Source organism: Pteronotus mesoamericanus, unplaced genomic scaffold (assembly GCF_021234165.1).
Source record: "Pteronotus mesoamericanus isolate MK-2021 breed Mesoamerican mustached bat unplaced genomic scaffold, CSHL_Meso_final contig_94, whole genome shotgun sequence".
Lineage (NCBI taxonomy): Eukaryota > Metazoa > Chordata > Mammalia > Chiroptera > Mormoopidae > Pteronotus > Pteronotus mesoamericanus.
The window spans coordinates 2,176,526-2,248,614 of NW_026555285.1; the positions used below are offsets into that span (position 1 = coordinate 2,176,526).

General features: G+C 40.2%; 1 protein-coding gene across 6 annotated transcripts; it reads left to right on the top strand.

Moving 5' to 3' along the window:
* Window positions 1-15,625: 15,625 nt before the first annotated feature.
* On the top strand, window positions 15,626-46,977 carry SPRYD7 (SPRY domain containing 7). Of its 6 annotated transcripts, none has more exons than XM_054586312.1 (6): window positions 15,626-15,925; window positions 20,430-20,546; window positions 31,415-31,581; window positions 35,939-36,041; window positions 43,833-43,884; window positions 45,648-45,734. In XM_054586312.1, exons 1-6 carry the CDS (start codon window positions 15,820-15,822, stop codon window positions 45,649-45,651), a joined length of 549 nt encoding a protein of 182 aa, XP_054442287.1. In that variant the 5' UTR covers window positions 15,626-15,819; the 3' UTR covers window positions 45,652-45,734. The 6 variants fall into 6 exon arrangements, with proteins under 6 accessions (XP_054442287.1, XP_054442285.1, XP_054442286.1 ...); XM_054586310.1 differs by having other exon boundaries at window positions 43,804-43,884; window positions 45,648-45,733; XM_054586311.1 differs by lacking the exon at window positions 45,648-45,734 and adding an exon at window positions 43,967-43,995 and having other exon boundaries at window positions 43,804-43,884.
* The last annotated feature ends 25,112 nt before the right edge of the window (window positions 46,978-72,089 follow it).

The window sequence follows — 72,089 nt, forward strand, 5'->3', positions numbered from 1 at the left end:
CAGGTCTCTATGGACATCTAATATTCGACAAAGGGGGCAGAAGCATAAAATGGGGCAATAACAGCCTCTTCAACAAATGGTGTTGGGAGAGCTGGATGGCTACATGCAAAAAATTGAAATTGGATCATCAGCTGACACCATACACAAAAATAAACTCAAGAGGGATAAAAGACTTAAATATAAGTCGCAACACCATCAAAGTCCTAGAGGAGAACATTGGCAGTAAACTCTCAGATATCCCACGCAGCAATTTTTTCACTGATATGTCTCCTAAAGCAAGGGACATAAAGGAAAGAATAAACAAGTGGGACCTCATCAAAATAAGAAGCTTCTGCACGGCTAAAGAAAACATCAGCAAAATGAAAAGGGAGCCAACCATTTGGGAAAATATATTTGCTAATGATACATCAGATAGAGGTTTGATCTTCAAGATATACAAAGAACTCACTCGACTTTACTCCAAGAAGACAAACGATCCAATCAAAAAATGGGCAAAGGACCTGGGCAGACGCTTTTCTAAGGAGGAGATACAGAGGGCCCAGAGGCATTTGAAAGGATGCTCTGCATCACTAGCCATCAGAGAAATCCAGATCAAAACCACCATGAGGTACCACCTCACACCGGTCAGAATGGCCATCATAAACAGATCCACAAACAACAGGTGCTGGCGAGGCTGTGGAGAAAAGGGAACTCTAGTCCACTGTTAGTGGGAATGCAGACTGGTGCAGCCACTATGGAAAGCAGTGTGGAATTTCCTCAAAAAGCTGAAAATGGAACTGCCTTTTGATCCAGCGATTCCCCTGCTGGGACTATACCCTGAGAACACCAAAACGCCAATACAAAAGAACCTATGCACCCCAATGTTCATAGCAGCACAATTTACAATAGCCAAGTGTTGGAAGCAACCTAAATGCCCATCAGTAGATGACTGGATCAAAAAATTATGGTACATATTCACAATGGAATACTACGCAGCAGAAAGAAAAAAAGAAGTACTAAACTTTGCGACAGCAGGGATGGAACTGGAGAGCATTATGCTAAGCGAAATAAGCCAGGGGGCGAAAGACAAATACCATATGATCTCACCTATAAGCGGAACCTAACCAACAATGCAAAGAAGCAAGGAAAATATGACCAGCAACACTGAAAGGAAAAGAAATCAACAGAGACAAGAGGGAAGGGGGGTGCAGGGAAAGGGAAGGGAAGGGGAAAGTCAAGGAACATATAGCAAGGACTCATGGACAAAACCAAAGGGGAAGAGCTGAGGGAGGGAAGGTGGGAGGGGGCAAGGGAAAGAGGTGGGGGGAAGGCAGAGACAAATGTATTTAAAAAGTAAAGAAATTAATTTAAAAAAATAAAAAAAAAGAAATTAAAATTAGCAAATAAAAAAAAAATCCTAAAAAAAAAAAAAAAAACACAAAGTCATGAAAGATAAGAACCTATATCCAAGGTTACTCTATCCAGCAAAGCTATTATTCAGAATGGAAGGGCAGATAAAGTGCTTCCCAGATAAGGTCAAGTTAAATGAGTTCATCATCACCAAGCCCTTATTATATGAAAGTAAAAGGGACTTATCTAAGAAAAAGGAGAAGATCAAAAACTATGAACAGTAAAATGATGACAAACTCTCGACTATCAACAACTGAACCTAAAACCAAAAACAAAAATAAACTAAGCAAACAACTAGAACAGGAACAGAATTACAGAAATAGAGATCAGAGGGAAGGGAGAGGGACAAGAATGGGGAAAAGGTACAGGGAATAAGAAGCATAAATAGGAGGTACAAAATAGACAGGGGGAGGTTAAGAATAGTATAGGAAATGGAGAAGCCAAAGAACTTATATGTATGACCCATGTACATGAACTAAGGGTCTGGGGATGCTAATGGGAAAGGGGTGCAGTGTAGAGGGGAATAAAGGGGAGACAAAATTGGACAGCTGTAATAGCATAATCAGTAAAATATATATATTAAAAAAAAAAGGCACCCAAATAAAAAAGTAAAATTCTTTTTGTAGATGACATACTATAGACAGAACACTTTAAATAATTCGCAAAGAATTTATGGAATTAATAAAAGAATTCAGTAAAGTAGCAGAACTCAAAATTAATATACAGAAGTCTGTTGTATTCTTAATAATAAACAATCAGAAGGAGAAATAAAAAATATCCCATTCAAAATTGCACCAAAAAGAATAAAATATCTAGGAATAAACTTAGTGAAGGGGGTGAAAAACTTGTACACTGATAACTATAATACCTACAATAAAGAAATTGAAGAGGACACAAATAAATGAAATCATATACCATGCTCATTGATTGGAAGGATTAATATTGTTAAAATGATCACACTACCCAAAGCAATTTACAGATTCAATGAAATTCCTATCAAAATATAAATGAAATCCTTTTCAGAACTAGAACAAATAATCCAAAAATTTATATGGAACCACCAATAACCCTGAATAGGAAAAAAAAAATCTTGAGAAACCCTCTGATCTCAAACTATTCAAAGCTATAAAAATCAAAACAGTATGATACTGGCAAAAAAACAGAAATATAGATCAACTGAAAGGAATAGAGAGCCCAGAAATAAACCTTCACGTATGTGGTCGGCTAATCTATAACAACAACAACAAAAAAGGTACACTGGAATAACAGTTTCTTCAACAGTGGTGTTGTTAAAAATGAACGGATACATGCAAAAAAAGAAAATGGCCATTCTCTTACACCATTTACTAAACTAAACTCAAAATGGGTTAAATATTTAAATGTAAGACCTGATACCATAAAATTCCTAGAAGAAAACATATGAAGAAAACTACTTGACATCAGTCTAAGTAATATTTTTTAGATACACTCCCTTGAACAAAGGAAACAAAAGCAAAAATAAACAAATAGGACTACAGCAAACTAAAAAGCTTCTGTACAGTGAGTGTTGCAGCCTCTCTAGGCTAGGCAGATCCACTTGGGGCTCAGGTAGACGTAAGACGTGTGGAGCCTTGAGGATGCTTGACATGTCTTTATTCAGGAGGGTAACACAGGCCACAAGCCCGTGTCTAAGTCAGCACCCTGACTCCTCCCCTCATCCAAAGCTACTACCCCTTAAATACTAGCTCTAAACAAAGCAGGCTACATGCCAGAAAGTGAAGCAACTATCGTGAGCTGCGCATGCAAGCCTACTCAAGTCTAAGGGGCAGTTTATCGCAGCCAGACTCAAGGCTGTGAGATCCAGGCTTAAGGCTGTGGAAGCATTGCTTTATCAGACTCCTTCAATGTTGTGAGGAGCTGCTTCCTCCAGTTATCCATGCATATGGGTGAGGGAGCCAGACTACCTCCACCTACCCTACAATCTACCCCTTCTGTGTTCCTCATCGCACAATCTACACAAGGATATCTTCCGCAAAGTTCCCTTGGTGAGGAGGGTAGAGCCCTGCACTCATAAACCATAATGGTAATATAAGCTACAGCAATAAGCAAACAAAACACAAGCGCTGCTGCAGCAACAGTATAGGCTATACCAGCACACAGCCAAAACACAGGCAGTAGGACCACCCCTAGGTCCCTAGGCCAGGCCAATTCCCAGACAAGTAAGGCATCCCAGGTGAGCCACACACCCAGAGGGCTCCAGGAGGAATAGCTGCCCACACACCATTCCGTGCCTCCCAGCAATGTCCAAGAGCATGTCTCTGGCAGAGACTCTCAAGAATTCAGTCCACTTGAGCTTATCTTTGAGGCTTTCAACACAAAAGGGAGGCTGGCTCTGCCAACTCCATGGCCCCAGCTGTGAGCCAACCCCAAGACACCCCACATAGGGCAGCCGACCAACAGCCAGGGCTGGTGACACGGCTGCTTCGTCCCAGGACAGATGCCAGTCCAGACCATGTTCCACAAGGAATGTTCAGTTTCCTCTGTAGGCAGAAGCTAGAGGGCTGCACCATTGGGAGGCCACCACGCATGCTCCGGGAGATTCCAGTAAAGACCCAGCACGCTGATTGAGTAGCCACTGAGGCATAGGTATGGACCCAGTCCATTACACCCTAGGGGCTAGAAAGACAAAGCAGTTAAGAGGCACCAGGAAGGGCAAATCACAACCTTCAGGCAATATACAAGCAAGCCTCTAGTCAGCTGACAGGAAAGTGGCTGGCAGAGGAGGTCTTCCCAGGCGTGCATACCAGACCTTCCATGCCTCACGTGGGGGCTCTGCATCTACTTGCAGCAAAAGGGGAGAACACAAAATAAGCCAGAGGGAAATTACAAAGGTGCCGTGGAGCAACTTTTTGTGGCCTGCTGGCTTTGTCACTTTTAAAATTGGGGACAAGGTCCCCATCACCTGGGTCACTATTTGCAAGTTCCTCTCCATCCCTTGTCTGAAAGGGGCAAAAAGAGCCACCCAACGCATGTGAAGGGGCTTTTATTTCCCAAGGCCAGGTCCAAGTAGCTGTTTGTCCACACTCCAGATCCTCTGGAGCGGGCAAGAGAATATTTCCCTGTTTTCCCATGTCTGCTTTCAGCAAGGCATCCTCAGTCTGCACGTGCAGCTGGATAGGAGCTACAGTCCAGTAGAGAAGTGCTTCCACCGGAGCAGGCCCCTCCCTCCCTCTCCTATCTCATTGAGAGCCCGCAGAACAGTCCACACCTGTAATAACATACTTATATCCCTCTGAACTGGGTAGGGGTCGGGTTACATCCACTTGCTACTGAGTCAATGGCGTCGGTCCTCGCACCATCTGTCCAGCAGTTCCCACAGGCTTTCGGGGATGCTCCGGTGAGCAGACAACACAAGTGTCACAGGTTTCTTGTGCTTCTGCCAAAATAACAGGTAACCCTCAAGTATTTGACAGACAATCCAGGCCCTTGCACAGTGTGCCTGGAGGTCAGCACTCGCTGCAGGTTCTTCTTCCTCCCCTCATGCCACTTCACCGTTTCTGCAGCTGCTGCTGTTTCTGTGGCTCAGGGCACTGCCATGGGCTCCACTCATCAGTGCCCCTGGACCGCTTGCTCCCCCGTCACCACCGTCTACTTCACCGGTGCAATTTACTCCAGCATGCTTTCTGGCAGTCACCGGGTAGCACCACCAGCTCTAGCAGCTGTCCCACTGGCAAGGCCAGGGCAAAGCAAGCAGCATGGCTAGGCAGCTCGGTTCCAGAGTGCACGGGGTCAGAGCTAGCATTCCCAGCCTGCTTACTGTGGCTGGCAGCCCTGCCACCACACTGGCCAAAGTACATCCTGGGGGCATCACCTACTAAAACGCCCCTGCTAAGCTTGGCTCTGCGCACATGACCTTGGCTCACACATAGCCAGCGCACACTACTCTCCCACAGGGTCCCTGCCTCTTCTCATCAGCGCGGTGAGAACAGAGAGTGCCAGCCCCACTGCCAAAGCACCCAGCCTGGGCCGCAGTCCTCCCGCCCAGTCAGTTTCAGCAACTATGTTCCCCATCTGTGTCAGGCATGGGAGAGAAAAGGGATTCTGGGCCACTCAGATTCAAACCTCCCCCCAGGCCCGCAAGAACCTCAGTTCCATATTCCCCCACCCTTTTCCCGTGAATTGCTCACTATGAGCAGGGATGGGGACTGCTGTAGCTCAGCCGCTAGAGGCCTTTCACCAGGGTGACGAGTTGAGCCTTCAAGGCTTTTTTTCGCCTCCTTGGAGTTTTCATAGTTGTGCTGCATCAGGAAATACAGTCTTCTCTCCTGAAAGAAACAACCACTGAATGACCCTGCATCCGCAAGGGTGCTGGACCGCACCAAGTCCAACCAGGACACGTCAGTGGCAGCAGAAGACTGGGAAGTTGCGTTGCTGTTCCGCTGTGAGCAGAGCGTCTTCCGAGGCCTCAATTCTGCCTTCCAGGGAGCCCGCTCATCCCTGGAGCTCCCTTCACTTCACTGCATCATGAAGCTCAGCCTCCACCTCAGCTCGCAAAGTGGAAACAAACACTCAGCCAACTGCCCCCCGAGCCCCACAGCTGCTAGACTGTTGCAGGGTCTTCCCAACTTCCATTAAGGCCCTCTCCACTGTGTCAGGTACACCACTGACATCGAGCCACTCCCTGGGGAGAGCCCAAGATGCCAGGAGGCAAGCCACTGGGTGCCATTTCCCAGTAGCAGGCCACCTTCCAGGACTTTCTGCCGCAGAGCCGAGGGACTCCATCTTCCCACCGAGAATCCTATCCTATTCATGATGCCACTTGTGTTGAAGCCTCTCTAGGCTAGGCAGGTCCACTGGGGGCTCAGGTAGATGGAAGAAGATGCATGGAGCCTTGGGGATACTTGCCTTTATTTGGGAGGATCACACAGGCCACAAGCCCGTGTCCATGCTGCACACAGACCACAAGCCCGCATAGAGGGAGTCACACAGGCCACAAGTCCATGTCCAAGCCGGCGCCCAGACTCCCCACCTCATCCAAAGCTCCTATCCCTTAAATATTGCCCTAAACAAAGCAAGCTACACGCCAGAAAGTGAAGTAACTATCATGAGCTGCACATGTAAGCTTACTCAAGGGTACCAGGCAGTTTTCTGCATCTGGGCTCAAGGCCGTGAGACATAAGCTCAAAGCTGTGGGAACACTGCTCTATCAGACTCCATCAAGGTTGTGAGGAGCTGATCCCTCCAGTTACCCACCTGTCTGGGTGAGGGAGCCAGACTGCCCCCACCTACCCTACAGAGGGAAAACTTCAACAAAACAAAAATGTACTGAATGGGAGAATATGTTTGGAAATGATATTTCCAAAATATATAAGAAACTCATACAACTCAATAACCAAAAAATAAATAACTAAATAATTCAATTGAAGGTGAGTAGAGGACCTGAAAAAACATTGCTCCAGAATCAAGATGGCAGAGGAGTAAGTGGAAGTCACATGCACCTCCTCCCAGGATCTCTGGAATTACAATTAAATTGTGGAGAGGTCACCTGGAACAAACAACTGAACAATAGCGAGGGAGGAGCCTTATACACTTGGACAGTCAAAAGAATCAGCTTTAACACAACCTAAGTGGTCAGGAGTGCAGTAGAGACTTGGGAAGGCCAGCAGGGTGCCAACAGGTAACAGAATCAGAAGGATATTGAAACAGCCAGTTGGATCCCCCTTGAGATGAGCAGGGTCTAAACCAGCCTACAGCACCAGAGCCCAAAAAGTACACAGATAACAGCCAGCTGCAAATAGCAGCAGGGTTGCTCTCTGTCAGAGACAGGAGGCTGAAGACGCACAAAGACATTTAAAGGGCCAATGCATAAATTTTTATTTGCAGCCACTTATCCTGGTCTCCGGCAAAGGCGGGGGCAGAGTGGGCTAGGGACGCCTGAGGAGAAATTGGGGAAAGAGGCTTTGGGGAGAGAACTGAGAGTAGCTGGCAGGATTCCACTGCTGACTCACCCCCATATGGCAGCAGCCATCTTGCTCAGGCAGACCACTCCCCCGAGCAGCAACAGCATGAGAGGACACATAGCCCCACACCCAGGAGGGACTCGGCCCTGGCCCAGTAGTGCTAAAGCCTGACTGCTCAGTACGGAGTGGTAGGGACAGAGAGTAGATCCCTGGTGAAAGGGGGAGCAGAGTGGTCTGGAGACAATTGAGGAGAGAATGGAGATGGATGCGTTGGGGAGACAACAGAGAGAGTAGGCGCTGACTCTTCCCCCAAACAGCAACAGCCATCTGGCTCAGGCAGACTTTTTGCCTGAGCGGCAGCAGCATGAGAGGAGAAAATAACCCCACCACCAGTGGGGCTCTGCCCTGCCCTGTGGTGTATCTAAGCTGGCCTGCTGAGTGCAGATGACTAGATTAACAACTGAAGGAGACAGCCACAGACAGTAGATTCCTGGAAGTCTCAGACAGGCTGTGAAGGTCAAAAAGGGTCAAAATCTGACATCATTAGAGGCAGATCCAGAAAGAAAAAACAGCAGTCTCCTACCACAGAAGTTCACACCAAAAAGTCTGGAAATCAAGACAAATCAATTTAAGAAGCAGAGGGAAACAAAGAAGAGTCTCACAAAAATGGGAAGACAAAGAAACACACCCTAATTGAAGGGAATGGAGGAATCCCCACAGAGAGAACTAACTGAAATAGAGGCAAGTAAACTATCAGATATTGAGTTCAAAACAACAGTTCTAAGGAAGATCAATGAGCTCACTGAGATCAGAGAGAATTACAAAGAACAACAGGGAAACTATGAGGAACTTACCGCAACCATTATCGGCATGAAAATAGAAACTATTAATAAGAGACAAGAGGAAATGAAGAATACAATTTCTGAATTGAAGAACACAGTAGAACAAATCAAAAGCAGACTAGATGAAGTAGAGAAACGAATCAGCAAACTGGAGGATAAGGTGGAAAAAAGCTCCCAGAAAGAGCAAGAAAATGAAAAAAGACTCAAAAAGAATGAAGAGGCATTTAGGGAAATGCAGGATACCCTGAAATGTAATAATATCCTTATAATGGGGATACCAGAATGAGAAGAAAGGGTCAAAGGATGGAAACATGTTTGAAAAAGTAATGATGGAAAACTGCCCTAACTGGAGGAGAAAAATTGTCACACAAGTCCAGGAAGCACAGAGGGTCCCATTCAAGAGGAAACCAATGAGGCCCACTCCAAGACACATCATCATTAAAATGGTAACTATCAAAGATAAACAGAGAATCCTAAAGGCAGCAAGGGAGAAAGAGGTAGTAACATACAAGGGAGCCCCGATACGGCTAGCAGCTGACTTCTCAACAGAAACACTGCAAGTCAGAAGGGACTGGCAAGAAATATTCCAAGTAATGAAAAGCAAAGGCCTGCAACCAAGACTACTCTACCCAGCAAGGTTCTCAATTAAAATGGAAGGAGAAATAAGGAGTTTTGAAGACAAAAGAAGGCTAAAAGACTACACCTCCACAAAACCAGCACTGCAAGATAAGCTAAACGGATGGCTTTAAGAAGATGAAGAAAAAGAGTGAGAAAGACAGGAACACAGATACAAACAGAAAAAGTAAACAAGTACCTATCAATAATAACTTTAAATGTAAATGGATTAAATGCTCCAATCAAAAGACATAGGGTCGCTGAATGAATAAGAATACATGACCCACACATATGCTGTCTACAAGAGACCCACCTCAGAACAAAGGACCTACAGTGATTAAAAGTAAAGGTATGGAAAAAAAATATTCCAAGCAAGTAGACATGAAATAAAAGCCAGAGTAACAACACTTATAACATACAAAAGAGATTTAAAATCAAAGACCATAAAAAGAGACCAAGAAGGACACTTCATAATACTCAAAGGAAAAATCCATCAAGAACACATAAACGTTGTAAATATATATGAGCCCAACATAGGAGCACCTAAATTATATAAGGAAAATCTTGGAGGACTTCAAGAAAGGTATAGACAGCAACACACTGACAGTAGGGCATTTTAATATCCCACTGTCAACAATGGATAGCTCTTCCAAACAAAACATCACCAAGGATATTGTGGAACTGAACGAGTCATTAGATCAAATGTACTTAACTGATATTTATAGAACCTTTCACCCCAAAGAAGCAAAATACACATTGTTTTCAAATGCACATGGAACATTTTCAAGATAGACCACATGACAGGACACAAAACAAGCCTCAACAAAGCCAAGAAAATTGAAATCATAACAAGCATTTTCTTGGACCACAGGACCTTGAAACCAGAAAACAACTTCAAGGAAAAAACTCGAAAAGATTCAAACTCATGGAGACTGAATAGCACACTATTAAGCAATGAATGGAACAATAATGAAATCAAAGAAAAAAAAAGTTTCCGGAAACAAATGAAAATGAACACACAACAGTCCCAACCTATGGCACACAGCAAAGGCAATCCTGAGAGGGAATTTCATAGCAATACAGGCCTACCTAAAAAAGATAGAAATATTTCAAATAAATGAGCTAACCCTACACCTTCAAGAACTAAAGAAACAACAACAAAAAAATCCCAGAGCAGTAGAAGGAAGGAAATAATCAAGATCAGAGCAGAACTGAATGACATAGAGACAAAAAGAACAATCCAAAAGATCAACCAATCCAGGAGCTGTTTCTTTGAAAAGATAAACAAAATTGATGAGCCTTTAAGCAGACTCTTCAAGGAAAAAAGGGAGAGGACCCAAATAAATAATATGAGAAATGGAAAAGGAAAAATAACAACTGATACCACAGAAATACAAAGGATTGTAAGAAATTACTATGAACAATTATATCCAAGAAATTTGAAAACCTCAATGAAATGGACAAATTTCTAGAGAAGAATAACCTGCCAACACTGAATGAAGAAGCAGCAGAAAGCCAACAGCTCATAAAATTGAAGCAATAATTAAAAATCTCCCAGTAACAAAAGCCCTGGACTGGGTGGTTTCATAGGTGAATTTTACAAAACATTTAAGGAAGAGCTAACCCCTGTCCTTCTCAGACTATTTAAAAAAAAATCCAAGAATAGTGAAGACTTCCAAACTCTTTTTATGAGGCCAGCATCATCCTAATCCCAAAACCAAATAAAGATGCTGAAAAGAAAGAAAACTACAGGCCAATATCACTAATGAACATAGTTGCTAAAATCCACAACAAAATATTGGCAAACTGCATCCAGCAATACAGTAAAAAGATTATTCAACATAATTATGTAGGATGCATCCAAAGGATGCAAGGATGGTTCAATATTTGCAAATGAATAAGCGTAATACATCACATAAACAAAAGGAATAACAAAAACCACATGATCATATCAATAGATGCGGAAAAAGCATTTGATAAAGTACAGCATCCATTTATGATAAAAACACTCAGCAAAGTGGGAGTACAGGAGCATACCTCAACATAATAAAGTTCCTATATGAAAAACCTACAGCCAACCTTATATTCAAAGGGCAAAACCTAAAAGTTTTCCCACTAAGATCAGGAAAAAAACAAAGTTCCACATTCACCACTTCTATTCAACACAGTATTGGAAGTCCCAGCCACAGCAGTCAGACAAGAAAAAGAAATAAAAGGCATCCAAATTGGAAAGGAGGAAGTAAAACTATCATCGTTTGCAGATGACATGATAATGTACATAGAAAACTCCATAGACTCCACCAAGGAGTCTATGACTCCTCAACCTAATGAACTACTCAACCTAATACTTGATTTTGGCAAAACAGCAGGATACAAAGTCAATATTCAGAAATCAAAGGTGTTTTTGAACACCAACAATGAAATAGCAGAATCAGAAATCCCATTTGCTATAGCAACAAGGCATATAAAATACTTAGGAATAAACTTAACCAAGGACGTAAAAGACCTAACTCAGAACACTATACAACACAGAAGAAAGAAAGTAAGGAAGAACACAAATAAATGGAAAAATATACCATGTTTCCATTAAGATTAAGTTAATCACATCTTCAATGAAAAGCCAGACTATTAGATGGCTGCGAGTTGGCTATTACTGTACAGGCAGAATTGCTGTAGTCTTCCCTGGCTATAAAGTAATCTGCTAGAGCATTGCCCAGAACACTGTGGTCCCACTGAACCAACTCAAGTATACTTGACACAAAGTAAGGAAGACACAAATAAATGGAAGCATATACCATGGATTACAAGAATTAACATCATAAAAATGTCCATACTACCAAAAGCAATTTTTAGATTCAATGCGATCCCTATTAAAATATCAATGATGTATTTCAGAGATAGATAACAAACATTTAAAAATTTATATGGAACCATAAATGACCCCAAATAACCATAGCAATTTTGAGAAAGAAGAACAAAGTAGGGGGGATCACAATACCTGACATCAAACTATATTACAAGGCCATTGTAATCAAAACAGTCTGGTACTGGCATAAGAACAGACACATAGATCAGTGGAACAGAATTGAGAGTCCAGGAAGAAACCCATGTCTCTATGGTCAATTAATATTTGACAAAGGGGGCAGAAGCATACAATGGAATAAATATAGCCTCTTCAACAAATGGTAGTGGGAGAGTTGGACAGCTATATATAAAAAATTGAAATTCAACTATCAACTTACACCATACCCAAAAATAAGCTCAAGATGGATAAAAGACTTAAATATAAATCACAACACCATAAAAGTCCTGGAGGAGAACACAGGCAGGAAACTCTCAGATATCCCATGCAGCAATGTTTTCACGGATATATCCCCTAGTGCAAGGGGTCTAAAGGAAAGAATAAACAAATGGGACTTCATCGAAATAAGAAGCTTCTGCATGGCTAAAGAAAAAATCAGCTAAATGAAAAGGGAACCAACCATATGGGAAAACATATTTGCCAATAATACCTTGGACAGGTGTTTGATCTCCAAAATGTGTAAAAAACTCACAGGACACCACTCAAGGAAAACAAATGATCCAATTTTAAAATGGGCAAAGCACCTGAATAGACACTTCTCCAAGATGGACATACACAGGACTCAGAGACATAAGAAAGGATGCTCATTGTCACTAGCCATCAGAGACATGCAAATTAAAACCACCATGAGATACCACTTCACATTGGTCAGAATGGCCATCATAAACAAATCAACAAACAAGTGCTGGCAAGGTTGTGGAGAAAAGAACCCTCGTACACTGTTGGTGGGAATGCAGACTTATGCAGCCATTTCCTCAAAAAGATAAAAGTGGAACTACCTTTTGACCCAGGAAATCCACTACTAGGATTATACCCTAAGAATCCCAAAACACCGAATCCAAAGAACCCAATGTTCATAGTAGCGCAATTTATAATAGCCAAGTGCTGGAAGCAATCTAAGTGCCCATCAGTAAATGAGTAGATCAAAAAACTATTGTACATATACACAATGGGATACTATGCAACCGAAAGAAAGAGGTACTATCCTTTACAACAGCATGGATGGAGCATTATGATCAGTGAAATAAGCCAGGGGGTGAAAGAAAAATATGATATGATCTCACCTATAAATGGAACCTAATCAACAAAACAAACAACAAGGAAAATATAACCAGCAACATTGAAAGAAAAAACAAATGGACAGTAAGGAGAGAGAAGGAGGGTGGTGGGTAAGGGGGAAAAAGGGGGGAAAGGTCAAATCAAGGAACATGTATAAAGAACCCACGGACAAAGCCAAAGTGGGGAAGGAATGAGGGTGGGAGGCGGGGGTGGGTGGCGCACAGGAAAGTGATGGCTGGTAAATGGAGACAAATGTATTTGAACAATTAAAAAAATGAAAATCAAATCCTGACATGATGTTATACTCAGCTGGAAAACACATGCTTTACATTATTGTCCCATCAGTTCTAGAGTTCCTGGCATATGTCACTGAAGTAGACCGACTCTATTTTTTTTTTCAGTCATTCTCTGTTATTGCTTTTGACTTAGATAAATGACCTAATTAACTATTGGAAAACCTTTTGTAGACTTTATTTGTAATTGTTATTTAAAGTGATAGATGTGAAAGACTGTCAAAATAAATTTAGCACTGTACTTTTCAAAAAAGGATAATTCCTTTGAAAATAGTAATGAAAGGATAATATAATCCCAAATATAAAAAGGGATAAGATCTATGAACTCATGGATGGCATTCATCTGCCAAGACAGGGAGGTCTGTTTCAGGAGCTAACTGGTTTTACTGGCTTGTGTGCTGAGTACACTTGAGTTGCTTCAGTGGGACCAAAGTGTTCTGGGCAATGCTCCTGCAGATTACTTTTATAGCCAGGGAAGACTACAGCAATTCTGCCTGTACAGTAATAGCCAACTCACAGCCATCTAATAGTCTGGCTTTTCATTGAAGATGTGATTAACTTAAATGACCTGAATGTTAATTATATATTTAATATATGTACTACATAAATAATATTTCTGAACAAATATTTTGCCTTATAAAAACTAATTTTAATTGCCTATACATGAGTTATGGCAGCTTTTAGCCAATATAGAGATTAATAAACCACACAATAAGTGCAAATCTGCATTTTGAACAAAAAGCATGTTTAAGAGGATTGTAGTATTAATTACAAGAGTTAGATCTTTAGAATTTGAGAAGCAGCATGATCTGATGGAGCAAACTCACACTTTGGGAGTCATTCTGATGGCCTTTGAATCCTACCTTTTTTATTTTCTAATCATCTGAGGCTACAAAAGTTATTTAATCCTTCTAAATCTATTTCTTCACCTGTAAAATGGGGGCAATAACCACCTTGAAACCTTTCAAAAATCCAATTAGAAACATATGTGAAAGAGTGCCTGCCTCACAGACCGGCAGAAAAATTTTCTCAACCTTCTATCCAACTTTGCCCTTCCTGCCAGTTGGGGGGTGAGGTGGGGAGAGCAAAACACTAGTGCTTCTCATAATAATAGTCAAGGGCTTCCGTAAAAAAAAATTCCATATATAAAAGGATTACCAAGATAGTACTTTATAGGCAGTGAGTGGGTCTACCTTCAACCAGTTTAATAATCATCTTGATTGTTACTATTCTATAGTAACAATCTCAAAGCACAAAACTTGTAGGTTTCTGTAAGTATTGTAATGAAACCACACCATTTGCATAAATAGCAAAAAGACCCAGGACCCTGAAGAAATTCTTTTATTCTGTGAAGAAAAACATGATATTTGAACTCAGATCACTAAAAAGTTATATATTGGAATCCATTACATATTAAGTGGGCATTTTGTGTTCGGCTTCCCAGGACTTAAACCCTGGGAAAGACTTCAGGATGAAAACCTTATTTAGGAACAGACTTTTGAGCCAGGTTAGTTCTAGTGCTTGTTCATTTCAAACTCCAAGTGGTATCTGAAGACGTTCAATTGACCAGGGATGATGATAAAATAGGCACGGAGATGACATGTGACCACCAAGTGAGCCGCTTACGTGGAAGCAGAAAGGAAGAGGCAATAGAACAGAAGGCTTCCCTTGGGGGCCCGGTAGCCTTCTTGCTGTGCTGTCTCCAGGGTCCACTTCATACTCCTCGAAAGCCTCAATCCACGAAAAGGATAGAGCTTGGAAGAGGCTGCTCAAAAATCACCCTCCCGCCACGTCCCGATTGGTCCCCGCCCTGGAGAGGCCCACTGCTCGCCCCTGACCTCACGGCACCAAGAGTCAAGGAAAGCGTTATTTCTGCACCTTAAATGCTATCAGGGCCTATTTAGATCCTCGGGATCGAGCATACACGGTGCAGTCACTAACAGGTATTACTTCTGAAGCATGTGCGTCTACTCAGGATTTGAGGAAATTCTTCAGAAACCAGCCACGATCGGGGGACGAAGACTGTCCATGAAGGCAAAGTTCTCTCAGTAATGGGCGCCCGGGAGAATACCTGGGGGCTCTTTCTTATCAACTCCCAGTCCCCAAGCCTGATTTGTCTTTGTCAATTCATCCCTAAAGATAATGTCGAAGTGGGAGGAGCACAGTTTTAAGAACAAGCGCGGAGGACCCTTGAGTGTGACAGGACGGAGACACCATAACCCATCAATAATGAGAAACACTCAAGAGGAACAGCAAAACGAGAAAACTCCCACGCGCAGGCGCAAGGACGACCCCACCGCCCTCCTGGCCGTCACGCCCTCTGCCCCGCCCCTGCCCTGCCCCGCCATTAGCCCCGCCCCCTTCCAGGCCCAGCTCCCGCCCGGCGCCCGCCCGCCGATCCTCCCTTTTTCAGCCCAGGCCTGTTTCACTTCAGGCTGTGCTGTGCCCTCCCAGCCTGGAGTGTCGCTGTACCGGCCTCTGCGCTCCACAGGGCACCTCCGGCGCTCCAGTAGAGGCTAGAAGCGGAGAGGCGGGGTGAAGGGTGGTGTCGCCGCGGTTTAGGGTCTACAGGAGGCCTGGGCGTCAGTGGTCATTGCGTGATGGCCGCCTCGGTGTTTTGCTGCCTGCAGTGCTGCAGAGACGGCGGAACGGGACACATTCCTCTGAAGGAGATGCCGGCCGTGCAGTTGGACACCCAGCACATGGGTAAGGGCCCTCCTTTCTTCAGGCTCAACGGCCCACCGGGGTTGGGCGCCGCAGGCAGGTCGGGGGCAGTGCGGGATCAAAAGGACCACCAGCGGCGCGGCCCTGCTCGGCCGGGCGCCGCCCCCGCTCCTCCTACGGCGACGTAGCCTTGACCGCATTTGGTCTTCTGGATCTCTTCCGGATCTCTTCCAGACGCAGGTGGACTCCACCTCGGCCCAGTTCTGTGCTTAGGGTTACGCAGCGCCTGTGATCGGGAGGTGGGTGCTTGGACCTACCCATTTTCATTGCAGTTTCGCAGGAAACTCATCGGAGCTGCTGCCGCCTGAGGCTCTTCCGAGGTGCCCAGGCGTGGGGCGCGGGGAGCGATCTGGTGCTCTTACAACAGCGCTCTACTGTCGAGCTCCAATCAAAACCTATACATTTTCAGAGTACTTTTGGTGTGATCTCCGCTCTTTCTGCCCTGACAGTTTTCTCTTTAGCCCATCATTTATAGGTTGAAGCTTGTTTTATTGGAAGTGATTTTCCTCTCACCTGAAATCAAAATAAAACTAATTGCAGAAGCCTGAAGTCACATCTCAGATCACAGCCTGCCATTTCAGCTAAAACCTCCCATTACCTGACTCCTTAGTCACTGTTAATGGTGTTGTAATTTCATCTGACTGGCTTCTTCCCAACAGGTTAGGCTACTGCAAAGTAAAAAAGCACTTTGCTCTGTTGTGTCTGTGTTTTTTCCTCCCTATTTAAAATGGGCATAAAACTTCTAAGATTCTTCCTCTCCCCTCTGTAGCCTCTTTTGCCACATTATTCCTGTCCCTAGACTTTTCCCATATAGTTCCATGTTTCTGGGATTTGGTTCTAGAAGCCGAGATTTTCCACTATAATTATTTCAGTTACAGTACTGTCTTTTTAAAATGTATTATTCTATTCTAAATATATTTCAGCAGTTTCAATTTGTCCCATGTCTCTCATTGGCTAAAGGACAGTATTAAAATAGCAAAGGCAATTCTTAATATTTATACCAAAATCCTCTCCTGCCCAGATTCTTTATAATTCTGGAAACATTGTCCATTATATTTTTGTATTTCAGTAGCCATATACTAAACCACAAGAGTGATAATTGTATACCACTTTGTACGTGGGTATTTATTTTCAATTCTTGGATTTTTCCAAGTACAACACAGAACCTTAATACATAAATATGTGTAGGTATGTATGTGTGTTTCTTTAAATTATGCTACTTTTTTTAATTATGTGTTTCTTTAAAGTAGCTACTTTGAAAGGGATGACACATATTTGTAAATGTCTAATGTTTCTTAAAACATTATCCATTATTATTTAAGATGTTCAAATCCTGCAATTTCCCACAGAAAATGTTTCCTTTTCATCTATTCATTCAACTGATATTTACTGAGTGAGTATTAGGTGACAGGCATTGTTTTCCATGCTGGGAACACAGTAAAGGGCAACCATGTGTACTTACTGGAGCTTATGATCAGCGTTAGCTCTTTCTATCTACTGCCAAAACTCTGATTTACTTCAGTCTGCTTTTTGGAGCATTCCTTTTCTCTGGTCTCTTCTCTTTAAAGAGCTGGTCAGTTGTACTCATTACACTGACTTTTTCCAAAGCTGCCTAGCAACTTTCAGTAAAATAATGTCATCTCCAAATTTTCTACCTGCATGGAAATATTTTCTTAACCATTCTTCCAGTAAGTTCAGATTCTTCAGTCACAGAAGAAACCTGATTTTAGAAACTGAATAACATGAAAGAAAGGAAAGACGTTGTTGAGTTAGGAGTGTTTTTCAAGCCTAAATTCGTCTGAAGTTGAAAATATGAGAAGCACAGTGAGCAAGTATGCATGTCTTTGGATATGTGAAACGTTGTATTAAGTAACCTAAAGAATGTGATTGCTTTTTCTAAAAAAGATAGTACTTTTCATATACAAATGGATGTTCTCTCGAAGTTGTCACTTATTTTGGTGATGTTATGTTGTTTAAAACCATTTTGGAATTCCTCTTTTCGGATTTTCTGTGGCATAGTTTTTGTAAATATTTGTATTTTTGGCCAGTCTTCTGCATTTGTGAATTGACTTTTTAGAAATGAATGCCTTCCAAAGTAGCTACTTTGAAAGGGATGACACATATTTGTAAATGTCTAATGTTTCTTAAAACCATACTCTTTGACAATGTTTATATGTGCTGTGACTGGACTCAAATTTGCCTTGACTTTCTAATTAATGAAACTACACAAATTTCATAGCCAACTATAGGATATCTTTGTTTTTAAAGAAGTGGAACATGCTTAAAATAATTTCATAATGATTCATGGGGAACTCTAGAATGTTCCCTGAATATCTCTCTATATGAAACATCTCTATCCCTAACAGAAGGCCTTGGATATATGAAATGATATTTAAATTCGAGAATAATACTGTGCTCAGATTTGTTTCTGTGGTTCCAGCTGAGAATAGACTCTACTGTATTGACGGTCTTCTATTAACTTCCATTAACCTAACACCTTAGGATGATATCCAAGATACTAAGTTATCTACTATAGAAGCTTGGTGTAGAAGCTTAAGAGGTTTTAGTATATATGGGAACCACAGAGCATTGCCAGTTAAGAAAAAAAATACCATTTATTTGCATAATTCTTTAAAATGTGTTTCACTTAGGATGCTTTTAGTTACAAGTAGCAAAAACTGTAACTCAGAATTGTTTAAACAGTGAGTGAAATATACTGGTACATGTAACTGAAAAAAATACAAAAGCAGCTCAAGCTTCAGGAAAGACTCTGCTGCTGAGGACTGGGTTTCTTTTCTTCTCTTCCTTGTACTGTTTATTCCTTCATGACTTGCAGCGGCTTCCTGGGCTTCCTCATTCAGGTCCAGCAAGAATGAGTGTCTTTACCCCTTCATTTTCTGCCAAAGTCCTGAGACTGTCTCTGATTTTAGTGGCTTAGGTCATGTAACTGTTTTTCACTCAGTCACTGTAGCCAAGAAATGTGGAATGCACTGATTGACTTGACTTAGGTCAAAGCTGTGTCCCTGAAACCAAGAGATTGAGTCAGCTTCCTTGGAATTGTTTTGATCTCCAGAGGAAAGGCTTTTGGGAAAAGGAAAACAGATGCTACATGTCCACTCCAAAGTGCTTAGCAGAGCATATTTATTCATTCATTTCTGTATCAGTTATTTGTTGAGCATCTGCTAGATGCCAAGCACTACATGGTCTTTGCCCTCAGGGAAGAGCTGAGTCCTGGGTGCTCTCCAGTTCAAACTGCTGGAGGCATATTTGGAAGCCAGATGTAAATTATTTCTAAAGGCACTTACTCAGAATTTGGAGGTTAACATAATGAGAAAAAAAATGAATGCTAGTAAATTTTTAATAATCATAAAGGATTTTAGTTTTACCTTATTTAAGAGTGTATGTGATAAAGTCTGAAAATTTGGAATTGTGATTGATGCTGAAATTTTGCATGTCTATTATGCATTTATCCCAAACAATTGTTATTTAAACATGAATTCAATAGCTAGTTGATGGGATTAGTGCCTCCCTGTTCATACCTTTTGTACTATGCCCTAGTTTTATTTAACCCTCTCAGAAGGAGTCCTTGTCTAGTTCTAATAGCCAGATCTGCTTGCCTTATACACTTATCAGTTTAGTGGTAATACTGGCCACAGATCTTGGGAGTTGCGTGCCTCGGTATTATGGGATATTTCGTACATATTAGAGTAATGTTAAGTCTCTTCATGTTCCCTGATACACATTCTTAACCTAATCAGTGTTTGGAAAAGAATTGGTATTGAGGTCACATTATCAAGAGACAGTTTTTTCTCAGCCTCATCTATCAAATGTTATTTGAACTAAACAAAATTTTCTTGAGAATAAAGTGTTTTTAGTGATGTTAAAACCATTTTTACATTTTTGCAATATGATTGACAGCAGCTATCTTACAAACATTTTTAAGATCCTAAAATTAGCATTTTTCAGTGTTAGCTATTTCAAGAACAAAAACATGTTTCTGTCCGTATTCTGCATACTACTTCACTAATGCACTAGCACAGTACTTTATATCTAGTAGATATTCAGCCAGTTTTTAGTAGTTTTAATTTATTTGTCTTGAATTGAAAATTAACTAATTTACCAAACTTTCTAAGTGTTTATGCTTTCATTTCAATTAAGAGATTTATGAAACTATCAAATTGACTTATTGGCTAAAAATTAAAGTCTATTTATATTTTTAAAGTATTTAAAATATTCTACATAATTCAGAGTTTGAAACCTAATTAAACAGGATTTCTAGCTACTAATGAATATTAAATATAAATGTCCTCTCAGGAAAAAAATTGTGAATTAAGTATTTAAATATAATTTATTATTTCCATATTTCAAAGTACAAGTAGTATCCTTATTTTTTGTGGACCAAGAGTTAAAGTGAGACAGAAATTAACCTTCATTGTCGAATAAGAAAATATAAAACTTTACACAGTGTCTGTATTTTTTTGTTTAGGAACAGATGTTGTTATTGTAAAAAATGGAAGAAGAATATGTGGAACAGGAGGTTGTTTAGCCAGTGCACCATTACATCAAAACAAAAGCTACTTTGAATTCAAAATCCAGTCCACAGGTTGGTATAATGGTACTTTATTTTTAGAAGTCCAATTATTCTAAATATTAGGAGTGATTTTCAATGTATGAAAAGATTTAATGAGGTAATAAAAGAACTCTAAACTTACTTAGAAGACATTTTCTTTCACATCTTATTGTGTGATTTTGGTTTAATTAGTTAATTAAATTAGGTTCAACTTTCTCATCTATATGAGCTATATTTTGTGAAAGTGTTTTAAAGACAAGACATACTAGATCATTGTAAGGATCTAACAGTATTATTACTATAATTAATTATTAATGGCAGGTGCACTATTTCGTTTGGTTGAGCATATAAAGTATAGATTCTTATTATTTATCTTAGAATAAAATCAACCTTATGATCCCAAATTTTTCTCTTAACTCTTGTTAAGATACCCTGTTATATGAAGTAATCAGCAAATTTAGAATTCTGATAGAAGTCTAAAGTCTCTGCTTTCTTTAAAAGTTTATGGAGTTTCTTGAATTGTATAATAATTCTACATGAGTATTATAAGAGTTAACTATCGGTTAACTTGTGGCATTATTGAATATAGGGAAAAACTTTTTAAAAGCTTTATTAAGAAGAAACTTCTAGTGAAATACAGCATGAGTGATAGAGGTACAGAATAGGAAAACTGGAGTGGAGTAAATCAATCCTACTCTTACCTGACTGGTTTGAATGATATAAAACATTCCTCTGGAGCTTGTTTTCTAATTAGTTTTAGACACTGATCTTCTTAAGTATATGCAATAAATATAATCCGTCCTCCATTTAACTCTTTTATAAGTTTATTCACTGCAAAATGTCTCTGGCTACTGTGATCTTTTGAAGTATAACATACCTTTTTCAAGAGAAGCAAATATTTTCTTGAGCCTTAAATCTAACAAGTTTTTATGTGAATTTTCTGTAAAGGATGATACCCCTAGGATAAATGTGCTTCTGGGGTTTGTAGCATTGATCTCAATGAAAGCTTGAGACAGTTGTGCCAAAGTGTATCATCACAGCATGCATAGTTCTTTAGGAGTAAGAGACTCTATAACCCTATTTAGAACTGTTGTCCTTTGAAATTAATTGTATTACTGCTTGTCACTCTTTAAATTGTCCTACTTTGGACGATAAATTCTAATAGTCAAATTATTTAAGACAACAGTACAGTAAAGTTCAGAAATGTAGTTTTTGAAGGTCTCAGTCAACCCAGAACAATTGACAACATGGTCCTCAGATCTTTTTATTTTTTAATATGTATATATTTTATTGATTATGCTATTACAGTTGTCCTGTTTTTTTTCTCCCCTTCTTTCCCCTCCGCACTGCACCATCCTCCAACCAGCATCCTCCATTGCTTAGTTCATGTACATGGGTAGTTCATATAAGTTCTTTGGCTTCTCCATTTCTTAACCTCCCCCTGCCTATTTTGTACCTACTATTTATGCTGCTTATTCCCTGCACCTTTTCTCCCATTCTTCCCTCTCCTAAACCCTCTGATATCCATTTCTGTGATTCTGTTCCTGTTCTAGTTGTTTGTTTAGTTCGTTTTTCTTTTTGTTTTGGTTCAGTTGTTGGTAGTTGTGAGTTTGTTGTCATTTTACTGTTCATAGTTTTTGATTTTTTTTAGATAAGTCTCTTTAACATTTCATATAATAAGGGCTTGGTGATGATGAACTCCTTTAACTTGACCTTATCTGGGAAGCACTTTATCTGCCCTTCCATTCTAAATGATAGCTTTGCTGGGTAGAATAATCTTGGATGTAGGTCCTTATCTTTCATGACTTTGAATACGTGTTGCCATCCCCTTCTTGCCTGCAAGGTTTCTTTTGAAAAATCAGATGATAGTCTTATGGGAACTCTGTAGGAAACTGCCTCCTTTTCTCTTGCTGCTTTTAAGATTCTTTCCATATCTTTAATCTTGAATAATGTAATTATAATGTGCCTTGATGTGTCCTTCCTTGGTTCCAATTTCTTCGGGACTCTCTGAGCTTCCTGGATCTCCTGGAAGTTGATTTCCTTAGCCAGGCTGAGGAAGTTTTCCTTTATTATTTTTTCATAAGTTTTCAGTTTCTTGCTCTTCCTCTCCTCCTCTGGCACCCCTATGATTTGGATGTTGGAACATTTTAAATTGTCCCAGAGGTTCCTAAGCCTCTCCTCATTTTTTTGAATTCTTGTTTCTTCATTCAGTTCTAGTTGGATGTTTATTTCTTTTTTGTTCCAAATCGTTGATTTGAATCCTGGTTTCCTTCCCTTCACTGTTGGTTCCCTGTATTTTTCTTTATTTCACTTTGCATAGCCTTCACATTCTCCTCTGTTTTGTGACCATACCCAACCATTTCTGTGAGCATCCTGATTACCAGTGTTTGAACTCTGCATCTGATAGGTTGGCTATCTCTTCATTGCTTAGTTTTATTTTTTCTGGAGTTTCAATCTGTTCTTTCATTTGGGCCCTGTTTCTTTCTCTCAGCACTCCTGTTAAGTTGTAAGGGGCAGAGCCTTAGGTATTCACCAGGGCAGGGCAACCCATGTAGCTGCGTTGTCACTGTATGTGGTGGAGGGGTTAGAGAAAGAACAATGCTGATTGTCCAGCTCTCTGCAGGCTTTCCGTCACTTCCCCCACTGAAAATTGGGCCCTTCCGGTGCTGATTCCTGGGTGGGCAGGTTTGTGTATGTTCTAGGACCCCGTGGGTCTCTCCAGTGAACTCTGCTGTGAGGCTAGGAGTTTCTCCCGCTGCCACAACTCCACAGGTTTTTACAGTCAGAGGTTTTGAGGCTATCTTTTCCTGCACTGGAACCCTGGGTTGCACCGTCTGTCTCGCTCCACAGTTGTTCCTCCCAGCTTATCCACATGAAAATGTGGGACGGCCAACCACCTTCCCTGCTCTGTCCTCCAGCCACCGCCTTGCTGCGTGTCTACCCTGGCTGCCCATCTCCACCCCTCTTACCAGTCTGGATGAATGTTTCTTCTTTACCTCCTTGGTTGTCACACTAACTATACAGTTCGAGTTTCTGGCAATTCTGGTTGTTTGTTTTTTTGTAATTTGTTGTTGCCCTTGTTTTGGTTGTGCGAGGAGGTAAACTGTTATCTACCTACACCTCCATCTTGGTCGGAAGTCTCAGATCTTCCATTTATAGAATTTGTCCTACCTGGATAAAAACTGGAAGGAGACAGTTTGAGACAAAGTCCAGACATCTAGGTATTCTATTTGGCTGGATAAGAGGAGAAGTGCTAGCTTTAAAAGTCAGCTTAAGGCAAAAGGTTTTAAATTCACTAATTTAGGCAAAAAATCAGCAAATGATTTTACACTGTATCAGTAATTTTCTCCTTTCCATGATATTTTTTTTAATTTTATTTTAATTTATTTTTTCAAATACATTTGTCTCTGCCTACCCTCCACCACTTTCCTTTACCCCCTCCCTCTTTCCCTCCCTCAGCTCTTCCCCTTTGGTTTTGTCCATGAGTCCTTGCTATATGTTCCTTGACTTTCCCCTTCCCTTCCTTTTCCCCGCCCACCCTCCCTCCTTCCCTCTTGTCTCTGTTGATTTCTTTTCCTTTCAGTGTTGCTGGTCATATTTTCCTTGCATCTTTGTATTGTTGGTTAGGTTCCGCTTATAGGTGAGATCATATGGTATCTGTCTTTCGCCCCCTGGCTTATTTCGCTTAGCATAATGCTCTCCAGTTCCATCCATGCTGTCGCGAAGTTTAGTAGTTCTTTTTTGCTCTCTGCTGCGTAGTATTCCATTGTGTATATGTACCATCACTTTTTGATCCAATCATCTACTGATGGGCATTTAGGTTGCTTCCAACACTCGGCTATTATAAATTGTGCTGCTATGAACATTGGGGTGCATAGGTCCTTTTGGCGTTTTGGTGTTCTAAGGGTATAGTCCCAGCAGGGGAATCAGTGGATCAAAAGGCAGTTCCATTTTCATCTTTTTGAGGAAATTCCACACTGCTTTCCACAGTGGCTACACCAGTCTGCATTCCCACCAACAGTGGACTAGGGTTCCCTTTTCTCCACAGCCTCGCCAGCACCTGTTGTTTGTTGATCTGTTTATGATGGGCATTCTGCCCGGTGTGAGGCGGTACCTCATGGTGGTTTTGATCTGCATTTCTCTGATGGCTAGTGATGCTGAGCATCCTTTCAAATGCCTCTGGGCCCTCTGTACCTCCTCCTTGGAAAAGTGTCTGCCCAGGTCCTTTGCCCATTTTTTGATTGGATCGTTTGTCTTCTTGGAGTGGAGTCAAGTGAGTTCTTTATATATCTTGAAGATCAAACCTCTATCTGATGTATCATTAGCGAATATATTTTCGCATATGATTGGCTCCCTTTTCATTTTGCTGATGTTTTCTATTGCCGTGCAGAAGCTTCTTATTTTGGTGAGGTCCCACTTGTTTATTCTTTCCTTGATGTCCCTTGCTTTAGGAGACATATCCTGAAAAAATTGCTGCGTGGGATAACTGAGAGTTTCCTGCCAATGTTCTCCTCTAGGACTTTGATGGTGTTGCGACTTATATTTAAGTCTTTTATTCTTTTTGAGTTTATTTTTGTATATGGTGTCAGCTGATGATCCAATTTCAATTTTTTGCATGTAGCCGTCCAGCTCTCCCAAAACCATTTGTTGAAGAGGCTATTATTGCTCCATTTTATGCTTCTGCCCTCTTCGTCAAATATTAGATGCCCATAGAGACCTGGGCTCATTTCTGAGCTTTCTATTCTGTTCCACTGGTCTATGGGTCTGTTCTTGTGCCAGTACCAGATTGTTTTGAGTAGAGTGGCTTTGTAGTAGAGTTGATGTCCAGTATTGTGATCCCTCCTACTTTGGGTTTCTTTCTCAAAATTGCTGAGGGTATTTGGGGTCGTTTATGGTTCCATATAAATTTTTGAAATGTCTGTTCTATTTCTGTGAAATATGTCATTGGTAACTTAAGAGGGATTGCGTTGAATCTATAAATTGCTTTGGGTAGTATGGACATTTTGATGATACTAATTTTTCCAATCCATGAGCACGGTATATGCTCCCATTTATTTGTGTCTTCCTTAATTTCTTTCTTCAATGTATAGTTTTCTGTGTACAGGTCTTTTACGTCTTTGGTTAAATTTATGCCTAGGTACTTTATTTTCCTTCTTGCTATATCGAATGGTATTTTTTTTTTTTTATTTCTCCTTCTTCTGTTGCATTGCTGGTGTACAAAAATGCCTTTGATTTCTAAATGTTGACTTTGTATCCTGCTGTTTTGCCAAATTCACTTACTAGGTTGAGGAGTTTTTTGGTAGAGTCTACAGGGTTCTCTATGTACACTATCATGTCATCTGCAACAATGATAGCTTTACTTCCTCCTTTCCTATTTGGATGCCTTTTATCTCTTTCTCTTTTCTGACCGCTGTAGCTAGGACTTCCAATACAATGTTGAAAAGAAGCAGTGAGAGCGGACATCCTTGTCGTGTTCCCGATCTTAGTGGGAAAGCTTTCAGTTTTTGCCCGTTGAGTACAATATTGGCTGTAGGTTTTTCATATATGGCCTTTATTACGTTGAGGAATGCCCCATTTATTCCCATTTTGCTGGGTGTTTAGATCATAATTGGGTGCTGTACCTTATCGAATGCTTTTTCTGCATCTATTGAGATGATCACGTGGTTTGTGTCTTTTCTTTTATTTATGTGATGCATCACGTTTACTGATTTGCGTATATTGAACCATCCCTGCATGCCTGGGATGAATCCCACTTGATCATGGTGGATAATCTTTTTAATGTATTGCTGGATGCGGTTTGCCAATATTTTGTTGAGGATTTTAGCATCTATGTTCATCAGCGAAATTGGCCTGTAGTTTTCTTTCTTTGTAGGGTCTTTGTCTGGTTTTGGGATCAGGGTGATGCTGGCCTCATAGAAAGATACTGGGAGTCTTTCCTCCTCTTGGATTTTTTGGAATAGTTTGAGAAGAACAGGGGTTAGCTCTTCCAAAATGTTTTGTAAAATTCTCCTGTGAAACCGTCCGGCCCTCGGCTTTTGTGTGCCGAGAGTTTCTTGATTACTGCTTCCATTTCCCCAGCTGTTATCGGTCTGTTCAAGCTTTCTGTTTCTTCCTCCTTCAGTGTTGGAAGATTGTACTTTTCTAAAAATTTGTCCATTTCATCAAGATTTTCAAATTTCTTGCATATAATTGTTCATAGTAGTTTCTGACGATCCTTTGTATTTCTGTGGTATCAGTTGTTATTTCTCCTGTTTCATTTCTGATATTATTAATTTGGGTCCTCTCCCTTTTATTCTTGATGAGTCTGCTTAAAGGCTTGTCAACTTCATTTATCTTTTCAAAGAACCAACTTCTGGATTGGTGGATCCTCTGAATTGTTCTTTTTGTCTCTATGTCATTCAGTTCTGCTCTCATCTTGACTATTTCCTTCCTTCTACTTGCTCTGGGATTTATTTGTTGTTGTTTGTCCCGTTCTTGAATTTGTAGTGTTAGGTCTTTTATTTGAAATGTTTCTATCTTTTTTAGGTAAGCCTGTATTGCTATGAACTTCCCTCTCAGGACCGCCTTTGCTGTGTCCCATAGGTTTTGGACTGTTGTCTGTTCATTTTCATTTGTTTCCAGAAATGTTTTGATTTCTTCTCTTATCTCATTATTGACCCATTCATTGTTTAATAGTCTACTGTTCAGTCTCCATGAGTTTGCAAGCTTTTGAAGTTTCTCTTTGAGGTTGATTTCCAGTTTCAAGCCGTTGTGGTCCGAGAAAAAGCTTGGTATTATTTCAATTTTCCTGAAATTCCTGAGGTTTGCTTTGTGTCTTATAATATGGTCTATCTTTGAAAAACTGCCATGAGCATTTGAAAAGAATGTGTATTTTTCTTCTCTGGGATGTAAGGTTCTATATATGTCAGTTAAGTCTCTTTGATTCAGTGTGTCATTCAGTGCCACAATATGTTTATTAATGTTTTGTTTGGAAGATCTGTCCATTTTTGACAGTGGGGTGTTGAAATCCCCTACTATCAGTGTGTTGCTGTCTATATCTTTTTTGAAGTCATCCAACAATTGCCTTATAAATGTGGGGGCTCCTATATTGGGAGCATATAAGTTTACAATGTTGATGTCTTCTTGATAGATTCTTCCTTTAAGTATGATAAAGTGCCCCTCTGGGTCTCTCTTTGTGGCCTTTGTTTTGAAATCTACTTTGTCTGATACAAGTATGGCAACCCCGGCCTTTTTCTCATGCCCATTTTCTTGGAATATTATTTTCCATTCCTTTACTTTCAATCTGTGTAGGTCTCTTGCTCTGAGGTGGGTCTCTTGTAGGCAACATATGTGTGGGTCATGTTTTCTTATCCATTCGGCTACCCTGTGTCTTTTGATTGGGGCATTTAGTCCATTCACATTGAGCGATATTACTGATAGAAACTTATTCATCTTTTGTCTTTGTACCTGTGTTCCTCTCTCTCATTCTTTTCCTTCATCTGCTTAAACCAGTCCCCTTAGCATATCTTGGAGTGCTGGTTTGGTAGAGATGTATTCTTTTAGCCTTCTCTTGTCTGGGAAACTCCTTATTTCCCCTTTTATTTTAATGGAGAGACTTGCTGGTTAGAGCAGCCTTGGGTGTAGGCCCTTGCTTTTCAAGGCTTGGAATATTTGTTGCCATTCCCTTCTTGCTTGTAGTGTTTTTGTTGAGAAGACAGCTCCTAGGCATATAGGGCCCCCTTGTATGTTACTTTCTCCTCCCTTGCTGCCTTGAGGATTCTCTCTTTGTCTTTGACATTTGCCATTTTAATGATGATGTTTCTTGGAGTGGACCTCTTTGAGTCCCTCTTTAGTGGGGTCTTCTGTGCCTCCTGGATTCGTGAGAGCTTTTCTCTCCTCCAATTAGGGAAATTTTCTGTCATTACTTTTTCGAGGAGGTTCTCTATCCCTTGCTCCTCTTCTTCTCCTTTTGGTATACCTATTATATGGATATTAGTGCGTTTCAGGTTATGCTGCATTTCCCTAAATGCCTCCTCATTCTTTTTGAGTCTTTTTTCCATTTCTTGTTCTTTCTGGGATTCTTCCTACTTTATCCTCCATCTCACTGATTCGATCCTCGGCTTCATCCAGCCTGCTTTGGATTCCTTCTAATGTGTTCTTCAATTCGGCAATGCTATTCTTCTTATCCTCTTGTGTGTTCTTGATAGTTTCTATGTCCTTTTCCAGGCTGATATAGTTTGCTGTAAGATCCTGATAGTTTCTCTTCAGTTTCTCATAGTTATCTTTGAGCTGGCTGAGCTCATGGAGCTTCCTTAGAACCATCGCTTGGAATTCAGTATCTGATAGTTCCCTTGCCTCTACTTCATTTAGCTCTCTCTGTGGGGAGTCCCCTTTTCCACTCATTTGGGGGGAACTTCTTTTTCTTCCCATTTTTGTGAGAGTGTGTTAACTAATTCACTTATTTTTTATATTTATATTTGCTTCTGCTTCAATTGGGCTGTCTAGATATCCTGACTTTGTGGATTAAACTTCTATGCTACTAAGTGGGTCTTTATATTTATTTATTTATTCATTTATTTTCTTTACTTTTCTTTCTGGGCCTGCCTCTGATGATGTCAGTTGTTGACCCTATATGACCTTGGGTTGTTTCTTTGAGCCTTCCAGATGTCTACTGTCTGTGTCTGACTCCTGCTTGGGGCAGCTCTGTAACCCCTTCAGTCAGGGCTGGGCTATATTTTCGGATCGCTCTGTACTCTCACGCCTGCTCCTTGAACGTGTTCCCCCGCGCAGCAGGATCGCCCGCCTGCCTGGCCTCACATGTGCTTGCCCCAGTCCAGGGGGCTTATTCGCAACCTGACTACTCATCTGGCCCCCTTGGCCAGCAAGCTCCCCAGCACTGGTCAGTTTAGGGTCTTCTGTTGTGTGTTTTCCCCGCTTTTGGCTCTTTGGGTGCGTTGCTTGCCCTCGCCAAATGGAGACTACGGAAATGGGAGGAGGTCAGCTCCAGGACTCTCTGGTTAATCCCGTCTCCGGTCTCCTCCAGGAACTCTGGGCAGCTCTGTGACCCTTTCCACCGGGTATCTACTAATTTTGTGGGCCGCTCTACAATCGCAGGCGGGCGGGTCAATTTATGCCTGCCCTTTCTGCTCTGTGCACTCCCTCGCAGGCGGTATTGGTGCCAATCTGTAGGAGGCCTTGCCGGCGGGTGCAAGCGTTCGCCAGCCCACTGGGGTCACACACACTCTTGCCAACCCTCGCCAGTCACTCGGCGCAAGTGTGCGCGCCTGCACTGAGTGATTTTGGGGTGACTATGTGTGCTTTTCAGCTTTTGGCTCTTTGGGGGTGTGTCCACTTCCTGCACAATGGAGACTACTGTAAGGAGAAGGAGTCGGGACTCCCCAGTTCCTCCTCCCGTTCTTTCCCCAATGCCTCCGTTTCCAGACTCTCCTCAGGAGCCTCTGGGCAGTTCCCTGACCCCTTCTGCCAAGGATCCACCCCCTGTGCGGCCTGTGTTTCAATTGCAGGCAGTCTGGTTCGTGCGCGTCCTTCTTCTGCCTCTTTGGGGTTGCGCCTTTCCAGCCCACAATGGAGACTACAGAACGAGGAGGGAGTTGGGGCTCCCTGGTTCCTCATCCCGTTCTTTCCCCAACGCCTCCCTCTCCAGTGTCTCCTCAAGGCTCTCCCAGCCAGTCTGCACTCAGTCCCCCAGCTCACATGCACAAGCTGTGAGTGGAGCGCATAAAAGGCAGGTTAATTGATTCCCTTATGTCTGAGCGAGATGGTAGCTGCAGAGTGGGAGGTGCGTTATCACCCGGGCTCCACCAGCTGCGGTGTCGGTTCTCTTCACAAAGTTTTCCTCACCAGTCTTTTTCCAGGCACCAGCCCACCCTGCTGCCGCCTCTACCCAGAGATCAAGGAGGGTGGCTGCCACTGCAAACTTTGCGTTGGCCCTTAAATGTCTCTTTGCATCCCCAGCCACCTGTCTCTGACAGAGAGCGCCACCAGTCTCTGGCAGAGAGGGACCCCTAAGCTTTTTGGGGTTGCATTTTGTCTGTATTTTCTTGGTTTTAGCTGCTTTAGTTTAGGGGTCCCTGTTTATGATTCAGACCCCGTTCTTCTCGGGGAAAGCTAACTGGCCGTTTCAATGTCCCTCTGGTGCTGGTGCCCGTGGGCACCCAGCCCACCCTCTCGAGCCTCCACCGCACTTCTCACCCGTTGGGATGTGTGAGAGTCTAATCCACTGTCCGCAGCTCCAAGGCTCCTCTCCCACTATCGTTCCATTGTTTTCCAGGTGATTACTCCACTATTTAGTTGCAATTCCAGTTTGGTCTTGGGAGGAGGTCAGCGTGACTCCCATTCACTCCTCCACCATCTTCTCTCCCCCTCCTCTCCATGATATTGACCAGGCCATATATTGTGTGTGACATATAATATAAGCGAAAACTAAAGATAGTAATTTCCTACTCCTCAAGGTAGTGCTAGAAGTAGAACCCCAAGCCATTTAAAATCAATGTGTAGCTTCTAAAAAATCTTTTTTAAAGAAAAATAATGAAATACCTATATATTTTAAATATTTACTTTGTGCTTTATTTACCCATTTCTTTGAATACGTACACCATTCCAAGTGCTTTATTTAAATTATCTCACTATGTCTTACCTTGTAAGGTAAGTACTGTTGGAATACATAATGTATAGGTGAGTAAGCAGAGAGAGGATAAGTAACTTACCCAAGATGACATAGCTACATCAGGATTTAAACCTAGGCAGTACAACTCCAGGGCCCAGTCTCTTATCTCCTAGGCTATATTTCGTCTGCAGAGAACATAGTATAATTTGCAAACTACTTTTTAAAGATTTGGAGGGGAGGGAAGATTACCAACAAATAGTTTATTATGTTTTTAGGAATGTCATTATATTTTCAGGAATCTGGGGTGTTGGTGTTGCAACTCAGAAAGTTAACTTGAATCAGATTCCTCTTGGCCGAGATGTGCACAGCCTGGTGATGAGAAATGATGGAGCTCTGTACCACAACAATGAGGAGAAAAACAGGCTGCCAGCCAACAGCCTTCCACAGGAGGGAGACGTGGTGGTAAGTGTTCTTGTGGAGTTGTCTTCCACTGTACATTATTACACTAGAACTGCTTTCAGTATATGTACTTTTACCTGGGAGTTTATGGTTTGAATTCCAAAACACTGGGATTATATCTAATGAGGTGGTACATTTTCTGAAGAGAGCACTTGGTATAAATGCTGCTGTCTTACCAAACTCTCTTCTTTTTATAGCTGTCACTGGTGAGGGATATCCATGTAAGTCCTTATTTCCATTGAGGAGAATTAATGACATAGACAGCTGATCAACATTTCTTGCTTCTTCACATCTAAGAAATCTTAGTCCTCAGTTTTGAAAGTTTGCTCACCCTTATATTAGGAAATAGTAAGTATTTTTGCAGCTGGAGGTCTCTTAGAGAAAATTTTTACATTACTTCATTTGTAAAGAACTTCTGTTAAAGAATACAGCATTTTATCAGGAATGTTGGTCCTCATTAAACTTAATCTTATTAAACTTACTTCACATTCAGAACTCTTCAAAGAAATGGACTTGAAATCTTAATGCAGGGGTGTCCAACTCATGGTCCAGGATGGCTATGAACATGGCCCAACTCAAAATTGTAAATTTACTTAAAACATTAAAAAACATTACTTAGTTTTATACTAAGTTTTATTACTTAGATATGTATATCTTCTATTTTAGTGATCACAAACTTGGGTACTGCTCAGCAATTTTAAAATATCATCAGAAGGGCCACTGCATAATTAGGGTTATTATGTGAGAACTTTTTTGCTTATATGTAATGGCAGATATCATGAAAATTATGCATGAATCTTTTTTTTTGTTCATCAGTTTTCGTTAGTGTTTGTATATTTAATGGGTGGCCCAAGACAACTTCTCTTCTTCCATCCAAGAGGTTTGGACACCCCCATCTTAAGGCTTTTCCAAAGCCACCCTATTAAGAATGTTATCCAAAGATCCCTCCCTGTCTTTTCCAGGTACTTTCTCTCATACAGTGTTATCCAAGAACCTTATACACTGAGTTCAGGCTGTTTGCTATTGATTGAAAACAGAGTTCTTAGGTTTTCTTTAGCAAAGGCACCCTTGTATATAGAACTGAGTTCCTGGCTCTGGTACCATGTTGAAAGGAATCTGTAAATAATGAGGGAAAGTTTCTAATAATAAGATGGCACAGACAAGGTAAAGTCAGCTTATTGAATTAAATACACAGTATTTTGGAGAGAATTAAGGAAGATATGAAAATTAAGATTTTCTGCAAGAAAAAAACACATTAAAATGTTATTAAAGAACACTTATTAAATAGGCAAATTATTAAAGGGCTTCCCCCCCCCTAAATTGGCTCAGAAAAAAGAAGACAAAAGGCATAAACTTTAAAAATCTGCTCTTCCTGTTCTCTTTAATAGTTAGTTTTGTATTTGTAGATCATTGACAGATGTTCATAGCATGGAACACCATTATTCAAATGGTTATTTCTTGTGAGAGAATCTTGAAGTTAAGTTGATGCTATCAATCTACTTACACTAAAAAATGAAATTTGAACATGAGAAAGGATAATCTGTAGCAAATATTTTTAATGTACTGAATTTCTGTTTGTTATTCTGGTCTTCCTATTTCATTCATTGAAATGACTGATACCACAAATTGCCAGACTTAAGAATGTCATTTTTAGCCTGTCAGCATTATTAAATTAGACTTAGATTTTCATGCCCTTTTGATAAAAAAAGATGAAATATATGCAGAATCAAGAAAAATAAAACATTACGCTACCATTGTAAGTTTATCTTCCTCTTTCAAACACTTGAGAACAAATTTCATCAAATTGCTGACAGTGTCATTAGAAAAGTTAACTAGATTATAAAATAGGAAAAATTCTCATATATATAGAATTTCAGTCATACCATTCTCTGAGGAGAAATCAAGAAGAATAAGCTATCAACATCCAACCAAATGATTATATTCATACAAAAATCATATATATCAGTGGCCTACTGCAGTAGTAGGAAGGCATATCTGAAACAGTTTACACTTATTTTTCCTTTTATAAATAATTTTCAAGAATAAATTACATTCTAAAATTGCATTTTTCAGTTTAATTTTAGAGAAGTTTGATAAATTCTTCTCTAGCATTTATTATGGGACAGGTACTGTTTTAGGTGCCTGTCAGGGATTTAAATTGCTAATCTTCATAATGACCCTATGAAATAGGGAGTATTGTTATCACCATTTTACAGATTAGGAGAAGTAACTTATTTTACAGGGTGATCCCAGGGTTATAATACAGGCGGTTTAATTTCAGGGTCAGTTCACTAAACCTGCACACAGTTATTAAGTGCATCATTATGTCAAAATCAAACCTAACGTCTAGATCATATAAAAGGACAGATTAAGTTAGAAAACGATTGAACCAAATGCTGCTGATGGGGGATTGGGGTTCTCACATCCTTTCTCACTTCTTTCTTTGGTATTGGGACATACAGGGATTTTGCTTTTACGCTGGAGTCTTGTGTTTAAAATTGCTTGCTTGCAGTAGGTTATGTTGCCACCAGGTGGTGAAGGGTGCCTGGATTATGACCTGATCTGAATGAACTAGAATTTCCTGTAGTCCTATAAAGAGAGCACCACTTTGCTGTTTTTGTAATTATATTTTTGTTTTTTAAACAGACCTCTTCATTTAAAAAGCTAATACCAGCTGTCAGTTGTCTTTATTATTGTATTTAAATACCTAAACTGAAATGAAACAAAGACAGTCAGTTTATCTTTCTCAATATTCCTTAGCCTTTTATAAGTCATTGTTTAACCTTGGCTTTGCTAAGGTTGGAAGAGAATATTTTATAACACTTAACACATTGATTTATCTGAGCCTTTTTCAAAAGTGAGGGAGTAAAGACTAGATCATCTGTAAGATCTTTTTCTACCTTTAAAAAGCTTATAAATTGATACAATTTATCCAGTCAGAAATCTTTGAAATGGTTGCTTCTTGATCTGCGATCATTTCTCTGTAGAAAAATCTCCGCTGTCTATTCTTAATTCTTCCAAAGAAAGTTCTCTTTTTTTTTCATCAAAAGAGATTGTATTAGGTTTTAACGAGCATTTTAAAAGTTTAAAATTATGCATGTAAAAAAAAGAAAACCGTTTAAAATTACATGCCAGCTAAGTATTCCAAAACCATACTACATAGGTATAAATCCCATCTCTGCCAATTCCTAGCTTAGGTAAATTATTTAACCTCTTTTTGCTGTAGTTGTAAAATGCATTCAATAATAATACCTTTCTTTTTGTGAAGATTAAATGAATAAATATGAAGTGCCTAGAATAATGCTTGGTATCTGTTTCCCAGCATTTTAATAATAATAATTGTTATTAATTATGTTTTTATACCACTAATAGTACACAAAGTAATAGTTTTACTTCAGTGTTTTTTTAAAAAATCTTTTGGACTGTTTTTCTTTTTTTCCAGTTGATAGTGATTACCAATTACAGTTGATCCTTGCACAACACGGGTTAGGAGCACTGACCCCCTGCACATATAACTTTTGACTCCCCCAAAATTTAGTTGTCCCTTGGTATCCACTGGGGCTCGTTCTGGGACTGCCCATGTATACCAAAATCCATGGACGCTCAAGTCTCCTATATAAAATGGCATTGATCAATGCATATACAGTTGACACTCCACGTCTGCAACTGCCAACATGGATTGAAAATACTACACGTATTTATAGAAGAAAATCTGCATATAAGAGACCTGCATGGTACAAAGCATATTGTTCTAGAGTCAACTGTATATTTAGTTATAAATCTAAGTTTTATGTTGGTAATACACTTGACATATCTGAAACCAAGGCAAAGAAATACAGAAATATATGATTTCTTCTTGGAAATAAATTATATAAAGACACTTCTTCACAACATGAAAACAATGAAAAGTAGTATGCTGTAATGGTAAAAACGTTATTGTTTCCCCCACTTTAGGTCAAATTCTGCATATAGAGAACAGTGTTTCTGTATGAGTTTAAAAGATCTCTCTGTTGATCTTATGCCAGTAGTTATATCATCTTAAATATCCCAAATATAAAATCCAGAGTATCTAAATGTAATACTGGGATTTAAACTGATGTCATTTGTTTTACCTCTACTGTTGACTCTGGGATTTCTCCCTACCCCAGCCCCACATAATCACCCCCCCCCCTTTTTTTTTAGCTCAATTCAATTAGACATCTGCCAAATTGTAAACCCTTCAGGAAAGCTATTGTGGCCCCACTATTTAGGGTTTTTTTTGTGTGTACCATGCTTCACAATAAGTATTTTCTGACTGGTCTTATTTTTATGAAACATTTATATTTTTACCACCATTTAAAATATTTTCTTTTGTTTCTAGGGTATTACATATGACCATGTAGAATTAAATGTATATTTGAATGGAAAAAACATGCATTGTCCAGCATCAGGTATAAGAGGGACAGTGTATCCAGTTGTTTATGGTAAGCTAAAATATTATATTTCTAAATATTATTTGATATCTGTTAACTTTTATTAAGGAATTTTTTATTGGGAATGTATTCAGCAGTATAACACAGTCCTAATTGCAGGACTAAAGGAAGGTTTTTATGCCCAAGAAAAAGTGTGTAGGTATAGCTTCTGTAGAAGCATGTCCTGTAAGAATTGGGTTATTTAGAGATAACTCTATACCACTAAATTACTTTAATTTTTATTACAGAAAATTTCAAACATATTTAAAAATAAAGAGATAATATAATGAACCCTCATGTACCCATCACCAATCTTCAAACAATTATTAACTTGTAAGCAATCAAATTTCATTTAACCCCAACACTCCCGCTGTTTTTCATCTCCCCTCCTTGGATTATTTTGAGACAAACCATTTTAGTTACAGATATTTTATGTGCATATCTAAAAAATAAGGTATCTCTCTAAAAAAAGAAAATTAACCAGAATGACTTTATCACTCTATTCTGCTTTTTTTTTTTATGTTGCTAACTTTAAATCAACACATGTATGATTTTTCTGGCTATAGTTTTAGTAGCTCTAAAAGTGATTTCTCATTTAACTATTTTATTTAAATTCTTACATTTGAGCCATAATAAAAACTACTTATTAATGTTTTGTAATAATTTCCTAGCAAATTAGCAATGTTATTGAGGACATACTGTTTGGGATGTCAAAAAAAGTAAGCAATAACAAATACAAATATTTAATAATATGATATTAACAACCAAAGCCTGTGTTTTATGTTTTAATTAAGATTTTTATTAGTGTTCTCTAAAAAATTGCTTTTCAATTTTACCTTCTGCATCTATGCATGTAAAAGTGTTTTTTTTTTATATTTTATAGCTTATGCTATTAGTTGTCCCAAATTTTCCCCTTTGTCCCCTTTGACTCCGCACCTGCCCCCCCTCCCAGTCCCTCAGGTAGTACCCACAACATTGTCCATGTCCATGGGTCCGGCATATATGTCCTTTGGCTACTCTTCTGTAGCCAAAGATGTACTTTATGTCCCCATGACTATTCTATAACTACCAATTTGTAGTTCTTTTTTTTAAAATATTTATTTTAAATTTATAAATCATGTTTATTCTATTACAGTTGTCTCAGTTTTTACCCCTTTACCCTGCCTCCACCCATCACACCGCCACCCCCATTCCCACAGTCAATTCTCACTCTGTTGTCCATGTGCATGGGTCATTCATACATGTTCTTTATCTAGTCCCTTCCCCTTCTTTCCAACATTGTCCTCTTTCCCCATCCCCTCTGGTCATTTTCAGCTTGCTCCATGTCTCCATGTCTGTGGTTTATTTTGTTTGTTAGTTTATTTTGTTGAATAGAGTCCACTTATAGGTGAGATCACGTGATATTTGTCTTTCACCAACTGGCTTATTTCACTTAGCTTAATATTCTCCACTTCCATCCATGTTGTCATGAAAGGTAGGAGTTCCATCTCTCTTTCTTTCTTAAATACAGATTGATTTTGTTTATTTTTTTAAATTTCAAAGTTAACTATAAAATATTTAAAACCATTATAAAGTCTCAGCAATTAAACCAACATCACATCTACACAGAAATAATCAAGTAGATCAATGAAATATAATGAACATTCTAGAGACAAACATATATATCTGTCTAACAATGTAAATATGATAATTGATATTTCAAATCAATGGGGAAAATAAGGCTTATTCAACAAATAAGGTGCATGGACCACTATTACTTGAAATAAAACCAATATAGAACCCTATTTCACACATTATACGGGAAATAGGTGAGTTAAAAATCAATATGTAGAATCGAAGGAGTTTTAGAAGAAAATACAGCTAATATTTTTCATGACCTGAAGTATAATATTCAAACCCAGAAGCTATAAAGTAATGACAATATGACTATATTAAACATTTAACTATATAGTAATATACATATAAAAAAGTTAAAAGACAAGGAATAGAATAGAAAAGTATTTGTAACACATCTAAAACATGGTTAATAGGTTGTTTTTTATTTTTTTGTTTTTTTAGAGAAAAATGTTCTACAAACCTTTAATCAATAAATGGATAAAGAATACCAAAAAGTCATTTAAAGCTTTTTTTAAAAAAAAAATAATAATAGAAACAGGCAAGAAATATACAAAAACAGGTTTAGTTTCAACAAATAATAAGGGAACAATTAAAATAACATCATGGTCACAATCAGATTAATGAGTATTAAAAATATTAGTAATATCAAGTATTGGCAACTCTGAAAGGAACTGGGTATTCATAGAAACTTTTTCTTCATCTTAAAGCAGTCCCTTTAGCATATTGTGTAGTGCTGGTTTGGTGGAGGTGTATTCTTTTAGCCTTCTTTTGTCTGGGAAACTCCTTATTTTGCCTTCCATTATATATGAGAGCCTTGCTGGTAGAGCAGTCTTGATTGCAGACTTTTGCTTTTCTTGACTTGGAATATTTCTTGCCAGTCCCTTCTGGCTTGCAGGGTTTCTGTTGAGAAGTCAGATGCTAGCTGTATTGGGGCTCCCTTACATGTTACTACCTCTTTCTCCCTCGCTGGCTTTAGGATTCTCTGTTTGTCTTTGATATTTGCCATTTTAATGATGATGTGTCTTGAAGTGGGCCCCATTGGGTTCCTCTTGAATGGGACCCTTGTGCTTCCTGGACTTGTGTGACTTTTTCTCTCCTCTAATTAGGGAAGTTTTCCCTCATTACTTTTTCAAACATGTTCTCTATCCCTTCCTCCTCCTCTTCTCCTTCTGGTATCCCTATTATACGGATATAATTATATTTCAGGTTGTCCTGCATTTCCCTAAATGCCTCTTCATGCTTTTTGAGTCTTTTTTCATTTTCTTGCTCTTTCTGGGAGCTTTTTTCTACCTTATCCTCTTTTTTCTACCTTATACCAGTTTGCTGATTCAGTCCTCATCTTCATCAAGCCTGCTTTCGATTCCTTTTACTGTGTTCTTCAGTTCAGAAGTTGTATTCTTCATTTCTTCTTGTCTCTTATTGATGGTTTCTATGTCCTTTTTCATGCTGATATAGTTTGCAGTTAAGTTCCTCGTAGTTTCCCTGTAGTTTTTTGTAATTCTCTCTGAGCTCACCGAGCTCATTTGAACTTTCTTAGAACTGTTGTTTGGAACTCACATCCTGATAGTTTACTTGCCTCTGTTTCATTTAGTTTTCTTTCTGGGGATTCTTCCTTTCCCTTAGAGTGGGGCATATTTCTTTGACTTCCCATTATTTGTGAGACTCTTCTCTTTTGCTTCTGATTCTTAAGTTGATCTGTCTTGATTTCCTGACTTTCTGGTGTGTAATTTGTAGTTTTTAATCACTTTACCTTTTTCACCCATCCCCTGACGCTCTTCCCATCTGGCAACATCAAAATGCTCTCTATGTCGTGATTCTGTTTCCGTTCTCCTTGTTTTTTTTCCTTTGTTTTTTAGGTTCAGTTGCTGACAGATATGTATGTATTGCCATTTTATTGTTCATATTTATTTTCTTCTTAAAGGACACCCTGTCACATTTCATAAAATACTGGTTTGGTGATGATGAACTCCTTTAGCTTTTTCTTGCCTGGAAAGCCCTTTATCTTTCCTTCGATTCTAAATGATAACTTTGTTGGGTAAAGTAATCTTGGTTTTAGGTCCTTGCTTTTTATCACTTTGAATATTTCTTGCCAATCCTTTATAGCCTGCAAAGTTTCTTTAGAAAAATCAGCTGATTGTCTTATGGGTGCTCTCTTGTAGGTAACTGACTGCTTTTCTCTTGCTGTTTTTAAATTTCTTTATATTACCTTTTGGCATTTTCATTATGATGTGTCTTGGAGTAGGGTACTTTGGGTCCATCTTGTTTAGGACTCTCTGTGCTTCCTGGACTTGTATGTCTATTCCTTCACCAAGTTAGGGAAGTTTTCTTACATTATTTTTTCGAATAGCTTTCCAATTCCTTGCTCTCTCTCTTCTTCTGGCACACCTATGATGCAGATGTTGGTATGGTTCAAGTTGTCCCAGAGGCTCCTTACCTATCCATATTTTTAGGGGGGTATTCCTTTTTCTTCTTGCTGTTCTGATTGGCTGTTGTTTCCTTTCTTACATTCCAAATTGTTGCTTTCTCAGCTTCACCAACTCTACTGTTGATTCCCTGTAAATTATTCTTTATTTCAATTAGTGTATTGTTCATTTCTGACTGGATTTTTTATGCTTTTGAGGTCCTCAATTAGTTCCTTGAACATCCTGATAACCAGTGTTTGAATTCTGCATCTAGTACATTGCTTGTCTTCATTTTGGTTAGTTCTTTTTCTGGAGTTTTGATCTGTTTTTATCATTTGGGCCATGTTTCACCTTATGTTGTCAGCCTCACTGTGTTTGTTTTTATGTATTAGATAGAGTTGCTACACCTCCCAGGTTGGCATAATGCAGTGTATGTCCTATAGAGTCTGGCGGCACAGCCTCTGCTATTCAAGCTCTGTACTCTGGGTGTGTTCACTGTGTGACCTCTGTACACCCTTCACTTGTAGTTGAGCTTTGATGGCTTTTGACATGTCAAGGTCAGCCACCAACTGTGTTCTGTTGTTCGGGGTCACACAGCATAAACTACAAAGCAATCTATAAATGGCTGCTACTTATGCTGGGCTTTGGAGGAGCCCAGGCAATACCAAGCTGTGATCCAAGGCCAGCTCATGCTAGTGCTGGACCTGGGGCAATTTAGCAAGGGGTTACTCACTGAAGCCAGATGCTGCTTGTTTGAGAGAACTTAGGAAAATCTGAAGCATGGGCCAACACAAGCCATTTATATGGAAAAGACACTGGAAACAGTTTGGTTGGGCCTGAAAGTTGGGTGGGGTCCCAACTTTCAGGGAATCAACAGAGTGAGGGCAAATATTGTGAGCTGGGTTGATGGAGTCTTGGGTATTGCACCTGCTGGGTCTGTGGTGGGGTGGGGCTCAGAAAAGCAACAGTGGCCTCTGCCAGCACTTCTTTCTGGGGGAAAGCTGTCCCCCAGCTCTTACTCTGATGCCAGACCATTCAGTTCCTCCCCATATGTCTCTGATGCCTTTTAATCTGCTGCTCCAGTGCTGGAGTTTAGAGGGAATGAGCCTGAGCAAGTCTGTGCATGGGCTTTTCACTCCTGCAGATGTTGCAGCTGATCTGAGAGATACAAACTTTTTTCTTAAATATCTTTACATATATTGGATAGAGTCAAGGTCATGACTAGTAGTGCATTTGTATGTGACTAATGTTAAGCCATACCATTTAAGCAGTCAGTTTGCTTATAACACACGTTTCATAAGGGTGCATGTTCGATAGTAAATTGTATCTGAGAGATACCATGAACTCCATCGTCAGTGTTTGTTGATGTAGTAGGGTTTTTTTTACCACAGACTTTGAAGTCATTGTGTCTTTTTTTTCACTTACCATTGAAAATGGCTGGAAAATTACGTTGATTCAGTAATCCTAGAGTTGTTGAGGAACTTCAGTGAATGCTACTCAAGTCCAATGATGAAAATGATAGAGTCTCATATACCCAAAAAGGGATAAAATGTAATTTTAATTTCAAGTATGCACTTCTGTGACACCATAAATTTAGATTCACAAAAGCTTCACATTATAGAATATTACCACCAAATGAAGTCAGGACTTGACACTGGACCAAATGATAGATATATTTAATGTGGCCAAGAACACCAGAAGATGGCCTGTGGTTATATTCTTACACTATTTTGAGTATTGCAGGAATAAATGCTCAGACTATTCATATGCTAAACAGCAATGTGAAAATAAAGCTCAGAATATTGATTAGAAATCCCGTAATGCAGTTAGTGTCTGAACAAATAAAGGCATTCAGAAATCTCTGCAGGTGTACACAAGGCTTTACACGTGAAACTTCATCAATTTCAAATACAAACTGAAGGAAATTCTAATGGTGTAATAGATAATGGCTACCTCAACAAGCAGAAAAACAAAAGGATGTGTTAGGTGCTATGCATCCAAAATGACTGGCTTATCAAAATATTTTTGCAAGTGTTGTGAAAAGTATTTATGCCTTGAGCATGGCAATATTGTTTGTGATGACTACAAACATTGTGCAAAATCAGCTGTTGAAGATTCTGATTAATTAATGTGAAAGACATTTTTTGCTTGTATTTTTCAGCAATATCCTGTTTCCATTACTTGAAAATAAAGATTTTTATTCTTTATGTTTTAGTGCTTCTTTATTTAATAATTTCTAGATTATAGCTGAAAAAACTGGATTGGCCAAACTGTCCATATGGTTTTTTTTCCATAAAAGACTCATATTTTATTTTCACCAGTAACTTTATTGATTTGGATATTTTGAGTATATCAGCTATCTCCTATGTGATATAATGTTGATTGTTCTCAATTAATGTCTCACTTTGATTGCTATCCACTTCAACTAGTCTGCCCGACTGTGGAGCTTCATCCAGCAAGAAATCTCCAGCACGAATCTTCACAGACCACATTTGACGTTTGATCAGTCACAACACCTTCTCCATGCACTGCACAAATTTTTTTTTCTTGTATTTCAATTGAGGTTTTACCTTTCTTGAAATAATAAAGCATAATACGCCGAAAATGTTGTGTATTTTCTCCCATCTTCAATATTAAGATGGCTACACAAAAACTCACCAATTTTGTTTTTTTTTTTTAAATGCATGCTGATATGACAGCTGCTACACTACAATCTAACAAAATTGTTTCAAATGAAGTCAGTTACAGTTAAGTGCTATTAGAGCTATCTTACCTAAAAAACCAAATGAACTTTGTCGGCAACCCAGTAAATAAAATTTATGTATTTTATTATGTCTATATAATGCAAATTTGCAGTGTTTTTAATTTTTTTTCACACTTCAGCACATACTAGTAATGAATGTGTCTCCTGGATACACAAGACCTACACTGTAATTTTTTTGACTGCGACCTCCTGAAGGTCAAGAGGAACTGCCTGGGATTCCAGCAGTTTCTGTCTTCCATAGCCGTAATTCCTGTCAGTTTTTACAGCCAGAAGTTATGGAGACTTACCTTCTTGGCACTGGAACCCTGGGCTGGGGGACTTGGTGTGGGGTTGGGATCCCTCAGATCCTGATATCCCTCCTGATTTTTGTCCACTACACATGCGTGTGGGAGCAACCTGTCCCACTCTTCCACCCCTCCTACCTGTCTTGATATGGTTTCTTCTTTGATTCTGTAGTTGTAGGACTTTAATTCAGCACAATTTCTGACGATTCTGAGTGATGATGGTTCTATAATTATTTGCAATTTTGATGTGGTTGTACAAGGAAGTGAGTCATGTTTACCTAGGCTGCCATCTTAACCAGAAGTTAAAAGTGTATTTTTAAACTCATTTTAGGTTAGTTTTCTCTCCATATTGGATGAGCCTAAAATCCATTCCTCTAGCTACTTAAATAAATGGAAATGTAGCTTAATATTCAAAACAGTTTAGCCTGAGAAGTGAAGTAAATATCAGTAGAATGACTGAGTTACACAAATGAATAGCAAATAAAATTATTACTCTAAATTGTTTCTGTGATTCAGCATTATTTTTAATATAATAAAGTTATAGATAGTAAATTACATATAATAAAGTATATTTTATAAATTGGAATTGATAAATCAACCCAATTAAATCAAATATATTAATAGTCTAATACTATCACAGATAAAAATAATATTTATGTTCTTTTATCTTTGTCCTCCATCCCATCCCTGATTCTAAATCATTCCAGCCATTCATTTTGTCTGTTCTTACACTCAGTCCACGGAGAGACAAAACTGTACAACACTCAAGGAAAAAGCCATGGCATAATGTAAGCTCTCAATATTTTTGGCAATTCTTTTACATCTCTAAACATCTGGACCTTCTTGAATTTCCTACTCAATTCTTTGCAGATGACCTTGCCTTCTACTTTATGGAGAACAGACTATCAAGAGTGAGTTCCACATTCCCTCCCTTACCCTTCTGAAGCTTTTCTGGGTCTACTCCAATCTTGCCCCCTTTTATCTCTTCTCAGACAGAGGAAGTGGTATCCTTCATGTTCAGAAAACTCAGTCGATAGTCTATTTCAAACTCTCCAACTCTGGGACTTCACTCTTTCAGCTATTTCATCTATTTCTCGTGTCATCAACTTGTATCTTCAATGCCTATAAAAATTCTGAGTCATTCTCCTCTGAAAAAATCCTCCCTCAAACTCATACCCCTCACTAGCCCTGTGTTTATCCTCCTCCATATGGCTGCATTTCTTATAGAATAGCTTATACCACTGTCTTTACTGCATTATTCATTGATCTTCAACCCAGTTTGGCTGTCTTTACCACCACTTCACTGAAAACACCTTTGTGAAAATCATTAATGCCTTCAAGAATGTCAAATCCAGTATTTGACTTTTTTCAGCATTCATTATGAAATGTAAAATATTAACTATATCTGTGCAATTTGACAGTAGTTATAAAGTGATCACCTATGTCATTACCCCAGTCAAGATAGCAAGCTTATTAATGACCCTTAAAAGTTTTCTTCTGCTCTGTTATAATCCTTCCTGCGCACCTCTCCCCACCTCAACCTGTCAGACAACCACTGATCTGCTTTCTTTCACTACAGATTATCTTGCATTTTTACAGTATTAAATAAGCAATACTATTAACAATACTATTTAGAGTATTAAATAAACAAGCATACAGTTCGTATTAATTTTTGGCTTCTTCACGCAGCACAGTTACTTTAAGATTCATTCATGTTGTATTGAAAATAAGTCAGTCTTTTTATTTTTCTTTTGGCCAAATAGTATAGTTCATTCTGTGAATTTATCACAATTTGTTTTACCTTTTATGTGTTAATGGTTGTTTTTAGTTTTTGTGTTTCTTTTTGCCTGTGTTAGGTTGTTTTTAGTTTTTGGCCATTAAAAATAACGCCGTTACAAACATTTCATGTACAAATCTTTTTGTATAGCTGTATGTAGTCATTTCTTTTGGATAGATGCTGGTAAAAATATGTAGATGCTAAATAAGCCCTAAAGTCTAGTTGACAGTATTTTATCAATGTCAGTTTTCTGGATTTCATATTGTACTATAGTTATATAAGATTTTACCACTAGAGACTTTATATTATTTTTGCAACTTGCTGTGAATCTATAATTTTTTCAAGATGAAATTTTAAAAGAAGGAATGGATCTTTTAAAGAATAATAAATCTTAATAATATAAAGTTTAGAAAATACAGGTTGGCAAATCAGGAAAAATTAAAAGTACCTATGGGCATACCATTTAGAGATTATTAATATGTTGATAATAATTACTGATGTTTATAATATTAAGAGTATTGTTAATAATAATAATAATGTTTTTGATAGATTTTGTTTTTTGTTGTGGACATGTTTTTGATAGACAGATTTCGTTTTTGATTGCGGACCTTTTTACCCAATAAGATTATGTTTTGTAATCTGGATAGTAGATGGGTTTATTCTTTTTACCTATTGATATTATGGTATTTTGGAAACAGTTTATTTTACAATTATGTAGTAATAAAAATTAAGGTATTTACTTCTAATTTATTTGTTTTCTTTTTCTATCTCTAGTTGATGACAGTGCAATTTTGGATTGCCAGTTCAGTGAATTTTATCATACTCCTCCACCTGGTTTTGAAAAGATACTATTTGAACAACAGATCTTCTGAATGTATTTGTTTTTGAAACATGTATTTCTGCACTTTTAAAAGTGTTTACCATTTAATAAAGCTTTACCTGACTATAGATGAAAATATATTCTTAAAAATATGCTTGTTAATGTTGGTTAAGGAACCAATATATTCAATACACCACCCAGAAATTGTGATTTAAAATACTTATGATTTATGACATGAAATGAGCACTTTGGGCTGTTTATTTAATTCTTATTTAAATAAATATAACTATGGGCAGTATCAAGTGGAAATATGTATATATATATATATTTAAAAGGGAATTTTTATTACATAAAATATTTGTTTTGATAGAGACATAGAGTTGGGTGGGTTTTTGTTAAAGCTTAGATTTCATCAACTATTTTAAGACTGCAGTCCAATAATTTTGTGCCTCGTGTCCTTTTTTATATAGACTATAATAAATCAACAAATTTGTATTACTGGCAACTTCATTTTTTGCGATCTATTTACTATAAGATACACCACTTTTCTTAAAATTTAAATTGCTTATTTTGTTTGTATATCATTGCTTTTGATTTGCTTTGTGAAAGGAGATAAATATCATAGTAATTGTTATTTTGTTGAAGACCATTATGCTGTGTTACTTCAATACCAGAGTAAATAGTGGTTGATCCATGATACAAGGGGAACGCCCCGAAAAACCAGAATTATATTCTTGAGGGCAGGCCCCTTGTAGCACAGGCTTCCCCAAATATGTGAGTGTTCTAGGAACCCATCTGTATCAGTGTACCAGCTGGCATTGTTGTGGCTGCATTCAGTTTTTGTGAATTTTTTATGAAGATTCTTTCAATATGTTTGCCCATTTTATGATGAGTGATTTATGAGCATATCTGCCCACACCACACTGAGCTTTCAGCAGTTAGGACCAAAAACAGGCATGACCCTTGTGCCCATCCTCCCTATTCACATCATCTCACACTGAGGAACTCTTTTTATTTTGTTTGTTTCCCTGGATGAAAAAAGTCCTGAAGGAAAACATATTGCTGATGTGGAAGAGGAAAAACAAAAAATGGCGGAAGCACTAAAAAGCATCAAAATCGAGTTCAAAAACTGTTTTCAGCAGTGGAAAAAATATCTCAATAGGTGCATTGCATCAAATGGAGAGTACTTTGAAGGTGACTGAAGTTTAAACGTAAGAATAAATGCAGAATTTTTTATATAAGTGGTTTTTTTGGGGGGTGTCCCCCCTTATATAGCACACACTGGCAGACATTTAGAATAAATAGTGTGATGCTTTAAACTTAAATGTAAATGAGGTTATTCTTCTAAGGACTTTCATTAAATGCATATTTTTCTGTAAGGAATGATAAAATAATACTAAGAAATATTCGATACTATATTAAATAATGTTTTCTTCCTGTTCTGGTAATTATACAATAAATTCACTTCACCCTTGATTATTTCAGAAGTTCAGAGATAAGTGAATCCTCTCCATGACCTGAGCCTTTGCCTAGTTTTCAGTAAAATCTTTTATTAGTTTACACACTACTAACCCAAACTATTCACTGTACACATCTTTGGTACAGCCTCCTTTTCAAATGATCATGGCAAAAATGTGTACATTTCTCTCCATCAACAAGAGAGCAATACATTGTATTAGAAACACATGTGCATTAGAATCAGCGATCTGAATTGTAGCTTTGCCTCCTAATTCCATTATCTCCAGGCAAGTTTTTCAGTCTCTCTCAGCCCAGGGACCCCATTTTAAAAAGGGGTAATCATATATTTGATAATATTTTATAATAGTTAAGGTAATATATGTAAAACTCCTTAATCACCATAGGCACTTATTAATGCTAATGCAGTGGTTTTCATAGTGTAGTATCAGAATCACCTGGAACTTGTTAGAAATGGACATTCTCAGGCCTCAGGCAGACCCACTGAATGAGAAACTACTAGGGATAAAAACATAGTTTGTTACAGTTCACAAGAGGAGAAGACATACCATGCCATACAGGAATACACTGGCAAGCACTGGGCTGGGTAAGGAACGAAAAGGAGCAAAGGGCATGAGCCTTTATTGTTTCGACGTGCAAGGCAGGGGAAGCATAATTAGGATTGGCTAGTTTGAATAATTTCAGCAGACTCTGAAGAAGAGAGGCTGTCCCCAGTTGTTTAGTACTTAGCCCTGGGATGATTAGGACAGGGGAATATTGACCTGGAATATGAGAGCCTGATAGAGGAGTCTGGGGCTCTCTATTGGTTCTTTTGCAAATAAAAGGCAAGCTCCTGGAACTAATGGTTTGCTGTCACAAGGAATTAGCTAACCCTGGGTGGGGCAGTCCCTCCCATATTGGTAGGGCCCCAGATGCCAGAGCATCGAGAATACAGAAAATAACCCTTGCCAGTGCATCATCCCATAACCAAAGGAGGGCACGTTTGATTCCCAGTTAGGGCACATACCTAAGTAATGGGTTGGACTGCCTGTCTGCCAGGTCCAGGTGTGTGATCTGCAGTCTGGGTGCATACAGGAGGCAACCAATCAGTGTCTCGTTTTCTTTCTCCCTTCCCTTCTCTTAATAAAGCAATAAAAAAATGTCTTTGGGTGAGGATCAAAAAGAAATACAAAAAATATCATTGATACACAAGATAGATGACTATCCCAGTGATCTTGTAAATGTGGTTCCTGCTTGGATAGAGACTGAACTAGATGTTTTCTAAAACTCTGTGATTCTGATTCATTTACACTGCTGCCAACTCTCCAAACAACTTAAATTGAAAACAAGGAAATAGGGGTTGTAGGATCTCCAAGGATCTAGATTAGAATGTCATTAAAATTGGTATTAATTCTGGAAACAGGAGATGATATTCAAGTGAAGTAGAAATGTAGTAAACTAGTTCTCACACAGTGTTGTGAGTAGACAGAAGGGACAAGTGATAAACAAGAAACTGTAAGGTTTGGGGATAAACAGTCAAAGCTATGTGTATATGGTCTCAGGTATTATTTAAGCTCAGAAAGCTCCACTCAGAAAGTACCACTCCAGTCTGTGGCCACAATCAAAAGTACCTATAAAATGCTAATATTAGGAAGAGTTTTGAAAATTAAGAAGAGAATCTTATCAACCATTATTGGAAACAAGACACAAAACTTGCCTCACCTTATGTATGTATATAATTTGCTTACTGGATTTCTGGTTGAAAATGTGAGTTGAAGAAAGCCCAAAGAAGCATAACAAAAGTGACCAAGAAAAGGCAGGCCGCTAAACATGTGGGCCTTTCAGTCTGAAAGGCAAGGCTGAAAAAGAATATTATCCAAATCTACAAAATCATGATTAATATGGATGGGCATGGTGAAGTTGGACTTGCTTATCAAGTTCCTGAATGTTAGTAATTAAGGTAGCAAACCCTTGAATAAAAAAAAAAAAAAAAAAAAAAAGGAATATTTAGAGGCAGCAAGTTTTGTTATTTTCATGCTGTATAAGAAACTGTTCTACCCAGAGGTGGTATAGGAAGACATAGTTTTGAAACTGAATTATTAGGCAAGAAAGCATCTTGGAAATCATTTGTCCAAATCCTCACTTCACACATGGGGAAAGCAGCCCAAGAGAGGTATGTTGGCCATAGTGACATGGTTAGCAAGATCCAGGTAAATATAAGCATTTATTCTGGACACTGTTTATTCTACCCTGCCATGTGATTAAATAAATCCACTAACAATTTCTAAAGGTTTTTTAATGGAAGCTAAAAATTTAGGAATATATCCTTCTTAATATTGACAGCATGGAAAACAGCTCAGCAGTCCTACAAAACATACCCTTATATGACAATTGAAGACAGAACAAAGGCCAAGCGCAACCATTAGATACATTCACATTTGATTACATTTATTTAGGATTGGTGTCAGAAATGATGCTATGTGACAGCTCTCCATTAGGCGCCAATAGACAATAAATAATGGTTCACCCTTTGTCATCCCTGGGTTTTGTGCAGACATGGAGATGGGGCCTCAAAGAAAGATGAGAATACACGCTTTTTTGGCTCTGCTTATATTCTTGTAATGAGATTGGGCTTTGTACATCAAGCCTTTAATGAAGTTTACTACAACATACCTTATGTAGTCAGTGTTCCTGAATTTTTCTCTAGACCCTGTTCCAATAAACTCATCTTTATTTTTTTATTTATTTTATTTTTTATTGTATTTTTTCATTACCATTTATCCTCCCTATACCCTTTCCTGTTCTACCCAATACCCTCTCACCCACAATTGCCACATTGTTGACTGTTTCCATGAGTTGTTTTTCTTTTTTCTCCATCCTTCCACCCCTCAGGCACCGCCCCCCCACAAAACTGTCATCCTGCTATCTATGAGCCTAACTCTATTTTGCCTATTCAGTTTGTTCATTATATTCTACATATGAGTGAAATCATATGGTGCTTATCTTTATCTATTTAGCTTATTTCACTTAGCATGATGCTCTCCAAGTCCAACCATGCTGTCACAAAAGATAAAATTTTCTTCTTCTTCACAGCCAAATAGTATTCCATAATGTAAATGACCCATAGTTGTTTTATCTACTCATCTACTGATGGACACTTAGGCTGCTTCCAAATCTTGGCTATTATAAATCACTAAAATGAACATAAGGGTGCACATATTCTTTCCAATTTGTGTTTCAGATATCTTTGTATAAATTCCCAGAAGTGGAATCGCTGGGTTATAAGGCAGTTCCATTTTTAATTTTTTTGAAGTAACTCCATACTGTCTTCCTCAGTGGCTGAACAAATCTGCATTCCTACCAAGAGTGCAAAAGGGTTTCTTTCCCTTTCTCCACATCCACACCAGCACTTGTTGTTTGTTGATTTATTGATGATAGCCATTCTTACAGGCATGAGATGATATCTCATGGTGGTTTTAATTTGCATTTCTCTTATGTTTAGAGATGCTGAGCGTCTTTTCATATGTCTATTGGCCATCTGTATGTCCTTTTTGAGAACTATTCTTTGCCCCTTTTAAAATTGGATTGTTTGTGTTTTTGATGTTGAGTTTTATAAGTTACTTATAAAATTTGGATATTAACCTCTTATCAGATATATTGGCAAATATGTTCTCCCATCAGTGGTTTGTCTTTTTGTTTTGCTGATGGTTTCCTTGCTGGGCAAAAGCTTTTTAATTTGATGTAGACCCATTTGTTTATTTTTCCTTTTGTTTTCCTTGCCTGAGGAGACATATCAGAAAAAATATTGCTATGAGCAATATCTGAGATTTTACTGCCCATATTTTTTTCTAGGATTTTTATGGTTTGGGGGTTAACATTTAAGTCTTTGATCCATTTTGAATTTATTCTTGTGTGTGGCATAAGAAGGTGCTCTAGTTTCATTTTTCTGCAATATTGAAGGCAACAAAGTAAAGGTAAATTGTATCTCTGACAAGAACACCTTACAAATGCGTCTTATATAGGTAACCTGACATACTTGAGAACCATTTGCACATATCAGCAGTCAGTTGGAAAGGCAAGAAATGGAGGATTGGAATCTGAGGTGCTTTCCTGCCAATTTGCAGATGCACCAATGTCACATAAGGAAAACTAAAGACTGAGTAAATTTTTTTTCCATTTACTTTTAATTGCTATTACACTTTAACTTATTTTTCAGAATCTTGCATGAGCATTTTAAAATCTTTGTCATGCTACCCCTTACTGTAGGTAATGTTTTGGCTAGGAAATAGAACACTGGGAGTAGCCTGGGATTGGGAAACCTGGTCCCTTCCTTGTGCACTGAAGTTTCTGCTCAATGAAAATAACCTCCATCCCACATTTGAGATACCATTGCCTGTCTTGGCACACACCTCAGCCTTTATACCATCCTGTCTGAGGTGCCATCAATAGTAAATAACATAAACTGATGTAGCTAGAGCTTTCACTGACAGAAAACACAAAAGTTGGGCCTCCTGACTCAGCAAGATCTCTAGTATTACTAGCTAAAAAAAAAAAAAATCTCCTTAAAATGAAATTGAAACACAGTCAATCAGGGTTTAACAAGCGCTGTATTGCCAGAAAACCCTAAGCCTGGAAAAAAGAAATCTGTGGTTGTGCAATTTTATGTACCCACCAACCACCATCAGGACATGAGTTAAGGCAAAAGGCACACAGCATCCTCTCCAATGTCTCTGTAGAGGGTACCATGGAGACTATGTACAAGGAAGATCCCCCCCAACCTGGCAGAATCTAGGGTGACTGTTTTGGCTGACCAAGGAACTCAATGCACTTCTAGAAAATGAGAAAGGGAAGAGGGTGTCACAAAATGGAAGTGGACTAGGAGGATCATTTTTGCAACTTGTAGGGTAAACAGAGTCAATCTGGCTCCCTCACCCAGATGTCTGGGGAACTAAGATAAGCAGCATTCCCATAGCCTCAAGTCTGGGACCTATAAACTGTATTCCCATAACATGGAGTGGGGCCATGTTCGCAGAATTACACTGTGTCTTAAAATATTTTGGCTCCCTGCAGGCTTTGTGTACATTCAGTATATAAGGGAGTTTGGAGTTTCCCCCTGGGGGACACAAGGCTTACAACATGCATGGATCACCCACCCTTGAATAAAGGTACATCAAGCCCTGCGACTTTTCTTCTGTCTGCCCAAATCCAGAGTGAACCTGCTGGGCCTTGAAAGGCAGCAAGACAATTAGCATAGTTGGCAAGATTCATTGCAGTACTACACAAATATGGAGGAGCCTGAGGGAAACCTGCATGGATGGCCCATCACTAGGATATGGTACCCAGGGGTAAGCCTCCTAACATCATAGGCCCCACCCAGGGAGTAGCCTGATCTTAGTGGCACACTCGATATGTCAGAGAAAGCCCTGCGGGTGGTTGGGGAGACACTGGAGCAGCCCAATACCTATATAGCCACAGGGGCCATGGGCTGGATGTTTCTTTAGGCTTCGCAAGCTGACATGAGACCATTCTTCATTTCGCAGCAAACCTATGTGAACTCCAAGGATAAGAGGAGGCCCTGGAAGCCAGAATCTGTACCCTGGAAGAAGAGCTGTGAGTGACAGAGCGACGACAATCCCCCTCCCTGGCCATAGTGGACAAGTTGGAGTCAGAAGACCAGGATGGTGATGAGGAACCGTGGATGGCAATGAAGAACTGTGTTCCTGGAAGGCCCACCCAGGGGTGTTACAGAAAATGAAGTCCCAGCATCCCCTGGCGCCTGGGGGAGATCTGGCTGGTCCCACCCGGATAGTGGAACATACCACCTCCTGTCCCTATTCACAAGCTGAACTGGTTGATCTCATGAATCAGTTTTGCCAGAGATCCAGGGGGCCCTTAGCAGTGTGGCTCTTGCGCCTGTGGGATATAGGAGTGGACAGCAACATGTGTACTGATAATGAGATGGAAAAGTTAGCTTCCAGCAGGACTCACCCCTCTCTGCGCCAACAGCTACAGAATAGCCCACAGCATGGTCAGGGGACAGGGCGCGCATTTTTTAATGGAGTGGGTAATGGCAGCTATACAGACTGCGGGCAAATGCAGGGGATGTCCTAGACACTGAGTAAGTGGCAGTCCTTTACAGACTTAGTGCAAATCCTGCGGGAGCTGCGCATGCACCAGGCTGTTCAATCCCAATACCCAGGGCCCTGATGATGAATGTTCTACACGTGGAATGCGGGATCTTGAGCTGCAGCACGCTCCCCTCCCCCCACCCCCTGCCTTGTTCAGGTCACTCATGGTGATCCCGCCTCGTATATAGGCCGTCGCAATAATGGCATCACAACAATGGTGGCCAGTCTGGGAGAGGCATAGTCTTGTCACCAGCAAAAAGCCATTTAGGCAGTCTCAGAGTTCCTCTGTTTCTTGGTCAAACAGTGTCCTGTGCCTGTGACCAGAATATAAATGTGATCAGATCTTGTAGGAGCTGGAGTTGATTGCACTAAGATTGACAGGAAGCCAAACACTTACCTATTAGAGCTCTGGAAGCAGTTGTGAGCTAACCAGCACTTCCTTGTGGCCCCAGAAGAAGAAACTGATGAGGAAATCCCGGGGTGTGCCCTGAGAAGCATGTCCAGTCCAGCTGGAAGATCACCTGGCTGCACCAACCTCCTGAGAGGAGGAAGAGGAAATCCTGTGGACATTTTAATAGGGGCCAGGCCGAGGAACCTGTCTATAGGGGAGGGGCGGGGACTAGAGGTCACTTGTCAAATTGGCTATTCACTGGTCCCCTATCAGCGGGTCCTGGCTCTCATGGACACAGGAGCTAAGTTTACCCTGTTACATGGAAACCCTGAGAAGTTTCCAGGCATGAGGTATCTACTGATGTTTATGGGGGACACAGTGTACAGGTGAAGGCTGTACAGCTCTCTCTGTGTATCGGGTGTTTGCCCCCACCCCATGAATACACTGTTTATGTATCCCCCATTCCTGAGTATATCCTGGGTATTGATGTGCTCCAGGGACTGTGGCTACATACAACCACAGGAGGGTTTCTCCTGCGGGTGCGAGTGGTAAAAGCCATTCTGCTGGGACATGCTGATCATCCCCCTGTGCAGTTGCTACCCCCACGACAGGTAACAGTGGTGAAACAATACTTGTTGTCCTGGGGACATGAGGAAATTATGGAAACTCTAGAAAAGCTGGAAAAAATAGGGATAATTAGGGCTGCTCATAGTACCTTTAACTCTTCTGTGTGGCCATTGGGGAAACCAGATAGCACATGGAGAGTAATGGTGGATTACCAGGAGCTGAATAAGGTCATTGCCCCAATACATGCAACAGTCCCTTCTGTGATGGACTTGATGGACTGGTTAATGAACTGGGAACTTGCCACTTTGTAGCTGGTCTAGCAAATGCTTTTTTCTCTATTGATCTTGTCCTGGAAAGCTAAGATCAGTTTGCCTTTGCATGGGAGGGCTGACAATGGACCTTTAAAGTGCTCCCTCAAGCATACTTCCACAGCCTGACCATCTGTCACAGGTTTGTGTCTGGCAAAGTGGCCACAGCCTCCAGAAGTATGCCTGTTCCATTACATTGATGGTATTTTGCTAACCAGCTATTCTCTTGCAGAACTAGAGAAAGCAGTAATGCAAGTGCTGTACCATCTGAAGTCATGTGGCTGGGCAATCAACGAAACCAAGCTGCAAGGGCCTGGATTATCTGTCAAATTCCTCGGGGTTGTCTGGTCAGGTAAAACAAAAGTCATTCCTGATGCAGTGATAGATAAAATTCAGGCATATCTGACCCCTACCACTGTGAAACCGCTCCAGACATCTGTGGGACTGATGGGGTACTGGAGAGCATTTGTGCCTCATCTTGCACAGGTCATTCATCCCTTATATGCTTTGGTGAAAAAGGGAGCAAGCTGGGACTGGACCCCAACCTTGGAACAAGCATTCCAAGGAGCAAAGCACATCATTAAGCACACTGAAGCATTGCATGCTCTGGATCCTGCTAGATAGACCCTGTGAGTTAGATGTGCACATGACACAAGAAAGTTTTAGATAGGGTCTGTGGCAGCTCTTGTAATGGCTTCCTCAACCCTTAAGTTTTTGGTCCAAATTATGGAAGGGAGCAGATGTACAGTACTCCCTAATTGAAAAGAAGCTGGTTGGTATTTATGTGGCCCTGTTAGCTACAGAGGTTATAACAGGAACTGCCCCTATCACAGTAAGGACCAAGTATCATGCTGCAGGGTGAGTCTGAGACTGGATGGCCAAGCCTCACAGTGGGACGGCTCAGAAGCCCATGTTGACTAAGTGGGGGGCTTATCTGCAACAAATGAGTACTCTGTCCACTAGCCTGTTACAGGCTGAGCGGCAAGAAGTGCTAGGCCCTGTTACTTATGTAGATGAAAATGTACTGCTCCTGTCTCTGTAGAAGAAATGGAGGCTAGCCCCATCCGTGAAGCACAGGCCCCTTTTCTCTCAGATGCATGGCATACTGATGGGTCCAGCAGAGGTCAACTTGCCATGTAGACTGCTGTGGCAATTCAACCAGAAACAGATACAACCTGGTTTAACACTGGTGGTAGGTCAGAGTGGCAAGTGGGCAGGACTATGAACTGTGTGGCCCATGGCTGCCAATGAGGTACTGCCCCAACTGTTTGCACTGGTAGTTGGGTGGTGTACCAGGGGTTAACATTGCGGATCTCTACATGGCATACAAATAAATGGATGGTTATGCATAAGCCATTATAAGGACAGGCCTTGTGGCAAGACCTATGGGAATTAGGCCACCAGAAACAAATCACTGTATATCATGTGACTGAGCATGCACCCCTTGCTTCCCCTGGGAATGATGAGGCTGATACAAGCCAAGGTGTGGCGGCTAGAAATGGTGCCTATTAGTCCCTCAGGAAGGGAAGTAACCCAACAGCTACACCACTGCCTCTTACATGCTATACAGAAACCATGGTCTACTATAAAAACTTATGGGTTACCTGTCACCTTAGCAGAGATACAGGAAGCTTGTGAGACCTGTGTTGCCTGTTTATGAGAGCATCCACGGAGGCCTATGGGAATTACTGAACAGGTGGTGCGGGGACGGGTGCCACTAACCTAGTGGCATGTGGATATAATGGGAACCCTTCCCAGGCAGAGGGGTATAAGTATGCAATCACATGTGTGGACACAGCTACAGGACTTTTAGCTGCTTATCCCACACAGCACCTAGATCAGAAAGCGGTAATTGCTGTGCTGGTACTTTTTATTGCACTGCTTATGGGCAACTCTTGATCATTGAAAGTGATCAGGGGACATTTTACTGGGGCCTTGGTACAATAATGGGCTTGAGACCTGCAGATTGATTGGAGATTCCATTTGGCCTATCATCCCCAAGCTGCTGGAATGATTGAAGAGTACAATGGTCTCTGAAAGCAGGGCCTGTGAGCTGCAGCTGCCATCCCCCATGGTGGGGCATTGGGTGAAACTTTTGTGGACTGTCCTCTGAACTCTAAATGAGAGGAGTCAGGTGGTGCCCAGCCCTGGTGGATGCCCTGCCCCACCAGACTGCAGCTCCAGTTCAGCTGCAGGTACAGACTAAGGATGTTTTACTGAAATCGGGCATGGGGAAACAGGGAAATATACTCTTGCCCACTCCTGATGGCCTGGAATTAGAACAAACAACCACTTGGATATGGTCTTGAGAAACAAAAGCCCCTCACATGCATTGGGTGGCTCTTATTTCCCCCTGGGGACAAGGGGTGGAGAAAAACTTGCAAATAGTGCCCTGGGTGATTGGGACCTGGACCCCAGCCTTAAAGGTGACATATCCAGGGCCAGCAGACCACGAAATGCTTCTTCATGGCACCTTTGTGATGCCCTTATGGCCCATTATGAGTTCTCCACTGGTATAACAAGTGGATTCTGGGCCCCCAGCTGAGGCATGAAAGTTACGCATTCTCACCCAGGAAGACCCCCTCTGCCAGCCACTGTCTTATCAGCTGACCAGAAATGTGCTTGTATCTTGCCTGAGGGTCGTGATATGCCACTGTTAGTTCCAATAACTGGTTTATCTTTTCTCCCTTAGGGTGCAAAGTAACACCTTAATGAACTGGGTGCATACATATGCCTCAGTAGCTAAGCAGTCAGCATACTGGGTCTGCACTGAAATTCCCCTGAGTATGTCTGCCAGCCTCCCATGGTGCATATTTCCTACTTCTGTCTCAAATTGGACTTGGCTACAGCACCAGAGGAATAGTGCATATCCTGTGTGGAATGCAACCTGGACTGAAGTCTATGCTGAGACAGAGCATCAGTATGACTGGCACCATCCTTTGGGTGGCTATTCCATATGGGATGGTTCAGGATGGCTCACAGCTAAGGCTGTGGAGCTGGCTGGACCAGCTCCTCTTTGCATTGAGAACCTCGAAGGACAAGCTCAGGTGGGTTGGACTCCTACAGGTCTGTGTCAGACTTGGACTGCAAAGCATTTCTGGGAGGCATGGGATGATGAATTGGCTGCAGTTCCCACTGGAGCCCTCTGGATGTGTGGCTTACATGGGTGGCCTTCTCTGCTTGGGAATTGGACTGGTCATTGTACTTGGGGATGGCCCTAGTTTCCTGCTTGAGTTCAGAAAATTCTTGCTGTCTGGCCAACAAATTGGGAGGTGTTTAAGGCACAACACTGGGTAAAGCATATTCCCTGGTGGTATTACACATTAGCTATTTTTCTACTCAAGCTGCATCTATAGTCACTGATACTGAGATAACTACTTTAGCTTTGCACACTGCTTTGAATTCAACATATGATTCTTTAAGCCTCTTAAATGAAGAAGTGTATCAATTGAGAAAAGTAGCCTTGCAAAATTTTATGGTTTTGAATATGCTTACTGCATCCCAAGGTAGGGTGTGTGCCCTAGCAGGGGCTGAATACTGTGTATATGTTCCTGATGTCCATCACAATGTTAGTCAAGTTTTACAGGCATTGACTTCTGAGACCCGTGCTATGAAATGTCTGACAGGTGATCCCTGGCAGGAATAGTGGGCATCCCTAACCACTGAATAGTGGTGGGTACTTGCTGTCTTGGGTGGCAGTGCTTGTGTTTTGCTTGCTTGTTGCTGTGGTCTGTACTGCTGTTGTGGTATATGAGTGCAGGGCTCTGCCCTCCTCACCAAGGGATCTTTGTGGAAGATATTCTCACATAGATTGTATGGTGAGGAACTCAGAAGGGGTGGAGTGTAGGGTTAATGGAGTCAATCTGGAGAACTAAGATAAGCAGCATTCCCATAGCCTTGAGTGTGGGGCCAATAAACTGTATTCCCATAACATTGAGTGGGCCAGCATGTGCAAATACACAGTGTGTTATACACTATTTTGGCTCCCTGCAGGCTTTGTGTGCATTCAGTATATAAGGGAGTAATGGGTTTCCTGCTGAGGGAACACGTGGTTTGCAGCATGCGTGGATCACCCACCCTTGAATAAAGACATGTCAGGCATCCCCACTGCTCCATGACTTTTCTTCTGTCTGACCAAATCCAGAGTGAACCTGGTGGGCCTTGAAATGCTGCAAGACACAATCCCTCCCAGTAATTGAACTGGAAACAAAACTAAAGAAGAGAATAGTCACCATTTGAAGCCTACCTGAAAAGGAGACTTTTAACCAAAGATGGACAGAAACCACTTCAAGACAGGTAGGAAGAGAGAGGTTGTGAAAGGGGCCAGACCCACTCCCATGGGTGGCAGGCTGAGGTTTCAGTGAGGTGGCTCAGCTGCGGAAGCTTCCCACTGAGAGGAGGGAAGCCTGGACCCCATACTGGACTCTCCAGCATTGAGCCCCAGAGCCAGGACCAGCTTCCCATGTAACATCCAGCTGTGAAAGGTGGTGGAGTTTCTGTCTGCTGGAAGAGATGTAGCCCACAGGAGAAAGAGCCACTTTTTTTTTTTTAAGGAGCCAAAGTACAAGTTTTTTATTCACAGCTGACGGGGGGAATGGTGGTAGGACTCAAGAGTTGGAAAATTTTAGTTTTAAGTAATAGTCAATAAGCTTAATAATTAATGCATGTAAAAACTACTGCTTCAGGAACTGACAGTATAATCCTCCCTGACTCCAGGAGACCAAAAGCAATTCCACCCTGTGCCCCAGGAGGACTGCAAATGGTCATTTTGATATCTGAGCCAATGTGCTCCAGGGAGAGACAATCACCTCCCAGGACACAGATAAAGAATCATGGGTCAACAGATGAAAGTATGCTGCAGCTTTTTATCCAATTAATCTATTCCCTGAGTTCCAAACCCCTTACTGTTGGGGATCACTTTGTGTGGTACCAGGAATTGGAGCCCTGCATGAGGCAGGCCTCAAAAGGGGCCTGTAAGTCTCAACCAGAAAACTGGGAGTGCTGGAGGCAGTCATGATATAATGCTAACACTAAGGGTTCCCATGGGAAATCTGACCTAAAAAATGCATTGTGTCCCCTGAAGTTTGCTCTGCTTTGCACTGCCCTGATAAGGAAAAAACAGATGTTTAAGCTCAAAGCAGAAGGAATTAATTCCTAAATTCAGGAACCATACCTTAACAACCATCTGAAGTCAACATGTCTAACAGACCCTGACCTGAGGCAAATCTCTGTGTTCCTTCAATTGTTATCTATGATCTCTATCTGTTTTCTGTAAATATAGTTTTTAGGCATTGATTGATAAGCTTTGCATGCATGCTGTATATCGTTCTCAGTAAAAGCCACTTCAGAGAAGGGCTAGGGGCATTCTTCTCCAGAGAGAATCACCTTCCCCTTTTCTTGACAGCACTTGGTGTCTGGAATGACTTGCTATTTCATCCATAGCAAACCAGAGGACTCTGCAGGATGGAGTCCACCACACCTTACTTACACTTTTCTTCTTCTGCCAAATTCAGGGAAATAATACTGAACAGACTCAGACATGTGATTCTGGGGCAGGGGAACACACCCACCATTTTCCCTGAAGTCTAAACAATACCTTCCTCCCACAGGAGATCCAGGGATCCCATCTTCAAAATTCTTCCAGAAGATCTTTCAGAAACAGTCAGTATAGTGACTAAGACCAACAGCACGCCATCAGGCAGAGTCAGGCAGAGGTGAATTCTACTATGTTTTGGGGTGTTTGCTCTTCCACCCCAGAGCCTTGTGCTTGTAAAAGCCAGACTTGCAGCATAGCTCGCCTCTTCCATGTATAGCCAAGCCCAGCAGAGGCAACCAAAAACTGGATTGCTTGTAGCTTTGAATAAGTTGCCAAGGGCCAGACTTCTGATGGCATCTGGCATTGGCTTACATCAGCTTCAGACAATATTGGAGCAGTATCCAAAGGGAGGTCCCAGCAGGCCGGCACTAACCTCTGCTAAGACAAATTCCACTTTGTTCTTTTTAATTATTTTTGTTATTCTTTCTTTTTCATAAATTATTACTTTTTTCTTTTTCTTCTATTCTTCCCCTCTATTTTCTTTCATATCTCTTATTTTACTCTTTTTTTGCTTTTTTCTTCTTCCTTCCTTTTCTTATTTTTTATTATTTCTTTTTCTTTTTTCTTTTTGCTGTTTTAAGCTTTCTACTCCTTATTCTTATGGTTTCCTCTTCCATCTCTCCTCTCATAATCTTTTTTCTTTTTTTCTTCTCATGTTTGGTTTTTTTCTTTTACTATTATGTTTCTACTTGTTCTTATCTCATTGACTGTTGATTTTGCTGTTGTAGTTAGAGGTTTTTTGCCTGTTTTGGTTTGTGTGTTCATGTTGTTTTGTTTTGTTCTATCAACAACTGTACAACAGCTTGAAACATATGGTTGGGAATGAGCCTTTAAGTAAGCAAGCAGGAGGCAACATTCTACCAACAAAAGAGCCAACAACAATCAAGATGCAATTATAACAAGAGAGCCCACATAACTCACACAAATGACATTCTTAGAGCGTCTAGCTCAAGAGATCAAGGAGACTTTAACACTGAGTCTCTCAAGACTATTACCACATAAGATCACCCTATGAAGACAGTGAGTCAAAGCAGATCTTTTTAGTACACAGAAAGAAATACAAAGAAACAACCCCTAAACAAAATTTAAAAAGAAATCTCCAGAAAAAGATCTAAATAAAATTGAGACAACTGATCAGACATAGAGTTCAAAGTGATGGTTATAAGGATGATTAAGGGGCTTAGAACCACAATGAACTTTATGGGAACAATAAAGAACATAGTGGGAAGTACATCAGCACGAAAAAAGACATAGAAATTATGAATAAGAACCAGTTGGAAATGAAGAATACTATATCTGAAATGAAGAATATATAAGAAGGAATTAGGGGAAGTCATTTCTGGCCAAGATGGAGGCATAGGTACATACACCTTGCCTCCTCACACAACCAAAAGAAGAACAACAACAAATTTAAAAACAGAAAATAACCAGAACTGCCATAAAATCGAACTGTATGGAAATCCAACAACCAAGAAGCTAAAGAAAAAGCATTCATTGAGACTGGTAGGAGGTGGGCAGCCAGGGTGGAGAGGACTGGGCGGTCCCACATTTGTGTGTGGATAAACTGGAGGAAAAGTTGGGGAGCAAGAGAGAATGTACAATCTAGGGTTCCAGTGAGGAAGAAGAAAGCCTCAAAACCTCTGGCTGTAAAAACCTGTGGGGGTAGTAGCAGCAGGAGAAACTCCCAGCCTCACAGGAGAGTCTGTCAGAGAGACCCAAAGGGACCTAGAATGCACACAAACCTGCCCACCTGGGAATCAGCACCAGAAGAGCCCAATTTGATAGTGGGTAGCAGGGGAAATGACTGAAAGCCAGGCGAGAGCCAAGCAAGTAGCATTATTCCCTCTTGGACCCTCCTCCACAGACAGCATCACAATTCAGTGACCTGGGTTGCCCCACTTGGGCACATTTCTAAGGCTCCGCCACTTCCAACAATTTCCAAGGTGTGCCAGAAAAAGAAATATGGCCCAAATGAAAGAACAGATCAAAACTCCAAAAATAGAACTAAGCAATGAACAGATAGCCAACCTATCAGATGCACAGTTCTAAACAATGGTAATCTGGGTGCTAACTGAATTGCTTGAGTAAGGTCACAAAGTGGAGGAAAAAGAGAAGGTTATGCAAAGTGAAATAAAGAAAAATATACAGGGAACCAACAGTAAAGGGAAAGAAACCGGGACTCAAATCAATGATTGGGAGCAGAAGGAAGAGATAAATATTCAACCAGAACTGAATGAAGAAACAAGAATTCAAAAAATAAGGAGAGACTTAGGAACCTCTGGGACAACTTTAAATGACTCCACATCCAAATCATAGGGGTGCCAGAAGGAGAAGAGGAAGAGCAAGAAATTGAAAACTTATCTGAACAAATAAAGAAGGAGAACTTCTCTAATCTGGCCAAGGAAATAGACTTCTAGGAGATCCAGGTAGCTCAGAGAGTCCCAAAGAGGTTGGACCCAAGGAAGCACACATTAAGGCCATTAAGTTACCCAAGATTAAAGATAAAGAAAGAATCTTAAAAGCAGCAAGAGAAAAGGAGACAGTTACCTATAAAGGAGTTGCCATAAGACTGTCAGCTGATTTCTCAAAAGAAACCTTGCAGGCAAGAAGTGGCAAGAAAAAAGTTTTCAAAGTTATGAATAGCAAGGACCTACATCCAAGATTACTCTATCCAGCAATGCTATCACTAGCATGGAATGGCAGATAAAGTGCTTCCCAGTTAAGGTAAAGGTAAAGGAGTTCATCATCACAAGCCCTTATTATGCAAAATGTTAAAGGGACTTATCTAAGAAAAAGGATCAAAAACTATGAAGAGTAAAACAAAAGGGAGGGGGAAGAATGGGAGGAAAGGTACAGGGAATAAGCAGCATAAAGAGTGGGTACAAAACAGGCAGGAGGAGGCTAAGAATAGTATAGAAAATTGAGAAGCCAAAGAACTTATATGTATGACCCATGGACATGAACTAAGGGGAAGGGAATGCTAGGAGGATAGGGTGGTGTAGAGTGGAGGTGAATAAAGGGGAGAAAAAAATGGGACAACTGTATTAGCATAATCAATAAAATATATTTAAAAAGAATATACTAAAAGGAATTAAAGTAGATTAGATGGAACAAAGGGTCAAATCAGCAAGTTGGAAAACAAGTAGCAAAAAAAAAAAAAAAAAGAGCAACAAAAAGGAAAGAGATATAAAAAGAATGAGGATAGTTTAAGAGAACTTTGGACAAAATAAGACATAACAATATCCACATCATAGGGGTACCAGAAAGAAAAGAAAATCATCAAAAGATAGAAAACCTGTTTTAGCAAATAATGAAAGAAAACTTTCCTAACCTGAAGAAGAAAAAAGTCACATAATTTCAGGAAGCACACAGAGTCCCAATCAAGATGAACTTAAAGAGACCCACACAAAAAGACATCATAATTAAAATGACAAATTTTAAATACAAAGAGAGAATCTTAAAGGCAGCAAGAGAGAAACAGTTACCTACAAGGGAGTTTCCAGAAGGCTGTCAGCTGATTTCTCAACAGAAAAACTCTAGGACAGAAGAGATTGGCATAACGTATTCAAAGTGATGAATAGGCAAGATCTGCAACCAAGATTATTCTATCCAACACGGATATAACTGAAATATTGAATATTAAAGCAAAATGTAGGGTTTCCCAGACCAAAAAATTAAAAAAGGCTAACAAAGTTCATTACCAACAAACCATCATTGCAAGACATGTTAAAGGGACTGTTTTAAGAAGAAAAAGAAATAGAATGAGAGGAACATAGGTATAAAGAAAAATATGGCAATAAATAAGTACCTATCAATAATAAATTTAAATCTAAATGGACTAAAATGCTCTGATCAAAAAACATAAAGTAACTGAATGGATAAGAAAACATGACACATATATATGCTGTTTACAAGATACCCACATCAGAATAAAAGGTTTACACAGGCTAAAAGTGAAGGGATGGAAAAGAGATTCACATAGACATGAAAAATTAAGCTGAGGTAGTGATACTTATATCTGAAAAACAGACTTTAAAACAAATGCTATAACAAGAGACAAAGACGGCCACTACATAATATTAAAAGAATCAATCCAACAAGAGGCTATAACCCTTGTAAATATATATGCACCCAGTAGAAGAACACATAAATATATAAAGAAAATCTCTGTAGTCTTTAAGGAAGAGATCTATAGCTATACAGCCTAGGAAAAGGATTTTAATGCCCCATTGTCACCAATGGATAGACCTTCCAGACAAAATGTCAACACAGAACAGTGACCTAAAATGACACATAAGATTGATTGTATTTAATTAATATTTACAGAACATTTCATCCCAAAGCGGCAGAATACACATTCTTCACAAGTGCAGATGGATCATTCTCAAAGATAAACCATGTGTTAGGACACAAAATAAGTCTTAACAAATTCAAGAAAACTGAAATTGTATCAAACATTTTCTCAGATCACAATAGCATGAAACTAGAAATCAAACACAATTTAAAAAACTAAAAAACATTCAAATACATAAAGGTTAAATAGCATGCTATTAAATAATGAATGGGTTAACAATGAAATAAAAATAAATCAAAAACGACCTTAAAAACAAACGAAAATGTACACACAACAACCCAAAACCCATGGGACACAGAGAAAGCAGTCCTGAGAGGGAAATTCATAGCATTACAGGTCTACCTCAATAAGCAAGAAAAATCCCAAATAATCTAACCTTACACCTAAAACAAACAAGGAACAACAAGCAAAGTTCAGGGTGACGAGAACGAAGGAAATAATCAAGATCAGAGTAGAAATAAATAACACAGAAACTAAAAAAAATTCAAAAAATTAATGAATACAGGAACTGGTTCTTTGAGAAGTTAAACAAAATTGACAAACCTTTAACCAGACTCATCAAGAAAAAAAAGAGTGAGGATCAAATAAAATCAGAAATGAAAGAGGAGGAATAACAACTGATATCACAAAAAGACAAAGGATTATAAAAAAATATTATGCAGAGAGAGAAGATGGTGGAGGAGTGAATGGGAGTCACACGCTGACTTCCTCCCAAAACCAAAGTGGAATTGCAACTAAATAATGTAGTAATCACCTGGAAAGCAGTGGAGCGATAGTGGGAGAGGAGCCTTGGTGCCGCGGACAGTGAATTCGACTCTCACACATCCCAACGGGTGAGAAGTGCGGTGGAGGATCAAGACGGTGGGCTGGGTGCCCACGGGCACTGGCACCAGAGGGACATTGAAACGGCCAGTTAGCTTCCCCCGAGAAGAAAGGGTCTGAATCATAAACAGGAACCCCTAAACTACAGCAGCTAAAGCCAAGAAAATACAGATAAAACGCAACCCCAAAAATCTTAGGGGCACTCTCTGCCAGAGACAGGTGGCTGGGGATGCAAAGAGACATTTAAAGGGCCAACGCAAAAGTTGAGTGGCAGCCACCCTCCTTGATCTCTGGGAGGCAGCAGCTGGGTGGGCTGGTGACTGGGAAAAGACTGGTGAGGAAAACTTTGTGAAGAGAACTGACACGGTGGCGGGTGGAGCCCCGGTGATGGCACACCTCCCACTCTGCAGCTACCATCTCTCTCAGGCATAAGAGAATCAATTAACCTGCCTTTTGTGCGCTCCACTCACAGCTTGTACGCATGTGCATGTCAGCTTGTGAGCTGCGGGGCTGAGTGCAGACTGGCTAGGAGAGCCTTGAGGAGAGACTGGAGAGGGAGGCGTTGGGGAAAGAACAGGAGGAGGAACCGGGGAGTCCCACTCATTATCCTTGCCCTAGTCTCCATTGCGCAGGAAGAGGCCACACCCCCAAAGAGCCAAAAGCTGAAAAGCACACATAGACACCCCCAAAACACCCAGTGCAGGCACGCACACTTGCGCCGACAGGCGAGAGTTGGCGAACGTGTGGGGGCCCCCACCGCGGGCTGGCAAACGCTTGCACCCGCCGGCAAGGCCTCCCACAGATTGGCACCAATACAGCCAGTGAGGGAGTGCACAGAGCGGCAAGGGCAGGCGTATATTGACCCGCCCGCCCGCGATTGCGGAGCGGACAGCAAAATTAGTAGAGCTGCTCAGAGTTCCTGGAGGAGAGACCAGAGACAGGATTAACCAGAGAGTCCTGGAGCTGACCTCCTCCCATTTCCGTAGTCCCCATTTGGCGAGGGCAAGCAACGCACCCAAAGAGCCTAAAGCGGGGAAAACACACAACAGAAGACCCTAAACTGACCAGTGTTGAGGAGCTCCCCGGCCAGGGGGGCCAGATGAGTACGCGAGGTAACAAATAAGCCCCCTGCTCTGGGGCAAGCACATGCGAGCCCAGGCAGGCAGGGGATCCTGCTGCGCTGGGAGCGCACTCAAGGGGCTCCCGTGGCAGTGCAGAGAGATCCCAAAAAATACCCCAGCCCTGACCGAAGGGGTCACAGAGCAGCTCCAAGCAGGAGTCAGACACAGACATTAGACTCCTGGAAGGCTCAAACAAACAACCCAAGGTCCTATAGGGTCAACAATGACATCATCAGAGGCAAGCCCAGAAAGAAAAGTAAAGGACAAAAATACTTAACAGACTCTCACGAAAATGGGAAGAAAAAGAAGTTCCCCCCAAATGAGCGGAAAAGGGGACTCCCCACAGAGAGAGCTAAATGAAATAGAGGCAAGGGAACTATCAGATACTGAATTCAAAACAATGGTTCTAAGGAAGCTCCATGAGCTAAGGCAGCTCAAAGATAACTATGAGAAACTGAAGAGAAACTATGAGGATCTTACAGCAAACTTTATCAGCCTGGAAAAAGACATAGAAACTATCAAGAAGACACAAGAGGATATGAAGAATACCATTTCTGAATTGAAGAACACAGTAGAGGAATCCAAAGCAGGCTGGATGAAGCCAAGGAATGAATCAGTGAGATAGAGGATAAGGTAGAAAGAAGCTCCCAGAAAGAACAAGAAATGGATAAAAAGACTCAAAAAGACTGAAGAGGCATTTAGGGAAATGCAGGACAACCTGAAACGCAATAATATCCATATAATAGGGATACCAGAAGGAGAAGAAGAGGAGCAAGGGATGGAGAACCTCCTCGAAAAAGTAATGATGGAAAATTTCCCTAATTTGAGGAGAGAGAGGCTCTCATCGGTCCAGGAGGCAAAGAGGACCCCATTCAAGAGAGACTCAAAGAGGTCCACTCCCAGACACATCATCATTAAAATGGCAACTATCAAAGACAAAGAGAGAATCCTCAAGGCAGCAAGGGAGAAGGAGAAAGTATCATACAAGGGGGCCCTGATACGTCTAGGAACTGACTTCCCAACAGAAACACTACAAGCCAGAAGGGAATGGCAACAAATATTCCAAGCCATGAAAAGCAAGGGCCTACAGCCAAGGCTGCTCTACCCAGCTAGGCTCTCCATTAAAATAGAAGGGGAAATACAGAGTTCCCAGACAAAAGAAGGCTAAAAGAATACATCTCTACCAAACCAGCACTCCAAGATATGCTAAGGGGACTGGTTTAAGCAGATGAAGGAAAAGAATGAGAGAGAGAGGAACACAGGTACAAAGAGAAAAGATGAGTAAGTTTCTATCAGTAATATCTCTCAATGTGAATGGACTAAATGCCCCAAACAAAAGACACAGGGTAGCTGAATGGATAAGAAAACATGACCCACATATATACTGCCTACAAGAGACCCACCTCAGAGCAAGAGTCCTACACAGATTGAAAGTAAAAGGATGGAAAAAAATATTCCAAGCAAATGGGGATGAGAAAAAGGCCGGGGTTGCCATACTTGTATCAGACAAAGTAGATTTCAAAACAAAGGCCATAAAGAGAGACCCAGAGGGGCACTTTATAATACTTAAAGGAAGAATCTATCAAGAAGACATCAACATTGTAAACTTATATGCTCCCAATGTAGGAGCCCCCACGTTTATAAGGCAATTGTTGGATGACTTCTAAAAAGATATAGACAGCAACACACTGATAGTAGGGGATTTCAACACCCCCACTGTCAAAAATGGACAGATCTTCCAAACAAAACATTAAAAAACATATTGTGGCACTGAATGACACACTGAATCAAAGAGACTTAACTGACATATATAGAACCTTGCATCCCAAAGAAGAAAAATACACATTCTTTTCAAATGCTCATGGCAGTTTTTCAAAGATAGATCACATGAAAGGACAAAAGCAGACCACAGCAAATTCAGGGAAATTGAAATAATACCAAGCTTTTTCTCGGACCACAACGGCTTGAAACTGGAAATCAACCTCAAAGAGAAACTTCAAGAACTTGCAAACTCATGGAGACTCAACAGTACACTATTAAACAATGAATGGGTCAATAATGAGATAAGAGAAGATATCAAAAAAATTCTGGAAACAAATGAACAGACAATGGTCCAAAACTTATGGGACATAGCAAAGGCAGTCCTGAGAGGGAAGTTCGTAGCAATACAGGCTTACCTAAAAAAGAGAGAAACATTTAAAATAAGAGACCTAACACTACCACTTCAAGAACTGGAGAAACAACAACAAATAAATCCCAGAGCAAGTAGAAGGAAGGAAATAGTCAAGATTAGAGCAGAACTGAATGACATAGAGATGAAAAGAACAATTCAGAGGATCCACCAATCCAGAAGCTGGTTCTCTGAAAAGATAAATAAAATTGACAAGCCTTTAAGCAGACTCATCAAGAAAAAAAGGGAGAGGACCCAAATTAATAACATCAGAAATGAAAGAGGAGAAATAACAACTGATACCACAGAAATACAAATGATCATCAGAAACTATTATGAACAATTATATGCCAAGAAATTTGAAAATCTTGATGAAATGGACAAATTTTTAGAAAAGTACAATCTTCCAACACTGAAGGAGGAAGAAACAGAAAGCTTGAACAGACCGATAACAGCTGGGGAAATGGAAGCACTCATCAAGAAACTACCGGCACACAAAAGCCCAGGACCGGACGGTTTCACAGGAGAATTCTACAAAACATTAAAGGAAGAGCTAACCCCTGTCCTTCTCAAACTATTCCAAAAAATCCAAGAGGAGGGAAGACTCCCAGACTCTTTCTATGAGACCAGCATCACCCTGATCCCAAAACCAGATAACGACCCTACAAAGAAAGAAAACTACAGGCCAATTTTGCTGATGAACATAGATGCTAAAATCCTCCACAAAATATTGGCAAACCGCATCCAGCAATAGATTAAAGAGATTATCCACCATGATCAAGTGGGATTCATCCCAGGGATGCAAGGATGGTTCAATATACGCAAATCAGTAACTGTGATACACCACATAAGTAAAAGACAAAAATCACATGATCATCTCGATAGATGCAGAAAAAGCATTCGATAAGGTACAGCACCCATTTATGATCAAAACACTCAGCAAAAAGGGAATAAATGGGGCATTCCTCAACAAAATAAAGGTCATATATGAAAAACCTACAGCCAATATCATACTCAACGGGCAAAAACTGAAAGCTTTCCCAGTAAGATCGGGAACACGACAAGGATGTCCGCTCTCACCGCTTCTTTTCAACATCGTATTGGAAGGCCTAGCCACAGTGGTCAGACAAGAGAAAGAGATAAAAGGCATCTAAATAGGAAACGAGGAAGTAATGCTATCATTGTTTGCAGATGACATGATAGTGTACATAGAAAACCCTGTACTCTACCAAAAAACTCCTCAACCTAATAAGTGAATTTGGCAAAACAGCAGGATACAAAGTGAACATTCAGAAATCAAAGGCATTTTTGTACACCAGAAATGCAATAGAAGAAGAAGAAATCAGAGATAAAAATACGATTTGATATAGCAAGAAGAAAAATAAAGTACCTAGGCATAAATTTAACCAAAGACATAAAAAACCTGTACGCAGAAACCTATACAACATTGAAAAAAGAAATTAAGGAAGACACAAATAAATGGGAGCATATACCGTGCTCATGGATTGGAAAAATTAATATCATCAAAATGTCCATACTACCCAAAGCAATTTATAGATTCAACGCAATCCCTATTAAGATACCAATGACGTATTTCACAGAAATAGAACAGACATTTCAAAAACTTATATGGAACCATAAACGACCCCAAATAGCCGCAGCAATTTTGAGAAAGAAACACAAAGTAGGAGGGATCACAATACTGGACATCAAACTCTACTACAACGCCACTGTACTCAAAACAATCTGGTACTGGCACAAGAACAGACCCATAGACCCGTGGAACAGAATAGAAAGCCCAGAAATAAGCCCAGGTCTCTATGGACATCTAATATTTGACAAAGGGGGCAGAAGCATAAAATGGAGCAATAATAGCCTCTTCAACAAATGGTTTTGGGAAGCTGGACGGCTACATGCAAAAAATTGAAATTGGATCATCAGCTGACACCATACACAAAAATAAACTCAAGATGGATAAAAGACTTAAATATAAGTCGCAACACCATCAAAGTCCTAGAGGAGAACATTGGCAGGAAACTCTCAGTTATCCCACGCAGCAATTTTTTTCAGGATATGTCTCCTAAAGCAAGGGACATAAGGGAAAGAATAAACAAGTGGGACCTCACCAAAATAAGAAGCTTCTGCACGGCAAAAGAAAACATCAGCAAAATGAAAAGGGAGCCAACTGTATAGGAAAATATATTTGCTAATGATACATCAGATAGAGGTTTGGTCTCCAAGATATATAAAGAACTCACATGACTCCACTCCAAGAAGACAAACGATCCAATCAAAAAATGGGCAAAGGACCTGGGCAGACGCTATTCCAAGGAGGAGGTACAGAGGGCCCAGAGGCATTTGAAAGGATGCTCAGCATCACTAGCCATCAGAGAAATGCAGATCAAAACCACCATGAGGTACCCCCTACACCAGTCAGAATGGCCATCATAAACAGATCCACAAACAACAGGTGCTGGCGAGGCTGTGGAGAAAAGGGAACCCTAGTCCACTGTTGGTGGGAATGCAGACTGGTGCAGCCACTGTGGAAAGCAGTGTGGAATTTCCTCAAAAAGATGAAAACGGAACTGCCTTTTGATCCAGTGATTCCCCTGCTGGGACTATACCCTAAGAACACCAAAACGCCAATACAAAAGAACCTATGCACCCCAATGTTCATAGCAGCACAATTTACAATAGCCGAGTGTTGGAAGCAACCTAAATGCCCATCAATAGATGAGTGGATCAAAAAGTGATGGTACATATACACAATGGAATACTACGCAGCAGAAAGCAAAAAAGAACTACTAAAGTTCGTGACAGCATGGATGGAACTGGAGAGCATTATGCTAAGCAAAATAAGCCAGGGGGCAAAAGACAAATACCATATGATCTCACCTATAAGCGGAACCTAACCAACAATACAAAGATGCAAGGAAAATATGACCAGCAACACTGGAAGGAAAAGAAATCAACAGAGATAAGAGGGAGGGAGGGGGTGCAGGGAAAGGGAAGGGAAGGGGAAAGTCAAGGAACAGATAGCAAGGACTCAGGGACAAAACCAAAGGGGAAGAGCTGAGGGAGGGAAGAAGGCAGGGGCAAGGGAAAGTGTTGGTGGGGGAGGCAGAGACAAATGTATTTAAAAAAGAAAGAAAGAAGGAAAGAAATGCTTGAGAAGGAAAAAAAAACAAGAACATATTATGAACAACTATATGCCTAGCAATTGGACAACTTGGGCAAAATGGATAAATTTCTAAAAAGAATCTTCCAAAACTTGATCAGGATAAAGGAGGAAACCTGAATAGACCAATAACAACCATGAAATTGATGTAGTAATCAAAAAAAAAGGCCCAGAAAACAGAAGTCCTGAACCAGATGACTTCACAGGTAAATTTTATTAATCATTCAAAGAACTACACCTATCCTTCTCAAACTATTCCTAAAAAAATTCAAAAGTAGGGGGTTGTGGGCAAGGTCTCCAGTAGGG

What these genes read in the sequence shown, in the direction of transcription:
- SPRYD7 (XM_054586309.1), top strand. Translation starts at nt 15,820, where the DNA reads ATGGCCGCCTCGGTGTTTTGCTGCCTGCAGTGCTGCAGAGACGGCGGA. An exon ending in GTTGGACACCCAGCACATGG is followed by an intron (nt 15,926 to 20,429) that starts GTAAGGGCCCTC and finishes TTTTTTGTTTAG; the next exon opens with GAACAGATGTTGTTATTGTA. An exon ending in CACAGGAGGGAGACGTGGTG is followed by an intron (nt 31,582 to 35,938) that starts GTAAGTGTTCTT and finishes TTTTGTTTCTAG; the next exon opens with GGTATTACATATGACCATGT.